The 65,923-nt window shown below is 41.3% G+C and overlaps 10 protein-coding genes across 11 annotated transcripts in view; 3 read left to right on the plus strand and 7 right to left on the minus strand.

Moving 5' to 3' along the window:
- LOC102715246 (membrane protein PM19L-like) overlaps positions 1 to 1,457 on the minus strand; it is a 1,490-nt gene extending 33 nt beyond the window's left edge. Inside the window, exons 1-4 of the mRNA XM_006643927.2 lie at positions 1,173 to 1,457; positions 793 to 1,012; positions 420 to 465; positions 1 to 320 (exon numbers count right to left, since the gene is read on the minus strand). The exon at positions 1 to 320 is cut by the window's left edge and continues 33 nt beyond it. Coding sequence (XP_006643990.1) covers positions 204 to 320; positions 420 to 465; positions 793 to 1,012; positions 1,173 to 1,296 — 507 coding nt within the window. The 5' untranslated portion in view covers positions 1,297 to 1,457 and the 3' untranslated portion in view covers positions 1 to 203. The remainder of the gene's footprint in view (positions 321 to 419; positions 466 to 792; positions 1,013 to 1,172) is intronic.
- A 3,252-nt stretch (positions 1,458 to 4,709) lies between these two features.
- LOC121054749 (stigma-specific STIG1-like protein 1) lies at positions 4,710 to 5,492 on the minus strand. Its single transcript, XM_040525319.1, has one exon. It carries the CDS (start codon positions 5,386 to 5,388, stop codon positions 4,978 to 4,980), a length of 411 nt encoding a protein of 136 aa, XP_040381253.1. The 5' UTR covers positions 5,389 to 5,492; the 3' UTR covers positions 4,710 to 4,977.
- Positions 5,493 to 11,740: 6,248 nt separating this feature from the next.
- Positions 11,741 to 16,545, plus strand: LOC102715519 (cytosolic isocitrate dehydrogenase [NADP]-like). The gene is made up of 15 exons (XM_006643928.3): positions 11,741 to 11,984; positions 12,707 to 12,750; positions 12,942 to 13,051; positions 13,260 to 13,297; positions 13,405 to 13,482; positions 13,607 to 13,660; positions 13,735 to 13,836; positions 14,527 to 14,612; positions 14,713 to 14,816; positions 14,900 to 14,968; positions 15,063 to 15,178; positions 15,278 to 15,312; positions 15,512 to 15,654; positions 15,965 to 16,087; positions 16,173 to 16,545. The coding sequence occupies exons 1-15, from the start codon at positions 11,936 to 11,938 to the stop codon at positions 16,264 to 16,266; spliced, it is 1,245 nt and encodes a 414-aa protein (XP_006643991.1). The 5' UTR covers positions 11,741 to 11,935; the 3' UTR covers positions 16,267 to 16,545.
- A 70-nt stretch (positions 16,546 to 16,615) lies between these two features.
- On the minus strand, positions 16,616 to 23,648 carry LOC102715797 (pathogen-related protein-like). Of its 2 annotated transcripts, XM_015843365.2 has the most exons (5): positions 23,295 to 23,648; positions 18,121 to 18,327; positions 17,744 to 17,876; positions 17,349 to 17,647; positions 16,616 to 16,859 (listed from the first exon to the last, which is right to left on the minus strand). In XM_015843365.2, the coding sequence occupies exons 2-5, from the start codon at positions 18,265 to 18,267 to the stop codon at positions 16,731 to 16,733; spliced, it is 708 nt and encodes a 235-aa protein (XP_015698851.1). In that variant the 5' UTR covers positions 18,268 to 18,327; positions 23,295 to 23,648; the 3' UTR covers positions 16,616 to 16,730. The 2 variants fall into 2 exon arrangements, with proteins under 2 accessions (XP_015698851.1, XP_006643992.2); XM_006643929.3 differs by lacking the exon at positions 23,295 to 23,648 and having other exon boundaries at positions 18,121 to 18,609.
- A 2,662-nt stretch (positions 23,649 to 26,310) lies between these two features.
- LOC102716074 (DNA replication complex GINS protein PSF2) lies at positions 26,311 to 30,550 on the minus strand. Its single transcript, XM_006643930.3, has 9 exons — positions 30,356 to 30,550; positions 29,056 to 29,159; positions 28,881 to 28,955; positions 28,384 to 28,498; positions 27,871 to 27,970; positions 27,753 to 27,783; positions 27,569 to 27,661; positions 26,954 to 27,106; positions 26,311 to 26,711 (listed from the first exon to the last, which is right to left on the minus strand). The coding sequence occupies exons 2-9, from the start codon at positions 29,101 to 29,103 to the stop codon at positions 26,691 to 26,693; spliced, it is 636 nt and encodes a 211-aa protein (XP_006643993.1). The 5' UTR covers positions 29,104 to 29,159; positions 30,356 to 30,550; the 3' UTR covers positions 26,311 to 26,690.
- Positions 30,551 to 37,117: 6,567 nt separating this feature from the next.
- On the plus strand, positions 37,118 to 38,330 carry LOC102711116 (geranylgeranyl pyrophosphate synthase 7, chloroplastic-like). The gene has a single exon (XM_040525604.1). It carries the CDS (start codon positions 37,118 to 37,120, stop codon positions 38,243 to 38,245), a length of 1,128 nt encoding a protein of 375 aa, XP_040381538.1. The 3' UTR covers positions 38,246 to 38,330.
- A 2,619-nt stretch (positions 38,331 to 40,949) lies between these two features.
- Positions 40,950 to 41,872, plus strand: LOC107305603. Its single transcript, XM_015843835.2, has one exon. It carries the CDS (start codon positions 41,011 to 41,013, stop codon positions 41,656 to 41,658), a length of 648 nt encoding a protein of 215 aa, XP_015699321.2. The 5' UTR covers positions 40,950 to 41,010; the 3' UTR covers positions 41,659 to 41,872.
- Positions 41,873 to 44,191: 2,319 nt separating this feature from the next.
- Positions 44,192 to 45,466, minus strand: LOC102716354 (expansin-A8). Its single transcript, XM_006643931.2, has 2 exons — positions 45,283 to 45,466; positions 44,192 to 45,169 (listed from the first exon to the last, which is right to left on the minus strand). Exons 1-2 carry the CDS (start codon positions 45,404 to 45,406, stop codon positions 44,538 to 44,540), a joined length of 756 nt encoding a protein of 251 aa, XP_006643994.1. The 5' UTR covers positions 45,407 to 45,466; the 3' UTR covers positions 44,192 to 44,537.
- A 3,524-nt stretch (positions 45,467 to 48,990) lies between these two features.
- Positions 48,991 to 50,242, minus strand: LOC102711396 (expansin-A9). Its single transcript, XM_006645646.3, has 2 exons — positions 50,035 to 50,242; positions 48,991 to 49,927 (listed from the first exon to the last, which is right to left on the minus strand). Exons 1-2 carry the CDS (start codon positions 50,168 to 50,170, stop codon positions 49,299 to 49,301), a joined length of 765 nt encoding a protein of 254 aa, XP_006645709.2. The 5' UTR covers positions 50,171 to 50,242; the 3' UTR covers positions 48,991 to 49,298.
- Positions 50,243 to 51,586: 1,344 nt separating this feature from the next.
- LOC102716632 (germin-like protein 5-1) lies at positions 51,587 to 55,678 on the minus strand. The gene is made up of 2 exons (XM_006643932.3): positions 55,409 to 55,678; positions 51,587 to 52,293 (listed from the first exon to the last, which is right to left on the minus strand). The coding sequence occupies exons 1-2, from the start codon at positions 55,539 to 55,541 to the stop codon at positions 51,752 to 51,754; spliced, it is 675 nt and encodes a 224-aa protein (XP_006643995.1). The 5' UTR covers positions 55,542 to 55,678; the 3' UTR covers positions 51,587 to 51,751.
- Positions 55,679 to 65,923: the final 10,245 nt, after the last annotated feature.

Consider the following 65,923-nt stretch of genomic DNA (forward strand, 5'->3'; position numbering starts at 1 on the left):
CAAATCCAAAGGAACAATTATAGTTAATACAAACGAATCATCATTTCACCCCCAGTTCCACTCAAAGAATCATCATTTCCAAAAAGAAAAGATAAAGAAAAAAAAAAGGCACAACCATACACCATGTTTTTGATTGTTACGTACTTACGTACGTGCCGCGACCTGCAGTTCTTCAACTTGGCATCCTGCCCAACACGCGGCGATCAGCTCACGGCGTGCGGCCGCTCCACCGGGACGGGGCCACGGCTCCCGCTGTGGATCGCGAGGACGTAGAAGAGCTGCGTCGCCGTCAGGACGATCGTGAACGCCTCCATGGTTCCCTGCCAAGCTCTCCGTAGATTTCAATTCAGTCTCTCGTTTAAACATCAATTAAATCCATTTCTGAAGAATCGAAGGGAAAGAGGTAACCAAAATCTCACCAGCTTCGCGTTCCTTCTGTCAAAACTGATCTCCTGACAAGCCAGCCTGCAAATGCACAGGACCATTACATTGGCGTCGTTACTCTACATCGTATCGTCACCAATTCGAGTAATTATAAAGGTGTGATTGCTTGATTTTTTTTTATCATAGAAAAAGATAAGCGATATATTTTTAGATGAAAAATAATTTATAAATAAAAATTTTATATATTTATTCTTAACGATCTAGAAATCAAAATTAGAAAATAAAGTACAAGAAAAAACATTACAATCAATTCTAAACTTAAGGTTAAAAGTTTCAAATTTAGCTTATAAGCATAATAAAAATCAAAAATAGTGAGGTCAAAGTGAATATATAAGTGCAAATATATACCCCATGGCAAGGATGGTGAGCGCCCAGGCAAACAGCCCGGTGACCGCCGCCGGCTGCAGGGAGTGGTGGTTCCAGTGGCGGATGTGGGTGAAGCCGACGATGCCGGAGGCGATCCCGACGACGCCGGCGAGCAGCGAGAACACGACGAAGAACCCCGTGGCCCAGTTGCCGATCGGGGTGAATATCGGGTGGAAATGCGCCGGCAGACGCAACCCCGGACCTGCAAATTAAACTCACCACCAACAATACTCCATAAGCTGGATCTCATATGCCTACACTACACTATCTCTTGTCAAGATCGATCGATCATCGTTTTCATCGGCTCAAGATTCTTGGGCGATCGAGGAGCTCGATCAGCCGTGTGTTCTGCATGTACGTACCTATGATGAAGCCGCGGTCGATGGAGATGTTGACGGCCCATCCGCCGATGATGGCGAGGATGATGTACATGCAGAGGTTGAGCATCAGCAGCAGCAGCGCCACGGGCTTCATGTTCTCGGCCATCTCTGAAACCAGCCCTAGCTAGCTTACGTTGCTGCGGCAACTGAACCGATCGAACACAATCTCGCTGGAAATTCTGCCCCGACTGAACTGCAATTCCCTGGTGCTTTTCCAGAAGCCGGACGGCCGGGCTCTCTTATACATGCACGCGCGCGCTGGGGCACGATTCGATTTGTGCCTTGCTTGCCTGATGTTGCCTCTCTCTCTCGAGCTGGGACTTGCAGGTGAAGGAAAGGAGCTAGACGAGTTGTTGAGGTGGAGGAGGAGCCCGTGTTGGTGGTGTTCGTCCTCCCGGTGCGGTTAGGTATGTGTACACGTAGAGGCGACGCAAGCTCGATTCCTCCGCCGCCTCGTCGCGGCACGCACTTGTGTTGTGTTGTGTTGTGTTGTGTCTCGGATGGTTTCGTTTTGTCGTACAACAGAGGCCGCGGGGAAAGCCCAGTTTGCTCTGGACACGGGCCGTTGCAGGCTACCTCGTTTGGGCCGCGAGCTGGACACGATCGAGCCATGCACACTGGCTGTGGCGTTGACTCGATGGCCGTGGCGTCCAAGGACGGGGAGTTACGCCGTGTCAACACGTGGGAATGTGGGATGGTCTGATGGGAATGTGGTGCTTGAACTGAACTACAACATCCAGCATCTTTAATCTCGACGAAGAGAGATATAGAAGGCGTGACTGCGTGAGGACGTGACGAGTGGAGCTGAGATTTTCTAATTTTTATAATATCGTATTATGAAGGTGAAAATTGAAACCTTTCGAAAAAAAATCATTGTGCAGTGGTTTGAAAAAAGTGTGCGTAAAAAGTCGAGAAAAGGCATAGAAAAACTGAAAAAGAATGTAGCTATACTCATTAACGTGGCAAGCAAACTGTGGCCACACGGACTAATAGCCCCGTACAAACTTGAACATGCGGTTAACAGTTAATCACACGTACACGCACGTACGCATGCCGTCATATTAATCATCGGCCGTCCATCCATTGCACGCTACGCTTTGATGTACGCTTGCATGCATGCACAAATAAGCCATACGCATGCGTACGTGCACGATGAAGTGTGATTCGCACAGGTCAATTCGGGTATATACATGGATGCATACACATTACATACAGTGTCAAGTTAAAGCATTTCTACGTAAAGATTATATTTTCTTAATTCAGTTACAAGATTCCTTTTGTGAAACCTGCAGGGCACGTTTGATAGGAGGGAGTCGCAGAACGAAGAGAGAAAAAAAAAACTAATGGACAGGATGAATTCTGAAGGAAACACCACACTTGCCTAAAAATGATCCCCTTTGAGTGCAGATAAATATAAGATCAAAGAGTCAACGTCAACAAATGTATGTTAATTACAGTAACCAATGTCTGGCTATGTGGTTTTTGCACTTCATTTCAACTGATGGAAAGTGCCCGAGTTGATTAATTTGCTGAAAAATAGTCCTATGTTTTTTTTTCATATGTTCTGTAGTAACAGAAACATTCTGTACCATTTGTATTACAAAAATCAGTCTTCCGACTTGTTTTCATATATATGTACATATTTAAAAGCATTGCCATAGTCCGCAAGAAAATAGAGTAGGGCAATATAATATACTGGTGAAGAAAATCTTAAAATTCAGACAATGCAAAATTTCAAATCAGCTTCGGATTGTAATTGGATCATGGCAATGCCAAAATGATCAAAATTATAAGATTAAACAACTAAGCTCAATCACTGTGTATTATATAGTTGAAATATGCATGTTACAGTTATCAAGACGAGCAATGCTATGCGTACGCACGATTTAACGGCAGCACATAGCAGCAGCAGTAAGTCGAGGCGATGGCGTGGTCGCACAGATCAGTACGCAGCAGCAAGTCAAGGCGACGGCGCACAAAGTCGTATTTTATCGTACGTATAGCGTTTTTCTATCAAGATTTGGTAGCCACCACTTTTTATCACAAATAATTTTGTAGATAAAATTACAGTCAGAGATAATTTCGCCGTGCAAGCATAGAGGTGTGATTTGCAAAAAATATCTTCCAAGAAAACTCGTGACAGACTCACAGAGATTTTCTACCAGAAATAACTCACATGTTTGTCACGGGCAGAGCGTATTTAAAATTGTTGTTAGCATTGTCGTATATGTTTGTTATTTTCAATTTCATAAATAATATTCCCTTGTAAATCCAAGTATTGGCCAATGGTAGACCTCCCTCGAATAAAAAGAGTTTTTGTTGAAGTTGAACTATTTATGTATGAAAATCTTGTAAAATTATTATATGTTTGAAAGGACGAGAAAACCTGGCAAAAAGTTCTTTTTTTTTTTGAATATCTGAGAAATGCTTTGAACATGAGCCTGCCTAACTGCATATTGCAAAATTCCAAAATCTTGAAAAAAAAATAGACTAAATGTTGTGTAGGTAACCTTTTCAGTACTATTATTGTTGTAGAGCAAAATCAACCAAACTGAACCAAGTAATTGTATTCATAAAAGAATATAACCTAGGATGAATCTGTATTTAGAAAAGGATCAACGATTCAACGACCGATCTTTCAGACTCTGCCAATCCAATTTGTTTGTTCGTTACGCTAGACTATATATGCTACTATATATAAAGTCCAAAACCCAAGAACAAATAAGTAGAAAATTCAGCAAAGTTGACTGCCGCGCGTGTCCAGCCGGACACGTAATGTACCAATGCAAGAATGTATGCCACATGCAAAAAAAATATTTTTTTTGAAAAATAAAATATAAACGGCACATGCAAATTAATATACAGTAAAATTATTATTGACTAAGTTTATGTTTATTAGCTAAGTAGCTATGCATCTGCATTAAGCTGCATTTCAGGTTTGTAGGCATCCTACTTGTTCTTAAAAGAGCTAATTAAAATGCATCAATGAATGCTGAAGTCAAAATACCAAAGAAACAAAAGCTAGCTATAACGACAGATGGAAGGCAGGTCAACCTGACCGGCTGTTTACGATCTACGTATGTGCACTACAATCGTACAGAATAAGGCAATGACATTTCAAAACTACATATACTAACCTAAATATTTTAAAAACAAACTTCGTATAATTCTGCAACCAGTTAAACCAGTGCATCTTGCATAAAAGTTACACCAATAGTTTCATATTTCTAAATGCTTTCGCATTATATTTATATAGTTTATATAGTATTTATATAATAACCTTGCAAAAACAACAGAAACTTAATATCCACTGGAGATGTGTGTAGATTATTCACCATATATCAGTAAAAAGAATCCATATAATTTTGTAAGGTCATGTAAGCTGTACACATGCCAAAAAAACATATATATAATAAGTTACAACACATTATTTCAATTTATTGATACCATAAGACCACTTATATATGTAGTCCAACAATAATGATAAAACATAAATAATTTGACGAACAGACACACGTAGATTCTTAATTTGTATAACTCGATCGATCCCTTGTATTTTTTTGGTGTATGTATACTTGTATTTCAGGAGCTCAACAATTGAAATATTGTTTTAAAACAATTTGGAATGTATATAAGATATGCACTCACGTCGTATATACGTACTGCCATTTTTATTTCTCGATGGATGTGTAAGGAATTTGTCTGCTGCGTCGCCTTTGGCTGCCTCGCACGCACGCACGTACATGAATGCACACGCCGCCGTGGTCGCCGGCCGGCCGCCGGCCGATCAGCCGGCGTAGTCGCACATCCCGAAGCTGCACTTCTTGGGGCAGTGGACGAAGCAGTCGCCGCAGTTCTTGCGGTCTTTCCGGAGGTCGACGCAGCGGCCGCCGCAGCAGGTCTTGCCGTGCTTGCACACGTGGTGGCATCGGCCGCAGTGCGCGATGCTGGACCTCGTGTCGACGCAGTGGCCCTTGCAGCACGTCGCGCCGGGGCTCCCGCGCTCCAGGCACACCGACGGCGGCTTCCTCCTGCAGTTGTAGTACGACAGCGGCAGCGGCGGCGGCGACTTCTTGCTCGCCAGGAACCTGCTCCTCCTTACGCCGACCGCCTCGGCCTCGGCCCCGGCCCCGGCCGCGGCGACGGCGAGGGCGAGGGCGAGCGCGATCGCCATGAGAGCCACCGCGGCTTTTCTCATGGCGGTGGAAGGGCGGGCGCGCGCGCGGCGGAACGCGGCGGCGGCAATTCGCGTGGTGGTGGGGGTGATACAGTGGACGCGCGCGGCGTCGGCGATGTGGAGGGGAAGGGAAATGGGCGGGCGGGGGGGATCGGAGGGAGGGAGGAGTGCTTATACTGAAAAGGCGACGCGAAAGTCAGAGGTCGTCGTCGTCGTAGCTATATAGCTAAGCGATCGAGCGAGCAGCACACTGCAGCTAGCTAGCAGCGACATGCATGGTGCGCGCAGGTGCAGATGGTTGATTTGCACGGCAAAAGCCTGGAGTGCAGGGAGGGAGTGTGCGCCGCACGGCTGTGCGGCTGCAAGCTAGCTAGCTACCTAGCCGCGGCCGCGCCGCCTCTCCGGCGAGCTGAGAGATCGATCTAGCTAGCTTCTTTCCGGTGCACCGGCCACAAGCTAGCTATACCCGATCAACTTAATACGGCGATCGAATTGAGCTGTTCATCAGTGATCAGTCACACCCTGAAGATTTGGGGGCTTAATTAATTAGCTCGATGGATTAATTCGGTCGTGACGGTTGACTAATGGCCGTAATTACAGTAACATGAATTGGGTGAAGAGCTAGCTAGCTCATGCTAGAAATTTTTTTATTTTTTTAAACCTTTTTAAGAAATAAGTTTATTACTGAGCCTTCGGAAAAAATATTTCCACCGCATGAATCTTTTGGCTGGCAGAATGGCCTGCCACGCTATTATCGGTGGCGTGGTAGCATTGTCTTGCCACGTCACCAGCACTGACGCAGCCAAAAGGTTCAGTTTTGAAAATATTTTCCCCAGGGTTTAGTAATAAAATTATTTTTTAAAAAGTTTAAAAAATAAAAAAAAATTCCTCATGCTATGAGGACTTACGTGTCTTACGCCCATTGATCAAAAAAACTGATTTGGCCGCCGTTCCCTCCAGGGGCACTTTGTCGGCGTTGCATACATGCAGTTTAGACGGCAGCCGAAGGAACCGCATGCGGCTTAAGCGCGATACTGCAGGCATGTTACCGGGATCGATCGATCGATCGTCTGCTAATCACGGCATCCATGTGTCTAGCCGGGAGCAAAGTAAGTTTTTTTAGCATTGAAAAACACTGCCTGTTGTTGCATCGATCTTTAGCAACGCTAACTGTTGTCATTGAAGCTAATTAAGTTAAGCGAATAGCTTAATTAAGGCCTTACCGGTCCCATATTCGGCTCAGCTTGACATGTGTACTTATGTGGTTGACATTCTTTTCAGCTTAATTTGATACTCACTTGTGTTGTGACTGAGATCCTTTTCAGGTTTGGTGCAGAAGAAACTAGCTTGATGACTTGATTAACTACACCGGCTTTTAGATGGCGATCAAATGCAGAATTATTACCTGCAAAGTGCAGTACGTTATAAACTGAACCTGCAATGGATTCTTCAGAATGCATGTACTGCGCCTGTGTATTGTACTGAAGACCATGCGTGTTGCTGTTCGTGTGGTTGAGGTATGATCCCAACACCAGAAGCATCCTTTTTCTTAGAGAGGAGAGGAGACAGAATGAGTGAAAGTACAAAAAGGCATGTAGCTAGAAGTCTGCAAAATATGTCCAGAAAACGATCCTGATCTCAGGATTTCAGCAGGAAAAACAGGAATTTTTATGGGTTACTGGGCTGTCTGAGTCAATTTCACCTTCTTGTAATGATCTTGACAATCTCATAGACCAGAACAAGATTTGAACGAGATCTGATGCCATATGGGTTTTCATAATCAAATTTACCCTGTGGAACTAGTAGGAAGTCCCACACATTTGCTTCAGTAGTTCAAACTGCATCTTGAATTATAGTTTTTCGAGGAAGTTGTTTTGAAAATTCGTAAGGGAATCGGACGTGTAAACTCTATCCTACATTTATCCAAGCTTCTGGTAGGTGATTATCATTTGGCTTTTTGATAGAAAAAAGAATCTAAAAAAAACAATAATATGTGAATAAAATTTTTATATACGAGTTCATAGTGTTTGATGTCAAAATGTGAACGTTGACATGTCACACACGAAGGCCTGGGAGTCAATCTTAGACAACTCCAGTACAGGACCTAAATTCTTAGAAGGTGCGCGGACGTGCCAGTCAGTTTGATCCTGCAACTGACAAGATGAATAGTAAAACAAGCCGACCGACTGTCGAGCCGATAGGTAATCAAATACCCAGCCGATCGGATGTAGTTGCTGCAACAGTTAGCCGATAGGCAGAGCAATCGGCTGTAAAAAGCTTGGATCGGCTAGAAACTTAATAGAAATAGAGTTAAATTAAATATTAGACCAACATAATCCGCCAAGTTATCTATTTCTAAGAATAATCATAAGATCGGACCCAACTGAGACAGTTCAAGATTAAACCTAGCAATGTTAGGATAGATACTAAATAGATCTAGATTGCTATCAAACAAATGAGCTGATGACTGGTAACTTATCGGCTGGTATTCCGATAAAACAATGAACAAAATACATCGATCTGATATAAACCATCTGACAAACGCAATCTACTAGATCGGATCTAATCGAGACAGTACTAGATTGAATGTGTCAAGCGGCAAATATCAAACCCATGTAGATCGTCCAAAGTGGTCGACCAGATCAACTCAAAACATGAAAGTGATCTAAATTAAAACTGATACGATAACTAGCAATCGCACAGCTCGATTAGAAGATCAGACCGAACCGAGACAGTTCTAATCTAGCCAAACGATTACCGTGGCCCGGCGGAACGTATGACTTACCTCTCCGTCGGAGATCGAGACGATGCAGCCCTATGTTAGGTGCTAAGTTCCGCCGGAGTTGAAACCTCTCGAGACGGTGGCGATGCGCCAAAAGTATTTAATCTAATTGATGTGTAGATGATTTACAATGACCCCGGACATACATATTTATACCCTCAGATTGAGGCTAGGCCGTGTTAGACACGACATACAACTCCTAATAGATAAAAAGAAATAACAAACTAGTCCTATGCGGACTCTATCTTTAACTCCTACCAGATAAAACACACACAAGTCCCGATCGGACTCTAATCTCTTAGAGATAAAATAAAATCCTAACTAACTCTAATTAACAGATAAATTTACGCCGCCAAGCCTTGTTCTTCACGATTCCCTATCGGATTCGAACTTTTCCGTATAAAATTTCTATTGGCGATTGCACCTTTCTTTATCCGAATCCAATACAGAAATTTATCAAATTTTAGTGTTAACACTTAGTGATTTAAAAATAAAGTATGAAAATAAACTATGATAAAAAACCCTCCAAAATCAACTTCAAAATTTAAGGTTAAAAATTTAAACTTTGGCTTTTAGGGATAAACATAACCGAAAAGATGAGACCGAGTGTCAGATTAGCCGCTAAGAGGGTGAACGACAAGTTGCAGAATGAACCACTTCTATATCACTAAACATATTTTCACTAAAATCAAACAAATATAATTTATTACAAATATAGTATAATTACAATATAAATTGACCACAATTATAATGTAAGTGGTACGTAGCCCTGTGAGAAAGGCTCACACATGTGATGCAAAGGTTGTTGCCTTGCTGCCTTCGCGGTCACTGGCCCACCGCTGAGCCTCGCTGCCACAGCCATCTCTCTAAACCGGGAACACCATCCACTTTCCCTCCCCTGACCCCCTCTTGTCCCATCTCGAACGACGTTAAGACAATTTTATTATTCTTAATAAATATTTTTATGTATCAAAATTTACGTTTAAAATTATTTGAGGTCATACAAGAAAAATCTTAAATAAGACATTTGATGTTCGGGATTTGGAGGTTAGGAATTTGAGCTTAGCTATTGAGCGCACGCGTGCGTGTTAAGAAACTAGCGCACAAACAACCTATACAAATCACACATTAAAACTTTTATCCCCTATGACTAAACTTTAACATATACATTAGAACATTTAACCTTTATGAAAAAACACCAAAACTTTTTATCTTCGTATCAAAAATTTTTTATCTCTATATCAAAAGCTGTAATTAGACACGTTTAAAAGTTCGAAATGAAAAAAAAAATCAAGCGCTTCTAATTCTCGTGCATGGATCAACCCCGCAGCTTCCTTCCAAATAAGAGTATGAAAATAAAGCACACCGGAATAATCTATCTATCTATCTATATATATATATATATATATATATAGAAAAAGTAGCCATCACGTTCATCTTTATGGGATAGAAAATCCCACGTTAATCGAAGGAAAATAAGAAAGACAGAAAAGTCAATAGATTAGTAAATTGGACTCTTTAAAGAATAGTCAATCGGACAACAGAGATTAGTAAATTTTGACTCTTTAATCAATCGGACAACAGAGAATATGCGCGGACGACGAGATACCGCTCATCAAGCGAGATATTTGGACTCTGTTAGATTTAGAAAACAACAGTCATTTGCTCTCTCAAATTGAAATCAATCGGGAGCTGTACATGTATCAATCGGGAACTAATCCATGGCAATAAACAAAATACTAAACGAAAAATAATTTTAAATAAGATTTTTACAAATGTATTCTTAGCGATCTAAAACAGAGACCAGAAAAGAAAGAAACTAGGATAAAAACTCTAAAATAACTCTAAATTCAAGATTAAAAATTTAAAAATAAATTAGATAATAAGAGAAAAATAATCCACCATATTCACTTTGATGGCGTAAAAACTGTCAAATTAATGTAAAAAAGGAAAAAACCAGAGTCCAACTAGAAATATGATTTAAAACATATGATATTATGAATAAACGAATCCATGTAGAAATACAAATTGCAAAATATAAAAAATTAAAATCAAGATAAGACTCCAGGTAGAAATACAATTTAGGAAAAATTCTAAAATTTGGATTCATAACTAAAATTAATCATAATTGAGAGATATATTTCTACGTGGACTCTTATCTCAATATTAATCAAGAGAAAAATTAAAGTGCTGAAATTGTATTTAGAATAAAAAAGTGAGAAAATTAAAAGGCAAGTCCGTGTAGAAATACATTTTTCACGTTAATTCAAAATTTTCACATGTTAATCAAAGAAAAACAAAATAGCTTTATGATTGTGTCGATAGAAAAAATGCACGTAATGTGATTTAATCCTCAAACCTATACAAGGTAGGTACTAGAAGAGTTCATATGGTCCAAATCAGGAGTAACAACAACAAAATAAAATATAACAAAAACGGTAATAAAAGTTGGTAATAATGATGCACATTTTTCTTATTTGGAATAATCTATAAACTATTACCAATATATGATGTAATGTGTTTTCTTTAGTAGATGGAAGAATGTTATTATAGATACTAAGGCCGTGTTTATTTGGAAGACGGTAAGTTAACTTACTCCGGCACAGAAAACGTAGCAATAGATTAGTACATAATTAATTAATTATTAATTATTAAAAAATATAAAATAGATTAATATGATTTTTTAAAACAACTTTTTTATAAATTTTTTTACAAAAATACATCGTTTAATAATTCTGGAAGTATGCGTGCAAAAAACGAGAGAGATAAGTTAACTTATAGGAGCCGACGAACGCATCCTAAGAAGATATCACTAATATTTTAAAGATAAAGATGGAATATGAAGAGAAACAAACTTTTGCTTTATATACATATGAATTACTATGTTAATTAAAATATCAAACGTATAAATTTGGTCAAGTTAAGCTAGAGTTTGAAAGTTATATTATTATTTTTAATATTTTTATAATAAAATAGGAAAGCATATATATTATTATGCGAGAAAATTTTATAATGATTCTAGCCGCGCAGTCCGCGCAGGCTACTATGCTAGTTAAAAGTAAATAAGGGCACATAGAAAGATACTTATTAGCTACTGACTCTCTTAATCGTCAAGTGAGTAAATTTAGTGACGTGGAGAAAAGAGAGAGAATAGGAGAGAAAAGCTATTGTCATGCATGGCAGCGGTTTAGAGTCGACTCTTAGCATTTATTAAAGAAAACATTGCTGTATGAGCGTGAATAAAAAGGAAACTAACATAATAAAAAACATTTTACTGTATTAATGAAAAGACCATATCTAATTTTACTTTTATACGTATCATTATCAAATAGACTTTTAACATCAATATAAATTAGATAATAATCAATAAAAAAGTCTACTTTGAACATGTCCTCAAGTTCGATTTGAGTAGCTCGACTCCCCCCGCTCCCACCCCCACACCTCAAAACCCATGAGGAGAAAGAACGGCCTCGATCTCCGTCTCCTAAATCGGACGGGGGTAGTGGGCTGGGCCGGCATGCGCTGTCCTGACTCCTAACCAGGTACGCCCACCATGGACCGAGTCCACGGACGGCGGCCGTGTCGTGTCTTGCGTTGCCTCTGCTACTCTCGTTCTCTCCGCGCTCCGGCCGGCCTTCCTCTTCGGAGCATCGGAGAGCCGCGGGTCCGATCGGATCGAGAGCTCCCAACTCCTCTTCTGGCCTCGCCTCGCCTCCCCTCCTCGTGCCCAGGGGAAGCAGCAAACCCTATTCCGGCGACTCGGGCGGAGACGCGCGCTCGCTGGCCATGGCGTTCGAGAAGATCGTTGTGGCGAACCCCGTCGTCGAGATGGACGGTGAGACCCCCCCCCCTCCCTCCTCCTTCCGCTCGGAACCCACTTGTGATTAGCCTCGCGTTTCGCTGCGATATACAGGGAGCTTGTTCTGGTCTCGAATTTGAGGCGCAGTAGAGCAGGCGGATGGCTGAGTTACTGCTAGGCGGGGTTGTTTGGTCGTATTTAACCATGTCGTGTGGTGTGGGTGAAACTCTACTTGGATCTGAAATTCTAGGTGATTCGTTTTTCGGGGAAAGGGGGAGTCGTCCGTCCTTATTGGAGCCTGCGATGAAAATAGCTAAATGGCACTGTTTTATGGGGACGACAAACTTCAACCATTGATGTGCTGAAAGCCGCTCTACTTGGAGGATCAAATAGTTCAACATTTGACGTGCTCAATGTATTAAATTAACTGTTTCACTGCAGTAAAGATTGAATTAACTATAAAGATTATTCATCTGGAGAATATAGTGAAAGACGAAAAAAATTCTAAAACCATACCATCATTTACTTCCAAGGCATGCTGTATGAGTAAACCCACATACCAATTTCAGGACTTATCTACATTGTTCGAGTGATCTCTGGTTCGTCTCGTAACATAACTTGTTGACAGTGTTTCTTGCTTCATTTGAAGCTCTGTGCTAAAAAGTTCCATGATTGGACTTATATATCTTTATACATATACCGTCCTTTGCTTACCTCAGATTGTAGTGGTTATATGACTTTATGTATTTCTTGTTTAGGTGATGAAATGACTCGAATTATTTGGAAATGGATCAAAGATAAGGTCAGGTTCTTGTAACAATATATGTTTCTCATTCTTGATTTTGATGATTATTTACCTAATATTGTGCACTGCAGCTGTTTCTCTTTTCGCGCTACATGTTCATTTTTATTTTGTTATGCTTTGGGTGCTGCTTCATCCCTTAATACTGGAATCTTCAATGAGAAATATTTTGGTCTGTTTTGATCATGCAGCTTATATTCCCTTTCTTGGACTTGGAAATAAAATATTATGACTTAGGTCTACCTAATCGTGATGCTACTGGGGACAAAGTTACAACAGAGAGTGCAGAAGCAACTCTAAAGTAAGCCTGTAAGCCTCCATTGTTTGGCTTCACAGTTCTTGTCCATTATTTCTTCTATACTTTTGTCATCTAAGTTATGCTTATAATTGATGCTTTAAGCTGGTCCTGTTTACCCTGTAGTCTCAGTAAGAATACACAATGTCTTTTTTTTTTAATTTCTTTCATAACCTTTACATTAGGTTGCTTCAATTATTTTATCTTTTGCCAGGTACAATGTAGCCATCAAATGTGCAACTATAACTCCAGGTAATGTTCAGCAGAATCGAGCTCATTAACTGATGAGCATGATGTGTTAACCTGAAGTTTTGGACACTCAAGTTTGATTTTCTGCCATACTTTTGATGAGCTTACAGATGAAGGACGCGTGAAAGAGTTTAATTTGAGAGCTATGTGGAAGAGTCCAAATGGGACAATAAGGAATATTTTGAATGGTAAACCTCTAATTGGTTGCATGTCTATGTTACTATTTTCTTGTTATATACTTTGAGTTTTCATCAATGCAATTGTTTCTGTTCTCTTATTACTTACTTCAGCAGAACTAATTGACTCCTACAGGAACTGTTTTCCGAGAACCAATTATCTGCAAGAATATTCCTCGGCTTGTACCTGGTACGGAGTCTATATTAAAAAGACCAATAGTAGGAGTTCATTGGTACTTATGCTACTTTTTAAAATTCTTCCAGGGTGGACAAAACCCATATGCATTGGACGACATGCATTTGGTGACCAATACCGAGCAACAGATACAGTTATTAGAGGTCCTGGGAAGCTGAAGTTAGTATTTGGTATGTGACTCAGTAAAGCTAACGTTATGATAGTGGCTGAAAATCTGAACTTGTGGCAGCTAGGATGAAATTAATCTTTAGCTTTTTCTCCCTATAGTGTTTATCCTACTAGGAATGACAAGGACTTGTACTTTTTGTTTCATATGGGCGTCATTGACTATAGAAATGCCGTTCTAAAAAAATAGGACTTGATCATTGATATAGTCATCATATGCCACCATATTGGCAAATGGACTCTGGGGTGATAACGACATATTTGCAAACGAAAAATAATTTGTGAATAAAACTTTTATATGCATATTCTTAGCGATCTAAAAGCCAGGCTGAAAAATAAATTTCGGTGAAAAAACCTCAAAATCAACTCCAAATTTAAGGTTGAAAAATTGAATTTTGGCTTATAAGCATAAGCATAAAAGAAAAGATGGGATGTCCATAATCATTATTGTCGGTTGCTTTACGTCAGAACCTATTAAATGGTTAATAAATATGTTTATGCTGAGCAGTGAACAAAGCAAGTTTTTGTCAGTAATAATAGCTTTTGCCTTTGTGTATGTAAACATACTGTCATGATTTGTTCTGTCATCACATCAATATCCAAGCATCACAGAATAAGCTTAGTTAGTATGTAATTGACTAACTATAAATTAACCATTGTGTCAATGTCATCCTTACCCTTCAAAACTGCCACAGATGGCAGAGAGGAACAGATAGAGTTGGATGTGTTCAACTTTACCGGTGCTGGTGGAGTAGCTTTGTCTATGTATAATACTGATGAGGTTTGTTTATGATATCCTGTATCAAGCTAGCTTCTGAGACACTATCTGTTCAAACAGGGTTCGAACTTGATAAACTATATTTTATGGTTTTTCCAAATAGTCTATTCGGGCATTTGCTGAAGCTTCCATGAACATGGCTTACCAGAAAAGATGGCCACTTTATCTTAGCACCAAAAACACAATCCTCAAAAAATATGATGGAAGGTCAATAGTCAATCATCACGTGCTATTTATTTTATTTGAATACAAGAGTCTGTCCATATTGAAATATTACTTTTATGTATCAGGTTTAAAGATATATTTCAAGAGAACTATGAAACAAAATGGAGGACCAAGTTTGATGATGCAGGAATATGGTACTGCTATTTTCTGTCTACTTTGCTGTAGGTGCATGGAGCCTTGTTTTCCCCTTTATGTCTTAATCATTTCTGCCTTGTCATTCTGTGGCAGGTACGAACATCGGCTGATTGATGATATGGTGGCCTATGCCCTTAAAAGTGAAGGTGGCTATGTTTGGGCTTGCAAGAACTATGACGGAGATGTGCAGAGCGATCTAATTGCTCAAGGTTTTTGCTTAGTATACGTGTATACTGTACTTTCTGACAAAATTTTGAGAAAGATGAAAGTTCTTTGCTAAGAGGAGGACGATTTTACTTGCACTGCAGGTTTTGGATCACTAGGTCTGATGACATCAGTACTGGTGTGTATGCTCACTGCTGAATTCTTATGTGTTTATTTGGTCGTTCAAACGTAGACATCTTATCTCCATTTGTTGAATGATGTTTCTCTGTTGAGTTCACTTGTAGATTAAAATCTGCTGATGGTATAGCCTCTATTAAACAAAATGTTCTGATAAGATTATCTTCTGAATTTAACTACTAATTTCTGCATTGCTTTAGGTGTGCCCTGATGGTAGAACCATTGAAGCTGAAGCTGCTCATGGTACAGTCACACGCCATTACAGAGTTCACCAAAAAGGAGGTGAAACTAGTACAAATAGCATTGCTTCAATATTTGCTTGGACAACCGGACTAGCACATAGGTATGAGCTTGAATTAAACTTTAGTAACTAAGATCGATGATCTTGCTTTTGAATTAATTAGAATGGCCATAAATATATATGCTCAGTTTTCTTGTCATGGTAATGCTATTCTATGTAGTACATAATCTTTTAGTTTATTTTGTTACTGCTGAGAGCAGAAAATTTTATTGTCTAAACTTTAGTGAGAACTTTCGTCCTTAAAGAAATTTATTCTACTCGTTATATTAAATACTATTTTATGTAAATATTATATACTACAGACAATTATGAGCTGTAGTCTTGTCACTGACCGGTGAACGCACCTCAACAGGGCAAAGCTCGATGACAATAAAAGACTGTTAGATTTTGTGCAAAAACTTGAAGCTGCTTGTGTGGGAACAGTGGAATCTGGAAAGATGACAAAGGATCTAGCTCTTCTCGTACATGGGCCCAAGTAATTGCTTATCCTCTTCTTTATCTATAGTAATAACAAATATAAATATATAAAACGTTTGATTGATTCTCTTGAAATTGTACAGTGTTAGCCGAGATAAGTATCTGAACACAGTCGAATTCATTGATGCTGTTGCTGAGGATTTAAGAACAAGATTGTCAGTAACATCGAAGTTATGAAGGCACTACTCACAAGCTGTTCTCCCTACCTCTCACCGAAGCTGCTCCACGCGGGAATGAATCCCATCGTATAAGGTTTATACATTTGTACTTTGAATAAGAGTGATCGAAGCATTGGTGTGTGCAGCTATATTCCATGCTGCTCTGATAAAGTCTGATGAAGTTGGGTACATTCTTGGTATAACAATGGAGGCGAAGGATCTTTTGCTCAAAATAAAAAAGGTTGAACTTTATTCGTCAGCCTTCTACTTGACCACTTTAATGGTTAAGTCATGTCCATGTAGCTTAGTCTCCTACAGGTACCCACCACTAGTGGTGTTTGTACTTTGTACCATACAAACAACACTCTTTATTTATTATACAGTATAGTATTAATAATACCAAAGCAGGTGCAGATCTGTTAGTAATCTGATAACTACATTCAGATGGGTGACACGTTCTGTTGGTTCCCAGTCCCAGGTGCTTCAGTTTCCTCCCATCACAGGGCATCCTGAGCCTGACGCAGCCTCAGCAGGCGCGCTCAAGAAGCTCGCGAGGAAATTGCCGCGCTCGTAGAAATACTCTGCCTTCTCCACCTTCATCTCCTCGTCAACCTGTCACATTCGTCAACAGAGAACCTTGGGCTTCATCTTTATAAACCAAAATCTAAATTTTAAAACTTAAATTTAACGTTGATGTTAAGGCTTTTTATCGTAGTTTATTTTTTAGCATTTTTTTTGGGAAAATTATAAGACTATCATTATAATTTTGCTAAATTAGAGATACATTATCCTGACCCACGTGACATTGACTTATGTGTGCTCACACATCAATAATAAGATATCAATGATATATCTTCATCTTTGTAAAATCATAATAGCACGGTTGTAAATTTTTCTTATTTTTATATCATTAAGAACATCTATATAAAACTTTACTCAGATTATTTAAAATCATCAATAAGTCGTTTCGCTTATGCTTAAAATAACCCAAAAGATGAGGCTTGTTACTTTGTCAGTGTAACCTGATAATTTTTAGGCTTCAATTTTGGCGGTAAAATCCGGTAAATTCAGACGCCAAGAACATCCACAAGTGCAACTTACATGGAAGATGCAGACGCCGAAGAACTCGACCCGCTTGCCATGGGGAGGGTGCTCCTTGAAGGGGCCCTCCATGTAGCCCCAGTGCCGGAACTTGAAGGCGATCCGCGGCGGGCCACTGTAGACGTCGAGCACCTCGATGGCGAAGCCCCGGGGGAACGCCGCGAGGAACGTGGCCATGCCGGACTCCAGCGTCTCCCTGTCCGGGTCGTAGATGCGGTGCTCCGGCGGCAGCGTCGTCCTCAGGAACGCGTTGTAGCCGCCGATGGCCATCACCTCCTTCCGGCTCAGAAAACCCATCCCTGTCATGTCATGGGTTGTGTTTCCAGTTCGTTATTATTATTATTACACGGAAGACGCACGTACACGCGCACACGATCACCGTGCGGGGCACTCACCGTTGGTGCTCGCGCAGAATTTCTGGGAGTGGACGCTCTTCTGGTCCTCGGGCCGCACCTTGTGGACGAGCTCCATCTCCCAGGTCTTGAGCGGTCGCTGGACCTTCTCCTCCAGTGACCCCTCTGCCCATTCCTAATTAATGACCATCGAGTGCAAAAGGTGTGTGTGTGTATCCTCAGTATCAATAATTATGCTCTTAATTGTCTTGTGAAAACTAATCAGGGTCAGCTCGATCAGTGTAGATGGTATCCATCTATTACCTTTTTAGTTTTGCCTAAATTTATCGATCGTAAATATATATAATTTATATATATATAGATTTGTTAGCATATGAATCAAGGTTAAAAAGTCTTACACCATAGAATGGAGAGAGTACCTTTGTTCTCTCTTCCTCGAAGAGCTTGTTGACGACGTCGTAGTTTGGAGGGGCTCCATGCCTCCACACGGTGTCCTTCTCGCCCTCGCCGTGCAGGAACGACCGGTACTTGTCGCCGGCTCCTGAAGCTTCAGCAGCAGCCGCCATGGCCAACACCTGGATGGTAGCTGTAGCTCTCGTCGCAAACCGAGCGAGAAGGTGGGAGAGCTGATGAACAGCTCCCTTAGATATAGGAGTAATAATCATCAGATCGAACAAGCAAGCTGTTATCACTGCAAACGTCACTGCCTGGACCAAATTAAGCGAGAGAAAATAATCCCTTTTGACAAAGCGAAGAAAAACAGAGAATGCCCAATCAAAACCTGATCAGTTCCTGTGACCTTTCTCCAGTGTCGTTTCCTAGTAAGTTTACCTTGGATTTTTTTAAGATACTATCAAATGATATTTGAGTCGGTAGTTACTTTAGAAACAACGGAACTAATTTTAATATAGTACACCAGAATATAAGTAATAGAAATTTTATAAAGATAAAGTTGAAACTAAAATATATAACATTACGATAAATTTTTGCGTTATATATCATGTTAAAATAGATAAATTAAAAAATATATCTTACCAAAGTTTTAAAATGTTTAATATACTTATAAAATACATAATTAGATTTAAATTTTACTACACTATTACCGCTAGTAGTGGAATGCACTGTAATGGTGTGCAAGCCCAAAGGTTCGCACGTACGCCAAAGTGAGTGGCCGTGCACCGGTGCACATGCTTGACCGGATGAAACATTGTTAGCTGTTCTATCGTAGGCTTTTTCACTAAAGCTTTTTTATCATTCTTAAAAAGTAACTCTAGTTACCACACTTTTTTAGTATAAAAAAGATAGTACCTGGAGATACATTGTACCTTGAGATACCAAAAAAATTGTACTAAAATTATTGATACCCTGAGGTATTTTTCAAGGATGATAAAAAAATCCCTTTTTATTAAATAAACTATTCCACTGCTTGAGCATTGTAGGAAGAGTTGGAGCTAAAGTACGCTGGTTGCAGATTTACGAATGAATCATTTCTTTTTGAGAAGTTTACGACTTAGATGACTGATACTCAGCTCGGTAGTGGAGCAAGTTCATGAGATACAATTCTTGGTAACGGACCTCGCACAATACGACAGTTAGTTACTTGCAAAGTCTCAAGTGAATATGATTCTTCTAAAGCTCTCATTGAGATAGATGGATTTTGGATTTGCAGTGAGGAGAAGACGTGAGTTGATCATAGTCAGTGAGTTACACAGTTGAGCTGAGAAATCAACTCACTGAGTATGATCAACTCACGTCTTCTCCTCACTACAGATCCAGAATTCATCTATGTCAGTAGAAGCTTTATAAGAATCATATTCACTTGAGACTTTTCAGGCAATGAGTGTCATACTGCCCGAGGTCCTTTACCGAGAGTTGTATCTAATGAACTTGCTCTACCACTAAGCGAGGATCAGTCATCCTGTAAGTCATATACTTCTCAACAAGAAATGATTCATTTCTAACATCTTCAAGCAGCCGCTCTAACTCTTTCCACAACACTGTACATGTGGAATGGTTTTCATATGAGTCACATAGTGTATCTGATAGAACAACTAACAACCTCCCCGAAGCTAAGATGTTAGCAATCATCCTTGTTTTGTTTGGCCTCGGCACTGTCCCCCTTTGCGGGACCGATCAGATGTAATGACCCAAAACAACTTCAAATCGGTGAGCCGCAACTTGGCCCTTGCATGACTGCCAACGTCTAAAGTTGGCACCTTTCAAACATATCCAGTTTCATGGCATCAACACTCATAGCATACACCTTAGCCTACTAGCTAAAAGCCCATACTTTGCAATAGGATTTTAATAAAAGAATTCATCGTTCGTATATGAATTTGTCTTTAAGACTTGCGCAAAAATGACTCAAAGATTTTTGACAAAGCAATTGTGCATATGTGATTATAATTAGCATTTCATTATATGTCCAATGTCCAACGCAGAGAGAGATAATGGGAGAAGAGGAGAGAAGGAGAAGAGAGAAGAAAAATGAGTAAAAAGGAAGGAGAGAGAAAAAACAAGAAAAGAAAGAAAAAATGGGAGTGGACCCATGAAGTTGACACCCGGCCCCGACAGGACTTGCGAGGCAAAGTTGTGTCCTGGCCCCATACCGTCGGGTCCTCGGCCCCACATGAGAAATTGCCAACCCTAACGGAGAGATGCTCTATCGTGGACAGCCGACACATTGATGAAGGACTCGGCGAGAAATCCGGCGGTACCATTTCTTTCTCCTTTTTTCTTTTCTCCTTAGCAATATTTTCGACGAAAGATTGGTTCTAATTTATAGTTAGTTGGTCGGTGTTTCGCTCATTCTTTTTTCTTTCACGAATGCTTTGGACAGAGGATTATAATGCAGTGCTAATTATAATCACTATGCACAATTACCTTGTCAAAAATCTTAAGTCACTTTCTGCGCAAATCTTAAACAACAAATTCATCTATGCATGATTAATTCTTTTATTAAAATCTCATTGCAACGCATGGACATTTAGCTAGTGTTACATGGTGCTTCGCATTTCACAAATCTCAAGGATCTGCATACTTCCCTGAATGGACTTTTTTTAAATGGTAGAAAATGAAATTTTGCACCCTTTTTAGAGGAAGATTTAATCTTTCGAATTCTGAGAAAAAACAATCTAAACTTGTAAATGGAAGAATTTGTTATTTTAGCCATGAAACCAGACGGCTTTGCTAAAATAGCCACGGAACCATGGACTTCTCTAAAATGATCATGTATTCGGTTGCACTTCTTTCAAATGACCTTTTCATTTTCTTTATTCATTAAAAAATGTTGTCAACTGGTCAATGAAAAAAGAGACAAAAATGCCCCGGGCGAAATAACATAGGCAGAGTGTGTGCGTCAGTTCGTCCTACTCCGGCAGTGCCCATGGCCGGTGGCGATGGGACCAACTTCTGCTACGTGGAGGTCCTCCCAATGCGTCCATGGTGGGCTGGCGCTCTGCAGGCGGCCACCGGTTGCCCGCCGGCGACGGTGCTAGATCCGTGCCCGTTGTTGACTCCCCCGCCGCCGTCAACCGCCTCCTCGACCGCGCCACCATGCTCGGTTTCATATCCGGCCTCCGTGTCACCGCCATTGGTGGGAAGGCTTTTTTATCCACCGCAAATATCGTCGTCCCCCTATTGTACGTTGGCCAGATCTGGCACTGCCGGCAGCGGACGCCCACCGGCCGGCAGATGGCTTGCGTCGGGCGGCGGGGCTCGGGAGCTCATCGGCCGAGGAGGCGACCGCCAGCGCCATGTCATCAGTGTCGGCCATGGAGGTCGCCAGCAGGGAGAGAGAGGGAGAACAACGAGAGGAGGAGACGCACGCGAGCGAACATCAAAAAACCTCCTCTATTTGTTACTTTTCCCCGGAGGTAATTCCATCAGTTGACAAAGTTTTTTAAGTGAATAAGGAAAAGGAAAATGGCAATTTGAAAGAAGTGGCACCGGATACAGGGCTATTTTAGAGAAGCCCGTGGTTCCGAGGCTATTTTAGCGAAGCCACTCGGTTTTGTGGCTAAATGACAAATTTCTCTCGTACACGAACAGACGCAACAATAGGAAATAGAAGGCCCAAAAAAACAATCAAAAATAGATGGGCTCAGCGCATATACAGCCCATCCAATACTCTTCTCCTCTTGCTGATATACGTGCGACGGAGACAACCGCTAGCTTCATCAAGCTCTAGAACCCTAGCCACTAAATACGCCAACTACTCGGCCGCTCCTCGAGGACCCTGGCCCATACGACGCCTCACCCTCACACCACCACCCAAGTCACTCCCATCGTGTACCAGACCCAGCAACCATGCCGATGTTGCTGCCAAGCTCTTCCTCCCTCCTGCTCGCCTCCGCCCCGATGTCCAACCCAACCCTCCTTGCCACAGCCCACCAACCTACTTGTTGTGGCCTCTTCCTTCCTCCACTACCACATCTCCTGCCTCGTGTCCCGCTTTGCTGCGCCAGGGCACAGAAGGAGTGGCAGCAGCCGGGAGGTCGCTAGGGAGCACAACGAGTGGAGGAGCAGTGGTGGAGAACTGAGGTCGCCGGAGCGTGGTCGGGAAGTACCCGTCTTGGCTCCAGGAAGCACTGCCTTCCACTGACGAGCCAATACTGGCCTATATGTTAGCGAGAGTGGGTTGGCATCCCTGGCCCTCATGTCAGCGATTGCTAGTGGTGATGGCACTCACTGCCACCCACCACCACCCGCAGTCTTTATAGGTGTGAAGATTAACCAAGCAAGAATTGTCCTCCGGGAACTAACAGGTGGAGCTTGCAACAAAGTCGAGGCGAATTGTTTTGTAGATTGTTGGATTATCAAGGGTTGATTAGGCTAAAAATAAATTAAACACAATGTTAAAGACAAATATAAGTCGATCAAATAAGCATAATCTAGTACTTAGTACTGATACAACTAGAAAGCTGGTCCTAGAACATGTAAACAACAGAGAAAATATAACAAAGGAAAACCATCCTTTTCCAGTCCCAGTATACAGACTAATTACATGATTAAGAGATGTAATAATCTTCAAAAGAAAGCCTCCAAGCAGAACATACCACTGAACAGATGTAATAATTTGAATTGATATCACGCTCACATAAGCAAACTATCAGAACAAAGTGTGGCTGCGCCTGCGGAACAGCTGATAAACAAGGCATGCAAAATTCCATCTGAAGATTATGGCTGCTACTAACCACGCCAAACAAATTACTCATTTTCTGAGTCTCTGACCAGCCATATAACTTATAAGATCAATGGGATTTCAGGAAACAAACAACCAGTGCTCCCTCTAGGCTTTGTATTTTAATAGATGATGCAGTTGATCTTTTTGATACGTGTTTTAATCATTTGTCTTATAAAAAAAGTAATTACCATTTATAATTATATTTTGTTGTGATTGGATTCGTTACTGGGTATATCTTAACTATAAATTATATTTTTATATATTTGCATAAAATTTTTAAATAAGATGAATCATCTATCGAAAAAATTAACAGCGTCTATTAAAATATGTTAAAATACGGAGGTAGTACTTCTCTAAACCTGAATAGAGCCTGCTACTAGTAAAAATGAGTAGAGGAGAAAATCTCACAGGGATTGTTTCCGAAAAATGGCGAGGCGCACCAAGACGTCGTCCCAGAGAACCAAATCGCCGTCGCCGTCGCCGCGAGCTCCCGGAGATACAGCGCCAAACCCGGCAGCGTTCGTGGCAAGGCGAGCGCGCGAGCTGAGGCGGTGGGACGACGCATCGGAACGAATCGATCGAAGAGCAGAAAAACCGAGCAAGAACAGGGAGGAGCCGGCCCGGCCCTCCTGACCGACGATTTCTCGACGAGTAGTTAAGACTCTCTCTCTCTCTCTCTCTCTCTCTCTCCCTGAACGAGAGAGATGCTCCCCTTTTATCCCTGTGCGCTGCGCCGCCATCCCTCGCAAGAAATCCGCCACGATCCGACGAACTTGGCGGCTTCCAGTTGCAGGCCACCAAAAATGAATCGAGGGAACAACCATCTTCACGTTTTCGTTGTGTCGTTAAGATGAGAGAGAGAATGGCGTTTCTGGTAGTACATCTAAACGTGCACATATTCTTTTTTTTATGAGAATTTGTTTTAAATTACCTATCTAATTTATGATCTAATTATACTATTGTATTCGTAATAATTAAATATATATGACAAGATCTAACTTTTATGAAAAATATAAATTATTTTTATAATATATCTAAATTATTTTTAGATTTCATTAAATTACTTCTTTAGTCAATCATAAAAGTAAATTTAACTTTGTTCTCTCTTCCTCGAAGAGCCTGTTGTCTGTTGACGACGTCGTAGTGGGGAGGCGCCACGTTGTCCTTCTCGGCCTCGTCATGCAGGAATGACCGGTACTTGTCCCCACCTTCTGAAGCTTCAGCCGCAGCCGCCATGGCCGGCCGCCGGCCGACACCTGATAGCTACCTCGTCGCAAATCGAAGCTCTGCTAGCTTCTGCTCCTAGTTTGCGATCGAGCTGGTTGTTGGTAGAGTGTCACCTTACCCCTATTCATCTAAGCACGTGAGTAGCATGTTGGTATATTCTACTTAGGTAAGCATGTTCAAGTAGCATGTTGGAGTATTCTATCTAGTAACATATTAGGGTATTTTACTTAATAGTATATTAGAATATTCTACTTGACAATCATATTATAAATTACGGTGTATATACATGTGATATAGGGTCACATTTACCCTATTGGCTCGAATGTGGTTTGAATATGCTCGTTTAGCATATTGTGACGATACGCTCGTTTGACATGTTCGACCAAGATGCATTGGTATTCGACCAATTTGTCTCAGTGATATGTTCGGTTAAGATGCCTTGGTATTCGACTAATATGTCTTAGAGCCGTGTTCGATCAAGATGTCTTAGTATTCGACTAGTTTGTCTCAGTGGCATGTTTGACCAAGGTGCTTCGGCACTCAACCAGCGCACCTCGGTGGAAGACCTAAGTGAAGTATAAGGAAGGCTTATTTGTCACGACTCCTATAAATATTCTCGCTAGGATGTTTGGAGACTAACACTTAAGTGTACTCCAGTACTGAAGACTGCTGTCGTTATGATTCCCTAGAAGCTAGAGATTTTACGCCAGTATCCTTAGACTCTCGGTAGTTAGGTAATTGTACAAGTGGGTTTCCAATGCTATAAAAGCCCGTACCCCCGTCCTGTAAAATTTAAGGTAAAATGATATAAACAGCATTTTGAGCATCTTCTTCATTTGAGTTCTTTCTTTGTGTGTAACTAGTATTTGCCGTTGTTGTACATACATGAACGTAAGGTCACAGCACCGGTGAAGAGGCAATCGACGAACAGCTCCCCAAGATATAGGGCAAGCAATCATCTCATCATCCGGAACAAGCATACTGCTGTGATCACTGCAAACGTCACACTGGCCGCATGGACCAGAGAAAAAAAAACTGATCACCTGTCATCCAAATAAACAAAGAAATCTTTAGTTTGTTTATGTCCCTAATCCAGACCTAATCCCAACCTTGTCCAATGCGCCGCCTCATCCCTCCACTGGTTCTTGTGACCTTTTTTTTTCCCGTGTTGCTTTCTCGGAAGCTTCACGTACCGACCATGGCGGCCACGGGCGTGAGCTAGCCGGAGTGAGTGACGAAGCATGTGTGCTCGGCCGGCGGTTGGTGTGGTTAGCCGCCAGCCGCCTCACGTCGCCGGCAGAATAGACATCCCTTGAGATCCATTAAATCATTAACTAAAACCATAGCAGACGGCGCATAAAAATTTCACGAATAAACATATGAACAAAGAACGCCAGACGGTCACAGCGAAGTCACTACAGGCATCTCGCTATCGATGGGTCAGGACTTCAAGTGTTACTAAGATCTTAGTAACCACTAGACTATGGACCCTTTCACACCATCATAGCTAGTTTCATTACGTGAGTTCATGCTTTGGGTTCTAAGCAAAGTTTGTGTCATCGGAAAACTTCAAAACCACCGTCCAACGGAGTACTATTATCATGATCTTTCTGTAGTTTTTGACGGTTTGTCGTCACAATAATCGCAGTTTCCTCAGATAGCATACCGTCGGTTTTGGTAATCCAGGTTCTAAGTTCTTGCTGCTTATGCAGACTGCAGCTGCTACAGGGATTTACTATATATATGCCTTTTGTAACTATGTTTCAGATTCAGAAAAAGAAAACGGTACTGTCCAGAAGTTCAAGTGGATCAGCCCAGACCAGTCCGTTGGAAGGTGAAAGATTGGGATCTCTCGCAGAAGATGTATTTTTATTGAACCAAGTAAGAAAGTGTTACTTTCGTTTTCGTTTCACGTTGTAAGATGATCTGGTACTCTCTCTAAATTCATATAGACGTTAATGAATCTAGATTCGTATCAAACACATTCATTGTTCAATAAATGAATTTATGTGAGCTCAAAACATATTATAACATATTATAATATAGAATGTAGAGAGTATCCAACATGGATCTAAGTAGAACAACTTTGTATGCAGTTCATCGAATTACATGGCTCAGGATGTCTGGTTGGGCATTCAAGCCCATGGCTTTCCTATTGTCAGAAAACACGAGCATATATCAATTACAGGTTTTTTTAGATAATGGATTATATTAAACCCGGCCTGTTAGGGTGTACACAGCCAAAATATTAATTATAGGTTATGCCAGAAACAGTAAAAATACATCACATAAATTATATTAATCCAGAATACTGGAGAAATCTCCCATTTGTGACAGATAATTGATGAATCTTACTACCTTTGCTTCCTCGGAACAAAACTAAGTTATATATAATAGTCCGACGAATTAGTGTTAAGAGATAATTTGGTCCACATCCCAGATTGAGGAAACGAAGATAGGTTCTAGCTAGTGAGATACAGAACGCTGCAGGCAAGCTGAGCGAGTACCTTCATTTACGGGAATCCACACATAGTAAAATTCAAGGGAATGACACGGGTCACATGCACATCCTGCTTGTTACCTGCGCCTTAGATCTCTCTGCAAGAAGGGAAATTATGAATGTTTATTAGCAAATGAGGTGAAAATGAGTAACATGTTATCAGAAGATTGATTTCAAGAAACAAACAAGTGACGCCTTTGCGATTAAATTCTACGAAGCAAGTGATCATGCAACATTGGTACGAAACCATTTATAAATACTATCTTAGTCAATTTTGATTGAAAAAACAGATCTTTCTAGGAAACCAGAACAAATCATGTGTACAAAAATGAAGGCTTACCCTTGGACCACGGTCTGTAACTGGTGTTGGTCTGCTCCCCATATTATCTGATTGCTGAATCATCTGTGGGCTATCATGCTTATAGAATGCTTGTAAAGTTCTCACCATGAAAGGACGAACGATATTCACTTCCATTGCGGAGAGATTTTTGAGCTGTGTATATGTAAAAAAAAATGCATAAGGTATTTTGATCAAAATATCAAGAGCTTAACTAACATGAAAAAAAAAAGATAATGTGTCATAATTTAAGATACAGTCATATGGAAATCATTGAGTAAGAATATTGAAAAGAACATGCAAGCATAAACAGTTTATGATAACAATTGTGTGACATCACAAACAGAAGAGTATTTATGGTCAATTAAACCAATCATTACTATGTAAATATAGAACCTATGAGAAAGGTTCTGTATGTTTATTTTGTTAGCCATACCTATGAGAAAGATTAAGCAATATAGTTCATATACACTACAAGAAACTTTGGATTAAAAAAAACATAAATGATAAATGGAACATAGGATAACACATGAAAGTACGGAAGAGCTTCAACATAATCTGAGGAACCAGGACAAGCAGTAGATATAGTGGCTAAAGCCTGGAGAGAAAATAAGATACCTTTACGGCATGAGTACGGCCTGATATTGTCTCCAATCCAGTCTCAACCTTGTGGAATCTGACATCTCTGATGTCCTCAATCAATGACCTCACCTGCATACAGCTAGAAGTAAGCCTTTTTTTTAAAGAATATGAAAAGCCAACTAGACAATGGAAATTTCTTCCGAAGGTTTCTGTAACTCACCAAATATGCATCTGAAATGTCATCACGAGCACTTGACATAAAAAAACAAGAGAGAAATAAGTGTTGCAGATTGTTATTGTAGAAGAAATGCCATTATAGATTAACTATGAATACTTACTGATCAAACAGAAGCTTAGATATTTCAATATAGTGGAATGGTAACGGTTGAAATTCTTTGGGTGACTCTCTTTCTGCATCTAATACCTGTGTCAAGCGGTCTAACAAAAAATAGTTAAAGGGTGAAACATACATCATACAATTAATGTATGAGCAATTTTACAATCCTTGAGAATGTACCAGGAGATACTAAATTTTACACTAAAATTTTGGTACCTCTCAGTACTTACTCAAGAACTGTAAAATTGTTTTTAATGTATAAACTAGTAACACAGACAAATCTGTAGTCAAGCACTCAGAATCTAAGACACAAACATAAACAGGATTTCAGGGGAAAAGGTATATAGATAGGCAATATGTCTTGGTAGGTTCTACGCATTACTATTGGAAATAAGTTGAGGCACAGAGCCTCCTTCATTTATGATTTATTCATTTGTGTCAGCAAATAGTGTAAATCTGTTGGCTATGATAAAGCAGGAGATTAAGCATCTCAAATATGCAAGAAAGAACTTACCAACAGTCATCCAGTTAGGTGTGCGGATGGTACACTTGCCACGCTTCTTAAGCGCAACCGCAAGCCAAAGAGGCACTTTGCTTGCCATTTGTGGGAAGAAGGGCCCGAAATCCCCCTATATGGTGAATTGGTAAGAGTGAGTGCTATGTTAACCAAAACTTACCAATTGAGACCACAAAAACAGCGCAGAATTTTTAATATCAATCCTCAGCATAAGACAACAGTTTGAACAGTAAAAATGGGAAACAGAAAACCTTATAGAGAATATGAGATGAGGAAACCAACCAATAGTTACTGAAACAGCAAAAGGAATTTATCATTCATCAGTGAAGTGAGCATCAATCACAGCAAAATACATGAATTTAGTATGAATGTATAATGTAGTTAACCATGTATATAGTAGTACCTAGGAAAGATAAACCCAGCACCAAAAAGGTGAGGTAAAACCAGTGGACAGGGAGAGTATTTGAAAATAGATGTCCGTGAATGGGACTTACACAGATCATGTTAAGGGCCTCCATGCGAATGTTGGGGACAATTTCAACAATCTCATCCTCTGCCACAAACTCCACCTGCACCAACCAATTGGATAGATGAACTTGGAACCAATGAATCCAGACCCAGGCTCTTGGAATGATTCAAGGAGGAAAGGATTGATGTAGGTCTGATTACCTCTGAGGGAGAGAAGATGGAGAGATGAGGGTCGGACTGCCCAGCCATCTTCACCACCAAGGCACTAAGTTGCTTACTCTATTTGATGATTTAGTGTTTGTAGTCTTTCAAAAAAAAAGACAAGAAAAATGAATTAGTGTTTGTTCAGTCCTCCTCGGCGTCTAAGATGTCAAACATTTACCCCATACAGATAATTCACATAGAGAGCAAATGGTAATTTATCAAACTTAGATAGTTGCTTAATTAGAAGAAGAAGAAAAATCTGAAGTTATGAACTGAACTACTGAAATGGATTCATAAATATTAGTTCAACATGTTTTGTCAGCACAAGCCGTTCTTACTTGATCTGCTACTATAAAAGGAGAGCCAACTGAGAAAATTCGGAAGATTAATCCATCCCCAAAGAGATTTCGTGTGGAGAAATTGGACAAAAATAATTTTAAGGATTTGTGCTAGGGTAGGGTAAGGTTGCTAACTTGCATTATCCCCTTCACAGCTAAACCAATCTAATAGAACCTAGTAATCAAGTATGAGGATCCAAGAACATTGTCCAACGGCTTTGTTCAGAGGATAGTCTTTTGGACTTCGGTTGTGTTTTGAGGTGAAATTCTATCTCTAATTTTCTAAGCCAGTACTCATTCTGATTTTTGTGACCACATACTTCATCTGAACTTCAGATGCCATTTTTTTGAAGAATACTACTACTAGCTATTACTACCACTGCGATTATCTTACAATTAATAAAGGAAGTACAAGGACATGTTGATTAAGCTACGGCATATTGATATGCCTAGTTTTTAGAACACATGGCAACCATATCCTTGATGCAACAATTCTCAGATGATGCATGGGTACATTTATTTAGATTTTTCTCAATTTTTACAAGGGTAAAGTAAGCTTCTAGATTCTATTATCGTTGATGTGACCAGAATACACATGATATGCACCTCTCTTTCAACCTTGCAAAGCTTACCGAAGCATGTTGTTTTTGTGATGCAGCCTCCTTTTGAGCACCAGCTAGCTAATTCAATGCAGTGGTGATACAAAACAAAGAAATGGAGGAGCTTAATGAAGCATGTAGCGATATGGGTCAAGCTCTATTATTTTTCTCAGTTCATTCCTGGCTGTCAGGTTCCCTTTATTTTTGCTTGGTTTATTTTGTGTCAAAACCATAATTTGTTTAATGGGCTAAGAGCAAACCACATGCTTGGTTTATTGGATCGATTTTGATCTACTTTTAATTGAATAGAGCAGCTGCTGTTGAAATTAAATATAAAGAGCAGTACAGTGTGAGTTATACCTGGAGTGGGCAGCGGATGGAGGGGGGCAATGACGCTGGATGGAGGGGGCGACAGCGGTGGCGGATGGAGGGGACGGGGGCGGTGGTGGAAGGGACGACGGCGGGAGGATGGAGGGAGCGACGGCAGAGCTGGATGGTGAGGGAGCAGTGGATGGAGGGGGCGACGGCGCCCGCGCCGTTGGATGGAAGCGACGGCGGTGGCGGATGGAGGGGGGGGGAGGCGGAGGAGGATGGAGGGGGCGGGGGCGGTGATGGATAGAAGGGAGACGGCGGCGGATGGAGGAGGCGGGGCCGCCGCGGCGGCGGCGGCGGCGGATGCCGGCGGCGACAGCAAAGCTGGACGAAGGGGGAAGCGATCTGAGGAGGGCGAGATTTCTGTGTATTGGCGCGAGCCGAAAAAAAATTGCGCGTTTTGTCCAATTGGGAATCCCACCGCGAGGCAAGTCTCCATTGTTTCACATTTTAGAACAAAACGCGGAAACGCGTTTTTGCAAATACAAAATACTACTCCTACCTCTATTTCATATGTACTTTGACTTTTTTTATAACGTTTAACCATTTATCTTATTTAAAAATTTAGTATAAATATAAAAAATGATAAGTCATGTTTAAACTTCTTTTAATAATAAAGTAAGTCACAAGCAAAATAAATAATATTTTTATAATTTTTTAAATAAGACAAATGATCAAACATTACAAGCACAAAAATTAAACATCTTACATTATGAAACGGAGGGAGTAATTTATAGATAAAAATTTTTTATACGTGTCCATAGTGACTCAAAAGTAAAATTTGTAAAATAAACCACTGTGAAAAAATCAAATCCAAAATTAAGTTTAAAAATTTAAATTTTGGCTTATAAGCAGTTACAACTGGGATACGATAGGAGCTCAAAATTTTGGCTCTGCCACTGCCAGTGTTTAGTAATGCTAAATAAATAGAGGTTATTTTGGATAATTGTCGTAGGAATGTTTTTAGCTCATGATACTAATATTTGATTTTGGGGGGTTTTATAGGTCTATTTTTGGGGTGCTCTAATGTTGTGACTTTTTTTTGTCAGAGACGAAAGTACACGGAACCAAAGCATTTTATATTATTCAAAATTTGTACCGCGGTATAATCATTTCTGTATCGTTTCTGATCGCATCATCAACTCTCCAACCAACTAGAAGCTTAAAAAGAAAATCTAGACCATTCAAATACTAGAAATTAACCACATAAGTGTCTTTCAACATTAATATTTACTAAATAACATAGAAATATTTATATTTCGAAATGGATAGAGTACTATAGTTTTTTCGTTGGGAACTGCTAAAAGATTATCGTTAATTTTTATAGGACTATAATATAATTACATTGTAACTATGCTACAATTATATGATAACTTTCAATTTATAGAACATTAGATCATCAAGTTGTATGGGGAAAATGAAAAAAAAATGATCTCATCAATATTTCTTCGAGAAGGGGGGAAAATCACATGGAGAGTGTTTTAAATACTCATATATTTTTTTACTTAGAAGTCACAATATAATTATTATATGAGATATACTATACCCGTGTGGTATAGCTAATAGCCTAATACACATGGCTTACACCTATATCATGGCTTTATTACAACCACCCTTCTCATGTACTCAGTCTTTTTTCATAGTAACATTTATTTTTAGTGTCAATATATCCATGTATATATATTTAGTTATCCCATCATAATCATACTCTTATTTGCTACATGTTTCCATTTTATTTAGATTTGAGCCGACTTTTCCCTACAAGAAGGTTAATGTACCAAAAGAAAGATGGCGACGTCATCGGCTTCGTTGCGCCATGGCCACAGTGTGCATGGAGACAACCATAGGCGATCCTGGTGTGACGGTGGCAATAGATTTGCTCCTGCGTCTTAAGCTTGCGAACGGCGATGGCAAACTCTTTTCTCCCTCTCCATGTCCTTCCTCCCTCAATCCCTCTCTATCATATCCAATGCTATGACGCTTGGCGTGCGTGGAACATATGTGTCACGAAATAGAGCTTAGGAGGCTAAGATGTATATGATGATTTCGTCTTCTTTTGATAGACATACCACGATGTACTCGTGGGGCATACTCGGGAAGCTCATGGGTCATGTGCCAAGTCGATCTACTTTCTTCAGCTTGGAATCCAGAGGTCGACAGTAGCAGTGATGGGTAATAAGGCGGTCCATCCACCACATAGATCTAGAGGTCAGCTTCATTTGGTGTATCAACTAGCCAAGGTGTGGTCGTAAGGTATCAGATTGACTACTGATGTGTAAAGGCAGGAGAAGACGGAGTTGTCTGTTACACCCCACCATGTCATATGTTAAGAGTGGTGCATCTTGCCATTAGTAGGGTACTAAGGTGATATCCCTTTATTCTTACATAAGCTTAAAATATCACGCGTGTAAAAATAGGTACAAAAGGACTTTGATCCCAGACTACATGTAAAAATTGAATTTTATGAACTTTTAACTACATGCGACGCAAACAACCATTTGAAAATTTATTTTGGTTCTATGGAAGATACTCATTTGAGTTTTTTTATTACATCGTTATTTTGGATATCGTTTGTCTTATTAAAAAATTTATCTAAATATATAAAATTATTAGTCATGTTTAGAGTATCCAAAGTAACAAACCATTCATAAAAATAATTAATAATTCTATAAATTTTTGAATAAAATAAATGATTAAAGCAAACTAAGAGACAGCTCGTTAAATAAAAAATCGGAAGAATTAACCTTGTTCTGTCCTGGCAGTGTGCGCGCCGGGGATTCCACGGCCGTGAGCCCGTGATGGAACCAAAGGGCGGTAAGTGCAGGACTGCAGGATGGCATCGGCGGTAGTTTGAGCTGCATCTGTGAGCAAGGCGCCAAGGCCGAGAAAATTGTAATTATAATATTTTCAAACACAGGTTTCGCTTGATTATCATTTTAAATTTTGGCTTCATTATATTGCCATTCTTAATCAGTTTCTACATGTTATCATACCATCCTAGACAAAAATACCCCTTCACTTCAGTTTATTGAGCCATGCGGGCGTACATCCGTGCGCTTGCCACAGCGAACCATCATGTCACTAGCAACTCGCCATATTGCCAGCAATCACGCCACATTTGGCTCCCAGTGGTCCCGTCAGCTAGCGTGCCACCTCTGTTGCACGGCTTGCGCCGCTCGCTGCGCCGCTGTGCCACCAGCTAGTGCACCCGTCGGCGACCCGCGCCGCAGCAACGATGACTTCCTCTAGTGCAAGTTGATCTCGACGACTCTGGCGGCCATGATACGGTGTACTCCCACGTGACACTGGTGCATGTGCAGTCCGTCGTAGGAATCAATGCCGGCTGGGGGATGCATGCCGGCGACCCTATTATTGGCGGAGGCTACAATGCCGACAGCGGCTACGACGGTGGTAGCATGATGCCCATGCACCCTCTCACCCTATCCATGAGCTTGGTTGGGTCCCAGCCTAGCTACGTGACCATGGCCCAGATTCCAGTGGCTCTGGTTGGCAGTGCGACCATGTCACACAGTGGCCACCGGCGAGCACGGAGAGAGGAAGAAGAGAAGCGAAGGGGTATTTCGTATATGATGGTATTACAGCGGGTAGAAGTTGATTGAGAGTGTCAATATAGCAAAGTCAAAATTCAAGATGGTATTCTAATGAAACATGTGTTTGTGGATGTTATAATAGCAATTTTCTCGCTAAGACCAGATGCAACAAGTGTAGGACGCATGAGACTCATATATAATTTTGAGGTGATGCTTTGGTTTACTACGTAAAATATCAAACGACATACTTATAGCATGAGACTCATATATAATTTTAAGGTGATGCTTTGGTTTACTACGTAAATATCAAACGACATACTTATAAAAACGTAATTTGTCTAATCTGAAACATGGCCGGCCGGGGAGCTCTCGATCGAACGACTCATCACCAAACTAGGCTACAGGGCACACTAGTACGGTACACAGCGACCTCGACCTCGACCTCGACGTCTCGTCTCGGTCTACAATATTGTATCGTTGTATGCCTGCACGCGGGCGAGCACGAGATCCAGCAGCGCACACATGCATTGTTCAGCGTGATCCACGCGAAAACGGACGCCCCCAAACACGCGCGCGCGCGCGCGAAGAAAACCCATCCATTTGCAGCCAGCGACGTACGATACGTACCGTCGCGATCGATCGATTTGTCGCGACTGCTGCTGCCGCACCCGTACAACCGAAGCCCAACGAATAAACATACCCACCGGCTCATCATCAGAAGACTGGACGAACTGCTGTCACCTTAATTAATTTGTCCACAACCACACAAGCTTTTCGCTAGCTAGCACGCATTGCACGCTTAATTTGCCGTACGTTTCGATCCACACACGCAGCGGGTCGTCGACGACTACCCGGGCCGGCCAGAGGACCCCACGAGCGCCACATGTTTTAATTTCAATTTTGAGCGAATTGTATCTCTTAATACGTTAGGTACTAAAGTTACTAAATTTTACATAAAAAACATCTTGATACCTAGTCAAAAATAATAAAATTGCTCTTAAATTTTATATAAGTACCCTGCATGATGATCGACGATCGATCGATCGCGACCGGACCTCCGAGACCGATCGGCCGGGTGCGAAAGTGTATTTCGCTTTAAGCTTATACGTCAAAACTTTAATTTTTAATTTTAAATCTAGTGTTGATTTTAAGGTTTTTCACCGAATTTCGTTTTCCAGTATTAACTCTTAGATCGCTAAAATATATATATATAATTTTTATTTATAAATTATATTTGGTTTTGGCGACCGTTTATGCGGCAGGCCCGACGACGGCTCGGAGCAAGTTCAATAGTTAATTATACGCACCGCTGTTCCTTACGGCCATAGATATTTAGTTGATACCAACTCTCTCCGTCCCTAAATGTCCCTAAATGTTTGAGGTTGTTGACTTTTTTATACACGTTTAACTATTTATCTTATTTAAAAAATTTACATAATTATTAATTATTTGTATATCACTTCATCTATTGTTAAATACACTTTTATGCATATATATAGCTTTACATGTTTTTTTTAAAAAATTGAATAAGATGAATAGTCAAACGTATATGAAAAAGTTAACGACGTTAAACGTTTAGGGACGAAAGTAGTATTTTTTTGAACTTTTCAATTCCAAATAATTGGTTTTTATTATGTTAGAATGAGTTTACGAAGTTATTCGGTGCATGCTTTCGAGACAAGTCAACGTATGCTATTCTTCCTTTTCAATGTTACTTAGTATTTGAGAAAATATTTTTATCGGTGTATAAAATATGACATACCCAAAAACTATAGAAAGATATTGTCAAGATCTTTATGGAAGACTATTGATGGTCAATAGTTTTTAAACTGTGATCAAATATCTTTCTAAACATCAAATATTTATGACCAAATGAGGTAAACTGCAGTCACGTTCATTAATTCGTATCGAAAGAGACTAATTATCTACTACAATAGTAACAGCAAATTGTACCCTCCATCATCTTCCTGGTGGCTGATCAACTATAGCCAAAATTGTACACTTATAAAACAGGCACCATCTACCTAAACTTATAAGATACTACATCCATTTCATTTCTAGTCATGCCTAAATTTATTTATTAATAAACATATATAATTTATATATATGTATGTCTAGATTTATAAGCAAGACAATACTTCAACATCTTACATTTTGAAAAGAAGGGAGCAGTACTCAACCACCACAATACAATCACTTTTGAGACATGTAAGCATAATTAAATAACCACGTTACTAGTTTTTAAAGAAGCTAAAGTATTACATCTTATCATGGGATGAAACCTTACACCTAACAAATACGTAGTCGGATAACTCGTCGATAATTTGTTTTATTGATATTTCTATGTCTCACGGGATGCAACTTAACTAATCATAACGTAACTATAACTTTGTATCTGCCTTTTCCACTTCATTTTAAACCAACCGTTTCTTTACTCTATCTCTATTTTGAAATACTAAAAATAAGTGGAACCCATTGTCTACTTCTTAATTATCTTATCAGTCCTAGTTAAAGTTTATATTTTAAAAATTATTTTTTTATATTTTAGTTTTCTCATACCGTACTCTACATTCTAGCCATTGCATTTAAATTACAAATATTATAATATAAATGATTAAAGATTTTTTATAAATTATTTACTTATCATCTTCGGTCTACCACATACCTACAGTAGCGTCAAAGTCATACAGAGTAATGGCTCTTTACGCATAGTGATTACGGTTTCAAAGAACCTAGAAGACATCCTCCCGCCCGGATGGTAATTATAATCAATTGTCAAACCATCACCCCTCCTTCGTCACCACTGCTCTCCCCTTGTGCTCGCACCTCCGCTCCACGCTGCACCCCTTCATGCTGCGCTACTCCACTCCACCAACTCCGCGCTCTGGCACGTGCCTCCCGCACGTTACTTCACGTCCTTCGTATTGTCTCGCCGTTCGACGTCGATGATAAAATGATACTAGTTGGTATCTTCTACCTCATAACTTATCCCGTCCTCTAGTCGGCCTACGGCTGTTTTAAGCTGCCGGCTGTGCGAAAATCACCAAATGATTTTAAAATTTAAATCCGTACCAGCACAGCTGACGATTTTTTCCCTCTATTTAAACCACATCCCCAGCACGTTAATGACCACGCCCAGCCCAGCTCAGCCAACTTCTCTGAGCTTTGCTTCCATTGTGTCGTCACTGCAGTGTTTGACATGCACGTAGTGCTCGCTCAATCCACGATCATGGACAAGCTCGCCTCCGGCTGCCTCCGGCACGTCGGCGGCGCAAGCTCCAGCCCCTACGCGGCGCCGCTCCAGCTCCAGAGATCCGTCTCCACGCTCGCGCGGGCCACTGGCCGCAGCCAAAGGCGGGGACTGTCCGTCGCGCGGTGCGTCATGGGCGCCGCGGCCACGACGGAGCTGAAGGGCGGCGGCGGCGGCGGCGGCGGTAGCTTTGACTTCCAGCGGTATCTGTCGGCCAGGGCCGGCGCCGTGCACGACGCGCTGGACCAGGCCCTGCCGGTCGGCATCCCGGAGCGGCTCTGCGAGTCCATGCGCTACTCCGTCCTCGCCGGAGGCAAGCGGGTGCGCCCCGTGCTCGCGGTGGCCGCCTGCGAGCTCGTGGGCGGTGCCGCCGCGGCGGCCACGCCCGTGGCGTGCGCCGTCGAGATGATCCACACCATGTCGCTCATCCACGACGACATGCCGTGCATGGACGACGACGGCCTCCGCAGGGGCCGCCCGTCCAACCACGTCGTCTTCGGCGAGTTCACCGCCCTCCTCGCCGGGGACGCGCTCCTCTCCCTCGCGTTCGAGCACATGGCCCGCGGCTGCGCCGAGCTGGGCCTCCCCGCGGCGCGCACGCTCAGGGCTGTCGCCGAGCTCGGGAGCGCCGCCGGCGCCGGGGGAGTCGCCGCCGGGCAGGTCGCCGACAAGGCGAGCGAGGGCATCCCCGTCAGCTTCGCCATGCTGGAGTACATCCACGTGCACAAGACGGCGCGGCTCCTCGAGGCCTCCGCCGTGTCCGGCGCCATCGTCGGCGGAGGCACGGACGCGGAGATCGAGAGCGTCCGGCGGTATGCGCGCAGCATCGGGCTCCTGTTCCAGGTGGTGGACGACGTGCTCGACACGACGTGCACGTCGGAGCAGCTCGGGAAGACGGCCGGGAAGGACGTCGAGGCCGACAAGGCCACGTACCCGAAGCTCCTCGGCGTCGACAGGGCCCGCGCGTACGCCGCCGAGCTGCTGGCCATGGCCGAGGCGGAGCTCGAGGGGTTCGACGCCGAGCGCGCCGCCCCGCTGTGCCACCTCGCGCGATTCATCGCCTACAGGCAGCATTGATAGCTCGATTCAGCGAACAGCGCAGCCAAAATTATGCGGTTGCACGTACGAATTATTTGTACACTTTTTTGTTTACTTTTTTGCTCATAAGACCAACGCAGGCATCTTTGGGTTTTTCACGATGGTTTGTTTTTCGACTTTTGTTGTAAGATCTTTAATGACATATATATAAAATATTATTTATTTACAAATATGATGGTTATTGTTTTTCAATCACTAGAAAGAATTCATGTACTCAAGTTTCAGGCCCAATTATAGATGGCCCGAGACCCAACGTCCTGGCCCACGACATGACAATTTGGTCCGACCGAAGCATAGCATGACACGACAGGTGTCGAGGCTATGCTAACCCGACTCGATAATTGGGTTATGGCTAGACCGATGCCTTAGCATGATTGATTGGCTTAGCACGACCTAATAATGAGTAGGGAAGAAAAATAGTTAAGAGATCCAAAACAAACTTAATTTAGTAATAAATTAAGTAATATAAGGCTTAATCTAAAGAAAAAAAGTATATAATATAGACTTATCCTAGTCATATAAGACACGACCGGCCCAAAGGAAGAGAGACGAAAAGTAGACTCTTCTAACCATATAAAACACGACCCAAAGAGATGAGGGAAGAAATTGTACTTATTTAGTAGAGAAACATGATACGTCGTTGTGCTTTCGGGTTGACCCGACATGCCCTGACTCTTATTGGGCTATGCCTGAGCCATCTGTGCAACCCGTGGGCAGGCTCGCCTTACGCTTAGGTCGGGCGTACCAGGTGGACGAATTTCGGCGGAAAAAGTACACGCAAGGTCCCTCATTTTGTCACCGAGTTACAAAATTGTCCCTGAACAAAAAAAACCAGATATAACACATCCTTCAACTTACAAAACCGGTGCAAAGGAGGTCTCTTGGTGGTTTTGTCTCCGGTTTTGGCTGATGTGGCGTCTACGTGGCTCCTTTGACTAGATCATCGTCTTATGTGGCATTGAAGTGGCGCCCACATGAAAAATTCAATCCGAAAAAAAAACATGGCCCACTTTTCATTTACACTAGAAAATAATAATAATAAATGATGGCCCCATATGAAACTCACATGTCATCCTCTGCTACTTCCTCCTTTCTCCTTCCTCTCCTCCTTTCTCCTTGCCACACAGCTTCGGGCGGAGCGGGCAAGCTCGCCGGCCTCCCTGCCCCTCTCGCCGGCCCTGACTCCTCCCTCTCCGTCTTCATTCCCTCGCTCTTATCTTCCAGCTGATGAACTCACGAGATGCACTAAGACACCGTTGCCAGGGATGCTGGAGGGGAGCAGCGGCTGTGGCGTCCACGAGCAGCAGCAAGCGCCGATGACGAAAATCATGCCGTGGTTGCTCAGTTCCTCGAACATGATGACGAAGGCCTTGGAGAAGGACTGCATCCCCCGTGCTATTAGGCATCTTGTGGAACTGGAGTGGCAGACACCAGTATAAAGACATGGCCCTTGCTTGTTTGTGTTTTACGTTGGTCAGCATGAGCAACCCATTTAGGGTCGCCATCACCATGCCGTCGAAGATGAGGTTTGTGCTGGTGAACTCGTTGAAGATGAATTGCTCTTGGCTGCTGGCCCGCTGCCGTGGGGTAAAGTACATCGAGGACTAGGAAGAAAATCAGGAGGAGGAGCGGCATTTCTGATTTTTCTGGCTTGGGAAGGACCATTCCCTCGGCTTGCTCGCTCCGGTGTGCTACACTTCATCGCGTATGCCATGAGAAGCATCGCTGCTCGCGTGCGCCATCGTCACCCACCGCTTCTTGGCTCGTTGGTCCAGCGATGCTGAATCACGAGCTCCAAGTGAAGTGCCGTCGGATCCAATGGATCAGGCATCAACCGTTTGTGTGTGTGAAGTGCCGCCTCCTCCCTCTCCGTCCTCTCGCCTCCGACCTCCCCGCCCCGCGCTCCTCCCTAGTCAGCCATCGGCGCGCCCACCGCGCCAACACTCCTCCCCTGCCTAGAGGAGAGGGTTCTCCTCCGGCCGCCGCCGTCGCCATCTTCGCCCCGGACATCCGACCCAGGCATGGCGGCCTACTCCCGCATTGCAGCCACTGCCACCGCCGTCGTCTCGTCGTCGGACGCCGGACGTCCTCCTCTCCCACCTCGCCCCCGGCGACCTCCTGCCCATCCGTTGGCTGGCTTGTCTAGAGAAGAAAAGTGAGAGAGAGAGGGGGGAAGAGAGAGTGATGCAGTGGCATCATGACATATGGGGCCCACGGTGACTCGATTCAGACAAAACCGGGGTCAAAACCACCGGAGGACTAAAGTGAACAGTTTTATAAGTTCAAAGACATTATATATCTGGTTTTACGGTTTTAGAATGATTTTATATCTTGATGACAAGACGAGGGATCTTAAGTGTACTTTACATACTGGGTGTCGGGCCGAGTGGCCTATATGGCTATCCATAGGCCCAAATGGTATGGATTGTTCCGTACAGCCCATTTTTCTGCTCCCTCGTGGCCCAGCTCGTCACGTTCTTGTTGGCCCAGCACAAACCGATTTAATTTGGATCCCTTTTCTTCCGTCTAAATGTACAAAAAGATGTGCTATTACAAGATTATTATTCTATCCGCAATTTGCAAAAGCAAATGATCCAATGACCCGACACATTGTGCTCAGCGAATATGTTCTCCTCCATAAACCAGCCATTACACATTGCACCGGCCAATTTCGCGACGCTTATCTCGCATATAATTTCCTCGCAAACATCTCAGGTGGCGGCAGCAGCAGCAGCTCGACATCCATGGCGTTGCTCAGAGCTCTCCGCGGCAAGCTGCGGTTGCGCGGGAACTCGTCTCAGTCGTGCACCGGCTCGCTCTTGCTGCCAGTCTCTGCTGTCGCCATGCTCCTGTGCGCCACCGATTTGTCAAGGGTGGTCGTCTTCTTCCTGCCGCTCGTGGCGTCCACCTCCATGTGCTGCGCGGCGGCGTACCTGCTCGTCCCCGCGCCACCGGAGTCCGATGGCGGCGGCGGCGCCGCGGCGAAGGAGGTGGTGCTCGTGCGCGGCGGCAGGGCGGAGGTCGGGGTGCTGCAGGTGTTCGACGGCGCGAACGCCACCGTGTACGGCGGGGACGCCGGCGACGTCACGACGGTGGGCTGCTTCTTGCACTACAGGCCCGGGGGCGGCGCAGCCGGTGGCGGAGGGTGGACGAAGCGCGGCGTCGACGAGGACGGGGAGGAGGTGGTGTTCGCCGGCAGGCTGGCTGCCGTCGTCGGCCAGGACGACGACGGCGCCCGCGAGCTCGAGGAGGAGCTCGCCGCGATGCGGGTGGACCGGCTGGCCGAGGGCGTGTGGGACAGCTACTTCGGCGGGTGGTCGAGGTGGAACTACGTGACGGATGCGTACAACGACGACGACGACGACGACGCCAACATCACTCTCAGCTCTTGAAAACTTGAAGCTAATGTATAAGTAGCTGGGCATGATCAGATTAACTAATTTGGGAGCTAATTTGAATTCTGATGCAGCATACTTTATATGTTTAATCTTATAAAAAAATATTGTCTCGGATGATAGTTTTACTCATGAAGCTCGATCCATAATAAACAATACGGTGAACTGAAAATTGATACCTTAACAGTGTAATTAACGGTCCCGTTAGCTTTTTGATTGAAAAAGTCAAACGACATGCTTATAAATAAAAAATAATTTATAAATATATATATATTAGCGATCTAAAAGTAAAAACTGAAAAATAAACTTTAATAAAAAGAACCTTCAAAATTAACTATAAGGTTAAAAGTTTAGATTTTAACTTACAAAAGTAAGAAAAACGAAAAAAACCAATGGTGCAAGTGTATCATGCATAGATTTTTAAGTTGGTAGCTACATATATGTCATTCGAAACACAGGCGGCGCACGTGGAGAACACAAGCACGGAGACCTTTGGAGACGATGAAACTATGCCACTCGCAAGTAGCAACAGACCAACAGTAGCCATTACTCATGTGTATGCATCTGGTTACAGTTTCTGCAGGAATCGGATTCTTAATCACCTTTTTTCTCTCTGCAGAAAAGAGTAAGCTTCATCACAGCTTCAGCGCCCCACAAATCACATCTAGGAGCTGGACGTAACGCTGAAGCCTCCGGCTTTATTCCTCCAGAAACAGCAGCACCCACTCTTCGCACAAAATAAATAAAGAAAACTGAAACAAGAAAACTCTTTACTGATCCTACTTCCGCTATGAATCTAACACATTTAGTAGTCTAAACGTGTGAAAAGAAATAAAAGAAAATTCTACTGTAACTTAAATTGGTGACCGGAAGAGGGAACCCAAACCAACGCGGCTGAACCTGCCGGTTTCGCTTCGTGCGCCGGTCGCGGTTTCGCACGGAAGACGAGGCGTTTGGGGGAGTTTTGGGCCGTAATTGGGCCAAACTTACCGAGCAGAATGCAGTTGGGGTGTCCCTTGCTGTCCTGCCTATGGCGCCGTGCAGTGTGTGTGCCCCCACTCACATTCCGCAGCCGAGGTGTGCTAGTTGGGCCGGGCCCGTTAAATCTAGGGAAATTGGCCCTGTTCCTTTTTTTTAAAAAAAAAAATCACGAGTGCAAAAGTGCACTTTATCTCCCTATATTACCGGTCAAATTTTATGGGGATGCTACGGTACGGTACCCCGTCACGGTGTGGTGCTCAATGGGCTGGCATCAGGTGTGGTGCTCGAGTACCCCGTCACGTTGGTGAGGTGGAGCACATCAAGGATAGGCACAAACTATGACGAGGCAGATGGATCCAGACACCGTTGCCGCCTTCCCCTTTTGTCTTCTTTCTCTTCCACGACCGCATGCGATATAGTCAGGCCTGTAGCATCCTTCCCCATCTTCACCTCCTTCCCTTCGGCTGGCACTGCCGTCGGCATTGCGAGCTTTCACCTCTCCTCCTCGCCATGATGGCTATAGGGTAAGAGGGAGGGGAATAGGACCTACTAGCACGTGGGTCCCACTATATTTATATAATTTTGGCTGGAATATGAGCTATATATATCAGTTTTATTTTTATATTTTGATATTTTTTTCTGATGTTACGTAAGCGCCATTAGTACAAATACCATGTCAACCAGCCACGTAGACATCGCTTAAGTCAAAACCACTCTAAATACTGACCTAGATACTGACCAAGGACATGTGCATGGTATTATAGAAGATGAGGAATGTGATGCATTCAGTTTCATTGATCGTGGTTGAGGGATAAAAATAAAATTCGACTTATAGCTGAGCGAGGTAAAGTGGACCTTTTCCTTTTCGAGTTAATGTGGTCAGAGTTTTCTTCTTCGATCCCTCTGTTTTCCATTTTCCCTTGCTCACCGTGCACCTAGTATGGATTCTATTCTTTTTGGGTAATGTAGTTCTATCTAACGTTACTTTGCTGGAACATTCGTTTAAGCATATTCCTATGGGACTGTGTACATATCATTTGACAAAAAACCATCTAGAATCATGTGAATTTCGGTCTATTGGATTGTGCTTTGCGATTTATGTAAGCATCAAAATCCCAACCGTCACTCTTCTTTCATCTGCATCATCCCAACGCCAAATGAGCTCGACCGGTAGTTGCTGCTTCATCGCCGTCCGGGCTCATCCGTGCCGGCGAGGTCCACCGCCTCGATGGCCACTGGGCCGCACCTCAAAAACTCGAATATTAGGAAAGAACTTTAATATCAACTAAATAAGTAGAAACGAGAATTTAAAACCAGACTGACTAACCCACCACAGGAGCTAGCCAGAATACCTCGATGCCCACTGGGCCGCACCTCCTATCGTCATCTCTCTAAACTCATAGAATTCCTCCGTCTCTCCGTCCAAAACCCCGAAACCTAGCTGGTCAAGACGTCACCATCTCGCCGGAGCTGGAGGAGAAGTATGCTAGCATGAATCATGGTGCGGGTCCAAAGGTGAAGAATTCACTAGAACTAATCCACCATAAATTCGAACGAAGATTCGCAATTCCTTGGTTTGATACATACCATGCGACCAATTAAATTTCTCTTGCATCGCGAGCTCCTCACGATACTTCCATGTGCCAATCCAAATACAACTATACAAATAGGCACGACATAATTATACGTGCGTACTGGAGTATACACTAGTAAATAAATAAATAAATAAAAAGAAAAGAAAAAGTGCAGTACATATAGTGATTGATATACACAAGCTTCTTCGTGGGCGGCCTTCCATCCTAAGCCACGTCGATCAAATGGCCCTAACCACTCCAATCGTAATAATAATAAGAGATCGAACGGTCCAGATTAAATGAGATGCTCGCGCTCGCTGGTCAGAAGAACTGAGCGGCGGGCGACGTGAAGGTGGAGCCGAAGGACCAGCCGGGCGGCGCGACGTCGGACGCCGTGACGACGCGGCCGTCGTCGGACTGGACCCGGAACGACAGGGCCTGGCCGTCGAGGCGCGCGTTGCTCTGCCAGTTGGCGCCCCAGTTGCGGCTCATCGCCATCCACTGCGTGGCGGAGCCCTTGATCCACATCTGCGCCACGGCGCCGCTGCCGCCGACGTTGGTCACCAGCACCAGCTCGAAGTAGCTGTGCCCGTTCACGGTGAACCGGATGCCGCCGCTCCGCTGGCACGGCACGCGCCGGTAGTTCACCGGGACGATCCCGGCGCGGTACACGGCGATCGTCTCCCACGCCGGCTGCGACATGTCGAAGTGCTGCCGCGGCGGGTTGCACCACCCGCCGGCGTCGCTGGCCAGCGCCCAGTTGGGAGGGCAGAAGTTGGTCGCCGTCACGGTGATCGACGTCCCGGGCTTGCACCACCGCGTCCTGCGGGCGTCGCACGCGATCGTGAAGCAGGCGCCGCACGCCGCCCCGTTGTTGAACAGCGCCGTGCTCAGCGCCGCCGTCCGCGTCCCGTACCCGGCGCCGTACAGGTTGCCGTACCCGCATGCGCCTCCTGATCATATCACATGCACGATCCATTAGACTAACTCAATAATTTAACCTTGCAAAAAAGATTTAACATCTTGATTAGCTGATCGAACTTGCAGTTGCTTAATCATTACTAACCCATGGTGCCCGACGCGTCGCTGCCGCCGTAGAAGGTGGCGAAGGCGGGGGTCCATTGGGCCGCGGACGCCGTGAGCAGGAGAGCGCAGAGAGAGGCCAGGAGCAGGAGCGTTCCGGCCGCCATTGTCGCCTCAGTGCAAGCTCGAGCAGTGCAATTCAATTCTCTTTTGCTTGAACTGGCTTGCTTTTGTGTTCTGCACAAGCACGCATCGCCACACCTCGGTATATATACTGTCTCTTGGCTGCAGCTTAACTGATGTGCTAACTGATTCGGTTGATAACTGCAGGTATTAATAACTTTGTTAATTCCTGAGACTGTTGGTATGTTCAAATGGAAGATTTGCATGCAGTGAGAAAGCGAATGATTAGAGCCTCTACTTTTTTTTAATCTTATAAAGTTCATTTTTTTTCTTGCCTTTGAGTAGGGCTTGATTAGCGTGTAAATGGGTTGGCTGATCTTGACTTTTGCGCGCATCTGCACGTTGTGTTCATGATTGGGTGTCGCTGATTTCGTCAAGAGCAAAACTTGTTCTGCTTAATTAGTTAACCCGATCGAACTGGCTAGCTGACTAGCTCCCTGTATTAATTGCTGTGTACTTGACCGTAATGATCGTGTCGTATACTCATTCCGTTATATATTATAAAATTTTCTAAATTTATTTAGATTAATCTATATATCAATGTATATGTTTTATATATGTGTCTAGATTTAACAATATATCTTGTCTTTCTTTTCAAGGTTTCTTAGAGACAAAAAAAAGGACGGTACATGTATGCACAGTGAGTTTCTTTTCAAACGCCAGAATTGCAGAAGCACTTATCATTGTGATATAAGAGCTTTGTAGCAGCTAATCTACTTGGAACGTTTACCTGCCGATCGGACGGCTCATGAACTCCTAAAGTCAATTTACCTTTATTTATGCAAGTCAAGACAGTCAGCTTTCACTGCCCAAAGTGCGTCGCATTCTTGGTTAAGACTCCAACTATGGCCGTGTTCGGCCAGAGAGTTAGACTAACTTCTCTCTTTTTTCACATGCACGTTTCCCAAACTGTTAAACGGTATATTTTCTAAAAAAAAATTTATAGAAAAGTTACTTTAAAAAACCATACTAATCTATTATATATTTTTTTAATAATTAATAATTAATTAATCAGGTACTAATCTATTACTACGTTTTTCGCACCGGATAACTAACCCATCTTTCACTCCAAACGAACGCAGCCTACTATTACGTCCTTGCAGGGTTACTACTCGTCTATTTCCTATCCTAGTGTTTCGTGTGTACTCGTGGGAAGCAGTTTTTTAGCACACGGGTGTATATACACTCGTTGCTTGCATATCATCTAAATAGTCATTAAAAATATAAAAAAATTAACAAGATAATTTAATATGAGTTATATCACTCCACCAACATGCAAGTTTAAATTCATCTTCTACAAGTTGTAGCAAAAATACTGCATCGAGTTTACACTCTTGTGTTCTAATACTGCATCGAGTTTACACTCTTGTGTTTTAATACTGCATCAAGTTTAAATTCATCTTCTATAGGTTGTAGCAAAAATTCATCTTCTTCGAGTCACATTCTTGTGTTTCTAATACTGCATCGAGTTTACACTGTCTCTCTGCAGTGCATGCAGGCAATCGAGGAGAGAATTAATAATCTTCGATCTCTCGCCATAATTCAAGGGCCATACCTAATGGTATATATTTATACCAACATCTGAAACCGTTGGTCTAGCTAATTCGCTGCACAAAACCGCCATTTTCTTGAGATTCGCAGAGAGAAACGCCATTGATAATGCAGAGATGACTTTGTTTATGGGGAATGCTACGTTTGTCAGTTAGGTAGAACATGCTAATGCGCGGAAAACACGGCTGCTAATCACCCCGTGATGAACACCATATATATTATATGCACGTAGCTAGTATATAGTTCAATTCGTTCGTTGGGTACCGGTACGAGTTGGTTTAAGAAAATTTTAATTTGCTGCCAAGCAAGTGCCAATTAATCACTCAGGGATGAGAGGTTTAAGCCCTTTAAGGTCAATCACGCAAAGGTTTTGGTGTAAGCAACACCGGCCACCTTGTGCACGTTATCGTATCAGCTGGTGTACTACCAGTATTTGAGAAGCACTTTTGGTTGGGATGATGAGGGTAGAGAAATTAACGGATTGGATGGTGAGATGTCTTTTTCTTTTCTGAACTTGATACGATTCTTGATCACTTTTGTTATTTTGCTATTGATCAACCGTTTGATTTTTTTCCTTATATCAAACACGCGCGTAATGCATGGGGCTAGAGAGGGAGGGCGCGTATAAGATTTTTGACTTGTGTGTATGTCTTCAGATTATCATCTAATAATAGTGACGATTTGATTGATAGAATTAAAATTTTCAAACATTTGATCATTAGGCGGACCCATTCATGATTGGCTTATCTCTCACTGTCGCATGATGGTTTAGACTATGCATTTTTGCGAGTACTCCCACTCATGTCCTCCTGGGTACGTAGTGAAAGGGTGGATCAGCTACAACAGTTTTATTTAAGAAAAAAGATCTTAGGGCGTTAATATTGATGTGCCACATATATTCTTCTATGCACTTTGTTGTTAACTATAATTAGAACATGTGTTGTTTTGAAACAAAGTTAACAGGAGTAACATGCTAAACGCCCTTAAATCAAGGTAAGCTTAAAGTCATAGGCATGAACAATTTCAGGTCAGAATCAGATAGATAAAAAAGATAAACTTTACTAGAAAACACTTAAAATTTGTATAGTTTATTGGTGGATATCGTAAAAATGTACCATGGTTGAAGTACCTATAAAAATAGCAATTTACTATATGACATCGCAAACAATTTCTAAGAGCATTTTTAACATCCTTAAGAAATATCTAAAGTTACCATAATTTTTAGTGTAAAAATTTAGGGCTTTTTTTATCATCCTTAAAAAGTCTCTTGAGTTGCCAAAGATTTTAGTGTAAAATTATGGTACCTTAAGGTATCAAAATTTTCTTTACTTTTGTTTCAGTCCAACAAAAAGTACCTTGAGTTACTAGTACCTCGCGGTACCAAATCGTTTCTGATCGTTGGATCTAACAGTGCGCATCCTACTCAGTTAGATCCAATGGTTTGAAACGATTTGGTATCTCAAGGTACTGGTACCTCGAGGTACTTTTTGTAGTACTGACAACAACTACGGAGTGGTGGTAGTACCGACAACGATGAGCAAAACCGGGTGGCAGTGGCTTGTGAGCTGGTGCATAGAGAGAGGCCAAAGTAGAACTCGTCGTCCTGTGCTTCTAGATCCGAGTGGATAACGACATAGGGTAGTGCTGGCAACGGATCAAGGTATTTGGATTCAAGCATCAACAAGCTCCTCCTACTAACGATTTTGGTGCTTGACGAGCCCGTCTTGGCTTGGAGGCAAGGCGGTTATGAGCGAAGTGAGAGTGACGAATAAGTCAACTTAGTGAATAAGGTAGATGTTACCCATGCCTCCTCTGTCGGTCTTAATCGGCCTTGTTGCCACAACTGGGCATCTCCTCTTCGACCTTCTCTAAGTTCGTCTGAAGAACTGGTCTTTGAGACCTCTATTTAACCGCGCTGTAGGAGAGAGATTAGAAAGCTGCTGAGATGTGGACCTCATCCTTTATGTGAAACTCACATGTTAGGAACAAATTCATAGGATCCACTGTGACATGCCGCATCGGTGTTGGCACCTGGGATATGTTTATGGACCTTAAAATATATTTTTAAAATTCAGAGATGCAGATAATATGGATAGACAAGTTTAGACCGTCTATGTATTTTACTCGACAATGATTTAAGAGGGCTGTGCATGCTTTTAGCAAATCGAAGATCCAACAGCTGTGACCTCATTTGGGCCAGCCATCCCAAACGAAATCCTACATCTCCAAAGTCCAAGCAGGCTTTGAATCAGGCCCAATAATCCAGCCCCATCAAATCTGTACACGTAAGCTAATTTGGCCCAAGAAGGAAAATTCCCTACAGGCCTAGCTGAAGTTGACGCTGGACTGGTACGTGGACCCGAACTGCCAGTTCGCCGGCGCGACGTCGTACGCCGTGACGACGCTGCCGTCGTCGGCCTGAACCTTGAACGACAGCGCTTGTCCGGTGAGGTACGCGTTGCTCTGCCAGTTCTGCCCCCAGTTCCGGCTCATGGCCAGCCAGTCCGTCCTTGATCCCTTCACCCACGCCGCCGCCACGGCGCCGCTGCCGGCGACGTTGCTGACGAGCACCAGCTCGAAGTAGTCGTGCCCGCTGACGCCGAACCGGATGCCGCCGCTCCGGCTGCAGGGCGTGCGCGCGTACCTGACGGGCACGATGCCGGCGCTGTACACGGCGATCGTCTCCCACGCCGGCTGCGACATGTCGAAGTGGCGGCGCGGCGGGTTGCACCACCCGCCGGCGTCGCTGGCCTCGTTGTAGTTCGGCGGGCAGAAGTTGGTCGCCGTCACGGTCACCGACGTGCCGTTCTTGCACCACCTCGTCGCCGCGGCGTCGCAGGTGACGACGTAGCACGCGCCGCACGACGCGCCGTCGCCGTACAGCGCCGTGCTCAGCGCCGTCGTGGCCGTCCCGTACCCGGCGCTGTACATGTTGCCGTAGCCACACGAACCACCTGCAACAACAAACAAAAATGTCTCAATCTAAGCGATGCATATGCATGCAAGCATCGGCCTCCGGGTGATCAAACCCGTCGAGGGTGTTCGGCCTCGATCAGTTTACCCATGGTGCCCGACGCGTCGCTGCCGCCGTAGAACGTCGCGTTGGCCGCCGTCCACTGCTGATCAGCCGCCGAGCCGCCCAGGCGAGACGCGCACAGGCTCAGGAACAAGACGACCAGCACCTTCGTCTCCTCCATTCTCGCTGCTGAAACCTGAATTGATCTTCTTCCTCCTCCAGCTTGCAGAAGAAGAGCATGTCTCCTCTGCTACTTATAGCTACGAAATGGCCGGCGAGGCGACGTTTGACGAGGCGAGATCATGCGCGGTACGCATGCATGTGGCTTGACTGATTCTCTCTGATCAATCATGGCCGGTCGTCAACTCATCGTGGATCATCACGCATGGTAACAATAATCAACTAACAGCTAATCAATAGCACACACGACAGCAGATAAGCCTATGGGGACGCACACTAATCAGTAGATCAACTCATGAATGTTTCTGATGTGACATGGTCAATCCTTCGCCTGAACCACGATGTGATCAGAGTATGATCGATGTCACGGCCAGGTGATTGTTTCTTGGAAGGGTGTTTCACCGGTGCTGATCACGGGCTGTCGGGTCGTTCTTGGAATTGTAGAGTTCCATACGATAGAGTTTCAGTCCGTGACCCTGTCATTTTTGTATGATCAATTGGCCCTTGGTGATCTCAGAATTCTGTAATGCATCTCATGGATCCTTGGCAAATATCCAAAAAGAAAATATGCAAATAAAGTGTAAGATAAGTGCAAGCTCAGAGTTTCAGAAAACTGACATTTTTTATTACTTCAGGACAATACAGCATAACTGAAAGTACTCTGGAGAATCGGCATATCTCAGTTGCAGGCTTGCAGCACGTCTGAACTTCTAGACTGCTGAAGTTGCAGCCCCAGAAAGCTTAATGAAGCATGTGAGCTTGTATTTGTGAGGAAAGGTATCCTACAATCGATTACTAAGATTAAAAGTGGATTGGTTACTGTAGGTATCATATGAATTTCAGATATTGCTGTTCTTCAGAGAGAAAGAAATCATTTTCAAATGTCAGTCATTTTTACCATCCTCGAAAAGTACCTTTTAGTACAAGAGTTTTTTTATCATTCTTGAAAAAGTATCTTAAGGTATCATCCTTTTTAGTGTAAAAAGTGCGGTACCTTGAGGTACATTATACCTTGAGGTATCAAAAATTTGTATTAAAATTCTTGATACATTGAGGTAATTTTTTAGGATGGTAAAAAAACCCTTAGTATAAATTTGGTACCTCAAGATACCACACTTTTTATACATCGAGATATTTTTTCAAGGATGATAAAAAAGCTCAATAAAAAAACTGTAACTGGAAGTCTGGAAGACACGTTTACTTCAATCATTTCCTGAAGATAATGATTCTGTTGTGATCCCCAAACGTTCCAGTGTTGTAGGAGCAGTAGACAGCCATAAAGTTAATCAAATATGCAATGATCGAATCAAGCTGAGCTGGAGTAAACAGAAGAAAAAAAAAAGTAGACATTTCATATGGTTTACACATAAATTCTTCCTCATCGTGATTCCAGCCAAAATGATTGAAGTAATCAAGATTAACAAATCATTCTTCTTATTACAAGAAACTTCTGTAGCTAGTACATTTTACACGCACAATGTTATCAAGTCACAGGCAAATTTAATCCAAATTTGAATATAAGTTTGAAATTTTTAGTCTCCCCATCCATAATTTTCATACGTATCGACCGGTCGACGGTCGTCTAGGCCTTCTTGGGCGCGAACTTGGCCTTGATCTTGTCCACCTCCTCGCCGTCGATCTGGAAGGCCTTGGCGAGCACGTCGTCGGGCACCGCCGGCGAGGCGCCGAAGAGCGTCACGGCGATGGACTGCGTGCCGGGGAGCTGGCTGTTGAAGGCGGAGATGACGGCGGCGGGCTTGTCGCCGTTGTTCTTCTGGAAGTGCACGAGGCCGCGCGGGAAGGCGAAGACGTCGCCGGCGGAGACGGTCTTGGCGAAGAGCTTGTTGGCGGTGGTGATGAAGCCGACGTCGAGGTCGCCGTAGAGGACGAAGATGAGCTCGGTGGCGCGCGGGTGGGTGTGCGGCGGGTTGAGCCCGCCGGGCGCGTAGTCGATGCGGGAGAGGGAGACGCCGAGGGTGTTGAGGCCCGGGACCTTCTCGACGTTGGCGCCGGTGACGACGGAGCCCGAGGTGGTGTTGGTGGCGCCGGGCTTCGCGAGCACGCCGGAGAAGAAGTCGTCCGCCGTCGCGTTCGCCTTGCACGGGAACCCGTTCACCTTCACCTCTGTCCACAAACACCAAGGTTACCTCAGTTAGGCCTTGTTTAGTTTTAAAAAAAAATTCTCAAAAACATCACATCAAACTTTTGGATATTTAAATAGAGCATTAAACATAGATGAATCAAAAAACTAATTGCATACTTATGGAAGAAATCTTGAGACGAATCTTTTAAATCTAATTAGGATATAATTAGTCATAAGTGCTACAGTAACCAACATGTGCTAATGATGGATTAGTTAGGCTCAAAAAATTCGTCTCGCGGTTTCCAGTCGAAATCTAAAATTTGTTTTTTTCATTCATGTCCGAAAACCCTTCCGATATCCGGTCAAACGTTCGATGTCTTGTTTTTACCCAAAAATTTTGACAACTAAACACCACCTTACTATGGCCGCGTTCGCCCTTGCCTACGTTAAGTTAACTTCCCTCGTTTTCCGTGTGCACCTTTTCCAAACTACTAAACGGTGTATTTTTTTAAAAAAAATTTATAGGAAAGTTGTTTTAAAAATCATATTAATTTATTTTATATTTTTTAATAATTAATAATTAATTAATCATGTACTAATCTATTACTCCATTTTCCGTGCCAGCTCATAAGCTAACTTATCCCTCCGTCCGAACGGGGCTAGCTTAAGTTACTGCGGTCTCGTTTTATAATGTAAGATGTTTGATTTTTTTTTGTTATAACATCTTATTCAAAAATTTAGGACAAATATAAAAAATGACAAGTCGCGTTTAAAATTTCACAAGCAAAATAAATTATATTTCCATAATTTTTTAATAAGACATGTAGTCAAACATTATGAGAAAAAAATCAAACATCTTACATTATAAAACAGAGAGATAAAATTTTAAATGTAAATTTTACCAATATATTTTCTAGCTTAAAAATTTAGTATCCTGTTATTTTATAACCCAAGTTACTAAAATTTTAAATGTGAATTTTAATATATATATATATATATATATAGAGAGAGAGAGAGAGAGAGATAATTTATCAAAAATAATAAAATTGACCGACCGAAAATACCCAAAACTCATGCATTCTAAATGGTTCTGTCTATATCCACAGATTACCGCTAGCTTTCCGGGCCAATAAAAACCGATGAAATCAAAATAAATTTTACTGGAAATATGAATGCCGGTTCGATTTCTTTTAAATTTGACAGGTTTAATTAACAAGCGGTTTAGTTGGCTCGTCCTAATTCGATAAAGCTAGTACATGTGGTATTGGTACCGTGAGCTCAAAATACTAAATTTTTACATTGAAAAAATATGACACCTCAAAATAATTTTTCAAAAATGCTAAAAAAGCTCATTAAATAAATGTTTTATCAGACATATTTTTGCCATGTGGGTGTATACATTTTCTTGGTGCGCGTAGGAGTGATAATAGGTCCAACCATTTGCCTACAAAATTTAAGGACCATGTTCAAAACGGATCGAAAATAAAATTGTACAGAGTTTTGTGGCTAATTTTTTTTACAAATTAAATAGAGTAGTGAAAGAACCCATGGGCCTTAGCGCATTCCCACCCGTGGTGTTATCTGGAGTAACAAAGCGGGGAGAGTGGCCGCGAGTAAAAATGCAATGCAGCGCAGCTATGCAGGGGGGTTAGAAATATGCAGTTGTGCTTGTGCACATGGTCTGTACAGCTCCGTGTTCAGTAGAGGCAGGATGCAGTGACGCCTTTAGCAGAATGCACTAACAAGTTGGCAGATTATGGATGGACTGATGGCTTGTCCTAATATGCTCTTGCTGTAATAGCTAGCTGCTAGTTTCTGGATGTACATGGTGCACCGGCAGACGACATGAATCTTGTGTCCAATTGACCGGTTGTTCACACTTCACGGAATTATAAAAGGACGGGAAAGAGTAATGCATAATCGGGGTAATGCACCGCGTTTAAAATTTGGTGTGGAATATGCCTAACTTCTCGTTTACATGTCTCGACTAGTCACAGCCATATCGTATTTCAACTATACATGTTTTCTTATAGTCATCTTTTCGCTTCTATTTATCCCTATAAGCCATAATTTAATTTTTTAGCAGATTTTGAGGTTTTTTTAATCATATTTTATTTTTCAGTTTTACCTTTTATATCGCTAAAAATACATATATAAAATTTTTTATTTATAAATTACCTTTTATTAGCAAAAATGTCATTTGTCATTTTTTTCTGAATAAACCAAACAATTACCCTCTTAATCTCTATGAGAATTCTTAGAAATCATTATATTTTGATAATTTGAAAAGAAAACCTATCAAAAAACTGAAATGAAATTAGTACTACACTTGTACCACATATCCAACCATGAATATTACGAATTCGCGATGGTTCCAGCGATAGCTACGAAACGTGAACTATATCCTACGCCAGACATGACAAAAAGTACGTAGAACTAGTTGTACACCATAATCCGTACGCACTCAATATGAAACTGGCACGGACATTCTACCTCTCGATTAGCGAATCAAAGCTTACACTTACTTTTCAAATAACAAAATTTCAATATTTTTAGAAACTGCTAGTTAAACCCTAAGTAGCATTTCCAGTTTAATCTGAAGTTGTTAACCCTCGGCTGCCTTCTCCCATGCAGCCAAGCACATGAGAATTTGATTGTGACATGTGACTACCTGTGCGATATTTAAATTTTTTTCAAATGTTTCAAATGTAAATACAGTCCCAAAAACGTGAAGTGGTGGAATAGTACACGCGCATCATGACCCGGACATAGACAAATCATACGAACAGCTAGCAAATATCGAGCCTCTTTATTTCGGTACGAGAGAAGCTACTCATTAACAATTAAAAAATAATTTATAAATACTTTTTTTTAGATTTGAGAGCAAATGATGGATATGAAACATAATTTATAAATAAAACTTTATATGTAAAAAATAAAATACGATAAAAAACACTCCAAAATCAGTCCTAAATATAAACTTAATAATTTGAGCAATTTTAAAGCTCTTGAGAAGATACCAAAATTTCAGTGATATCTCTTAGTACCTACTGAAAGACTAAAATTACTCTAATAATTTAGATTTATCTTATAAACATAAGCACGAATGAAATGATACTCAAGAGGAAGCTGCTGGACTGAGGCAGGCCTACATACCGGAGTTGAGGTCGGCGACGCAGACGTCCTGGAGATAGTCCGGGTCGCCGGCGAGCGACGGCGCGGTGGCGAGGACGAGCACCGCCGCCGCCACTCCGACGAACAGAGACGACCACCGAGCTGGCCCAGCCATCGTCTTGCTCGCTCTCGCTCTCTCTCTCTCTCTCTCTCTCTCCCTCCCCTCCGGCCTCTGCCTCTGTTGATGTGTTGACCACTTGACCTTGAGCAAACCGGAGACCGGAGAGGAAGACGCCGGCGGCACTTATAGCCGGCGAGCGAGCGGTGAGACGAGGAGAAAACGGGAGTGATTGATCAGGTGAGCGGGTGAGTGTGTGGGTCAAGGTCTCAAGGAGGCTGACTGGCTGCCTAGCTGCTGTGTGTGTGTGTGTCCGTGCATGTGTGCTTTGTAAGTACTTTCGTGTCAAGCAAAGTGGGTAGATTTAGGGTTGGTGATTGGTCGCTGGGCAGCTGATTGATTGCTTAATCAGCAGGAATATTAACTGCATGACAAATGGAGTTTAAAAGAATTGTATCAACTCCTGTCATTGTGTAAAATAGTTATGGTACTGTGATTTTACACTAAGAAATTTGGTATATTCAGAAGATAATGAGTTATTGAAGATGGTAAATTTTATGCTAGAAAATATCAAGAATATTATAAAATTAACCATAAAATATTTTATAGTAGAAAATATTGAGAAAAATTTTAAATTACCTATAAATTTCTTGATATTTTATAGTAGAAAATATTGAGAATATCTAAAAGTTAAGGCTAAAAATAAACTTTAGTGAAAAAACTCTAAAATCAACTCCAAATTTTAGATTATAAATTCAAATCTTGGTTTTTAAGCCTAAGTAGTAGTGAAAAGATAGGGTTGCAAAAGAAGATTGATATCCAGGAAATTTATGAAAAATTGAAGAGATTGAAATGTTCCCTGTGAAAATCATGTAAGATTTGTGTATTTCGAAAGAGCTCTTAGATATGTATGTTTATACCGTCTCAACATATGTAATTTCGCATGGTAATTGTCATCCTGACATTCTGCTATGCTTCGTGATCAGAATGACCCGTTGCACTGCTGGGAACAGAGGATACCACTAAACTAAACGCCAACTTATCCTTAGTTCCTTTCTCGTCCTTTTTACGTACGCTTTTCGAACGGCTAAACGATATATTTTTATATAAAAAATAATATAAAATTCATCATCCTATATTTTAAAGTAGATATTCAACTTTATAGTTGTTGATTCCATCTTTACAATCTTAAATAGCTATCATAAAATCAGTAAATCTTTCATCTTATGTTTTTCTCATCAATAAAAAAATGCAGCCTAACTAGCCTTGTCTGAGTGGGCTATGGAACTGAGTTCTCTCCTCTTTAATCTTTATGGAAAGCCACGGTTTCCTACCTTGGTAGAGCAGAGGCACCCGTGGTGTAGAAAGAGGTAGGCAACGCCATCTCTAGTTTCCACTTCACCTGAATGGTTGGAGAGAAATGGCTCTCCATGAACACACGGTTAGCTCACATGTCACTCCCATCTTTCTTTCTTTCTTTCTGTCTCTGTCCTCCTCCTGACGCTTAATGCATATGCTCCTACTGGAAAATGCTTGCGTTTTTCCTGTTGAAAGATGAGGCCTATCCGAGCTAACTGAAGTGCACCACAGTCCCTACCGGTTTGCATTGACACGCATGGTTGCGTGCATGTTTTAATTGGCCAAGACATCTCAAGTTTATCACTTTCATTGTCTAAGTACTCCATCTATTCCTAGATATTTGACGCCGTTGATTTTTTATACATGTTTTACTATTCGTTTTATTTAAAAATTTATATCAAATATGTAAAGCTATATATATGCATAAAAGTATATTTAATAATAAATGAAATGATATAAAAATAATTAATAATTATGTAAATTTTTTGAATAAGACGAATGATCAAACATATATAAAAAAGTCAACGGCGTTAAACATTTTGTAACGGGTCACGGGTGTAGTATTTCACATGACACACGTGCTTCAATCTTCATCAAGTTTACACGCAAAAAGGAAGAAACAGGACTCTGTTTTTCTCTGCAAGGGAGCAGCACTAGGATTATCTCTCTTTTTTTCAATTACATGGAAGATGTATGCACACACAATTACACATGTACACCACATACTCACTGATGCATCTATTTTTTTATAATGGATTTGTTTTAAAATCCAGCCTTAACTTCATAAAAGCTACAACCATATCTGCGTATGCATCATAACATGTTAGAGAGACGGAGGTGAGAACAAATTCCCTACCTCACTGCATTTATGTTAAAAGCGTGTAAGTAATATTCCTCGTTGCTTCAACAGAATCATCTTAGTTTTGCAACCCCATCTTTTTACTTCTGTTTGTACTTGTAAGATAAAATTTAATTTTTTAACCTTTAATTTGAGATATATTTTGGGGTATTTTATCATAGTTTATTTTTTAGCCTGTCTTTTAGATCGCTAAAAACACGTATATAAAAGTTTTATTCATAAATTATTTTTCACTTGCAATTATATTCTTTGGTATTTTCCGTGAATAAATCAAACGATTGCCCATCTGGTTGCATTTGAAAGAAAGAGCACTAATGGTATATAGTGTAAACGAAGAAAAGCAAGAGGTTCCACCAATTTTTAGTTCATTTTTGTGGTCCAATCAGCGCAAACTAATCTTCTGGCACAGAAGTGAATATGAGCAAACAAGTAGATCTCTGAGACCTAACACGAAAACGAAAGGGCAAGCTTTAATGTTTATGGAAGAAAAGCAAACTAGACGCTAGATTGGACATCAAGATAACAACACAACATCCTACCTACTTGAAAGAAGAAAAAAAATTCTCTCTTAACCTACCATTCTTGATTGATGCAAGTCTCCCCAATGCAATGACTGATGGCCCTAGAACAGGACAATGAATGAGCCAGCCAAATTACACTTTGGGTTGGGTTAGGATGATTGATTTGTTCAGTTGTTTGCGTGGAACATCATCGGCCTCTGGTCATTTCATTAGTTACAGATTCAATCTGTCACACTGATGTGATGTGTTTCATAACTGTACTAATGAAATGTGATGCGATGTGTTTCACACTAATGACTACACCTTATTTCCAAGAGAGAAAAGATGTAAAAAGTTAAAAAAAAATCTAATGACTTTCTTGTTTTTCGTCCAAACCAGCCCAGATTGGGTTTATTCTAGTTGTATCCTAGCCCAGCCCAGCCCAACCCAGAATAAATGCCATAGGGCACCAACAATCAACTTGCTAGCTAACATTGGAACGAACATGGCTGTTTATTTTTTATAATTTGTATGCCAGCTCAGTTGCTCAACTAGGGCCCTTTTTACAGGGTTAATTAGATACATGCCATTATAAATTTACTAGTTTTAAAATATACCATTACTATTTGACTAATTGTAAGGATGCCATTATAATTTCAGAACTATTCGAAATATGCCATTCCATACCATTTCGGTGTTTTTTTTAAAAAAATGGACCATATTGCCCCTCCGCTGTTCACTGCGCTCTTGGTTGTGCAAAGGGTAATTTGGTCCAAAAATGGCATATGTGAAATAGTTCTAAAATTATAATGGCATTCTTATAATTAGTCGAATAGTAATGACATATTTTAAAACTAGCAAATTTATAATGGCATGAATCTAATTAAGCCTTTTTTATAAGCCAAAATTTGAATTTACAACCTAAAATTTAGAGCTAACTTTTTTATCGTAGCTTATTTTTCAGCATTCACTTTTAGATCGCTAAAAACATGTATATAAAAATTTTATTCACAAACTAATTTTTTGTTTGCAAATATGTCATATGACTTTTTAGGTGAAAAAAATCTGATAACTTTCTTGTTTTTGGTCCAAACCAGCCCAAATTGGGTTTATTCTAGTTGTATCCTGCCCCAGCCCAGCCAAGCCCAGCCCAGAAGAAATGCCATAGCACACCAACAATCAACTTGCTCGGTAACATTGGAGTGAACATTGCTGTCGAAATGACTGTAAAAGCATTAAGATCTAGCCAAGAACATTACCTGCTCTTGAGCTGAGGGCATGGAATTGTCTTCACTTTGGTCCATAGGGTCAGTACTTACAACAGTTTCAGGTCCAGCAGCATAGGTGTCCTTCATATCCGACATGATGCTAAAAGCAAGAAGTACTGCTTTCAATCAAATTCAAATGATAAAAGATGTCAATAGCATAAAAGAAAGTAAGAAAGGAATGAGTTGAGAATAATAAAGATAAAGAACACATAACCCTAGTGCACACACACCAATTTAGGAGTGGCTTAGAAAACTACAATTTCTTCGAGCAATATTTTACAAACATATTTTCATGAAAACCAAGTTTCTACATCTCATCTATTCCTGGCATTTTGAAAACCTTTGCTCTGGAAATTTATTCCTTGGGTGTCATGATACTCTAGGGTAGCATGTAATCCCTGAGTATTATGATTGATGCTAATGCTCGAGAAAAATGACGTTCGATGGTAGAGGCACAAATTCAGGCTGCGTTTTTTCAGACCGATTATTTATCGTTTTCTGTGTACACGCTTACCCGCTAAACGGTGTATTTTAGAAAAAAAATATATATAGAAATTTCTCATCTCATCAGATAATCTTTCATCTTTCATTCACCAAAAGAGCACAATCTCAACCCATCATATTTGACACAATTTGTCCATAGCTTCTTGCGCCATAATGATAAATGGAGAAATGCAATAGATGAGGTTCATTTAGTTTGTAGCCCTGGCTGGCCTGGCCCAAAGAAAATTCATAAGACAAGGCTCCTATCAGCAGCTCATCAATTAAAAACTTGAGTAAAATACATGAGCGGTTATTAAACTTGAGAACGAGTGTTACTTATGTACATAAACTTGAAAAATGAATATCTTCATCCATAATCTTGGTTTAATGATTCGTAGTGGGTCCAAACCTCATTTGCCTAGGCTGACTCCCGACGTGACAATTCACGTAGGCAAAATATTTGTAATTTACCCCTTACACAATAAAGAATGCTGGAATAATTATAATTTAATCCTTGACAGTACAGTAACTCTCTAGAAACTCCAAAAAAATCCCCCAACATGGCAGCGTTTTTTCATGGGAGGGATGTGAGGGGTTAAAAAAATCTCCCAATAGGTTTAGTAATAAAATTATTAATTAAAAAAGTTTAAAAAATAAAAAATTTCGCTGCTCTCCCTTCCTCGAATACTATGGTTGGGGAAGAATGGGAGAGATGTGAGGGCTTGGGGGATTTTTTGGCGGTTTCTAGAGAGGTACTGTACCGTCGAGGATTAAATTGTAATTAATTCAGCATTCTTTATCGTGGAGGGGGTAAACTACACATGTTTTGCCTACGTGGATTGTCATGTCGGGAGTCAGTCTAGGTCAAATAAGATTTGAACACGTTACGAATCATTAAACTAAGATTATGGACTTTGATATGCAGTTTTCAAGTTTATGGGTCTAAGTGACACTGCTCTCAAGTTTAAGTACCGCCCGTTTATTTTACTCTAAAAACTTGCTAAGATTGGACTGAGGACATTTGATTGATGTTATGTATATAGAACATAAATAACCAACTTGCTTACCGGTAGTATTGGACTGAACATGGCTGCATTTACTATTTATTTTCTATACCAGTGACCAGCTCAACTAGCATATTCCTTTCCTGCCCCCAACAACAAAAATGCACATTCCTTGGTCTTAAGACTTAATGGGCTCTAAGTGCCTCAAGTACATCTCTTTTTCAGAGGCTTAAGTATATGCATTTGCATATCTAATGGAATATATTAAGTTTTCTGTTCTGTCAGGTATGACAACTAACAAGTACTAGTACCAAATTAATGTGCCTGACTAATTAATCTCCTGCCTCACAACCTATTAATCTGACTTGTGCTCCATCGCCATGGGCATGACAGCAACCTGCCCTGCCCTGAATGCCATGGACATGTTGATTACTAGTAATATATGTATATGGTGAGTTTTTTTCAATAAAGAAATGAATGGCATTCATCACCGCTTCAGCTGGCTATTCTCACGTCAGAAAACAACATCTTTCTGACGACTCCTACAACGTCAATGATTAAAAAAATAATAACGTTATTTTTGATTTTTTATCCAATGTTTCGATCGTTCGTCTTATTTAAAAATTTGTAAAAAACTTAAAAATTAGTCACGCATAAAGTACTAATCACATTTTATCATCTAGTAATAATAAAAATATTAATCATAAAAAATTTCAAATAAGACAAAGAATCAAAAACATTGTATGTAAGACTAAAAAATAAACTTATTTTTAAGACAGATGTAGTCTGCGGCGATTCAATTACATTGCTTGCTGGTTAAACAACACAAACGTCACGATATCTGCTCATCGAACTATTGGTCCTGAACGGGAAGTTTTACGCCCCTATATTTTTTCCTTATACTTTAAAGTTAAAATTTATATTTTTAATCTTTAATTTAGAATTGACTTTGAGATTTTCTTTTTATTATAATTTATTTTTTGGTTTTTGATCGCTATAAACACGTATATAAAAAATTTATTCACAAATTATTTTTTACTTACAAATAAATCGTTTGATATTATTAAAAACAAAAGCAGGCGCTTTTTTTTTTTGCTTAACAGTGGAATCGTCCGTCGGTTCTTGCACGATTGTACGAAGCGTGCAAACCATTCTCTCGGTGAAAGCAGTAGATAACCACGTCTATAACACCATGGATTTGCCGTTGTTTTATCCAAAACATACATAATATAGCTATACTTAGCTACGTACTTATTTGGATTCTTCTGGCTAGAAGCATGACTGTATTTTTCTTTTTAAGAGTAGAAGCATGACTGTATGGAATATTCTTAGAACAAAACATGGCTAGTTGTAAAATGGACCGACTAAACCACAACTTTCTAGTGTGCTTGGAAAGGAAAAGGTCATAGCCCATGTTTCATTAATCCATTGTATATTCACCCTCGTCTTTTTCTTTGTATGGTTATAACCTAAAGTTAAATTATTTTTTAAGCTAAAATTTAGAATTGATTTTGAGTTTTTATCATAGTTTATTTTTTTTTCTTAGCTATTATATCGCTAGTTTATTAACACGTATATAAAAGTTCTATTAATAAATTATTTATGTTTGCAAATATGTTATTATTTTTCTTAAAAGGTCAAAAGATCGCCCCGTTGTTTCCAGTTGACTTCATGGGTCGTACAAAATGGTATTCAAAGTATCAGAAATTCCAGCAGCTACGGACAATGACAACAAAGAATCTTTCTCCGGTTAGCTAGACTGCTAGAGAGAATCTATGTAGATCTGACGATCTCCAATATGAGATTGTTTTTGCCCATTTGTATATAGTTTATCTATGGATTAATTTGCCAAAGAAAATTAATTACAAGAATAATGACTGCTATATATCATATATGTAGATTGCTCTCTTGTACCATACGCTTCTCTGACCATGGATGCTTCTTTGCATCCTCTATTTCTTCTTTTCTTGAAAAAATGGATTAAAGTCGGGTCTTTACATGCAAATCAATGTACACAGCTAAAAGAAACTTACAAATAACACTTAGACTCAATACCTTAAGAAAGGATGGCATATGACAATATATACTCCCTAGTACTCTAGGTGCTGGATTTTTGTTAGATTTTTTCTTGAGTTCCCAAACCGTTAAACCATATATTTTTTACGAAAAATATTATATATATATATATACATATATATATTCATCATCTTAGCTTTTTGGAGTAGATTTTTAATCTTGCGGTGTTAATTTTATTGTATATACTATTAAATAACTATAACAAAATCAGATAATCTTTCATCTTTCAGCCACACAAGAACGTGGCCAGCTAGTCGCAAAAGGGAGCTCCCCGTGATCTTCCTCTAAAATCGTCCCCTACACCCAACCTTCCTTCTCTCCGAGCCAATACTGATAATCTAATCCACTATTTTTGCCGGAGTTTGGGTTGTTATGGTCGTGTCATTGTCGGAGAAGAAGCTATCACCGGGAGAAGTTCTTCCTTTTGCCGTTTTCTCTTTTTTTTTTCATTGGTGTTGTAGATAGGGGTTGAAGTAAGATGACTCGCTGTGCAGGTTCATAATGTAAAACTTTTTAAGTATCAACTAGATTTATATAGATATTAATAAATTTAGACATATATATAAATAATATATATAGATAAATAGATCATGAACAACATTGTTATGCGTATGATTTTCTTATACGAAAATCGTATGATAACGGACAGTTCAGCGCCCATTATGCATATGTACGACCTCACGCCGTCTGATTGCATGCATACGTATGACCTCGCATCGTCTTCCGTCTGTGACCGTGTGTGTATCGTACGATCGAGGTCATAGGAATAGTATTTTTGATAGATGAATCTAGATATAAGTAAAAAATCATACCATACAAAACAGAGGGTGTGGGATTTAGAAAAATCCCGGTTACCTGAAAAATAGTAAAAGTACAAATATATTTGATCGGAGATAGTAGTATTTCTTTAATTCGTTCGAATTCACCTCTTTGGACATACATCACCCTTTGACCTCTGAACTGTGAACGCATAACGGTGGGGGGAAATGTTTTTCACGATCATGTAGACACATTTTCTCCCTGGTAACAATTATTGGTTTGATACACTCGGATGTAAACATTGATTTCCATTATTTAGAAAAAAAACGTATACTCCTCCATGCTAGACCATAAGATGTTTTAGAGCGGTGATCGTGTATTAAGATTTTTTTTTGAAACTATAGGGTATTAAGCAAGTTAGTGGAATTAAACGAGAAATGTTTTGATTGGCTAAGAAAATATACTATCTAGATGGAACATTTTAGCATTAAAGCTTATGATTGGTTGAAAATAGAATATATGTGTAAAAGTTGTTATATTTTTTAGACAAATTTATGAGTGGAACTGTGGAAGATGTTATATTATAGAACGAATTGAATGTTGCACTGTATCCGCTTTCATCTGTGATTCAGTGGTCCTCCTGCTGATCCAGTATTCCAGTCTTCAAACCGTCAACTTAAATGAACTTACAGATTGAAAATGATGTATTACTGACCGCAACGGTTGTCGTTTCATGAATCAAGTTAATTTATCAGTGAACAGCAGCCATATTAATTGTTATTGAACATTGTTACAGCTTATCAAGTTTAATTAGTCCACTGCAAGACAGAAGAGTCTTGCATGCATGCGTTCCACAAGCAAATAATGAGTAGTGTAACCACTTAAGAATCTTCAAAGTAAGATTGCTGCCAAATGAATCTCACCAACCTCAACAATGAACAACGATCAGTTAAATTAACTTAATTGCATCCTGATGATTACTGGATAATGTCTGTTTTTTTAAAAGGTAAAAAGGAATTATGGCAGGTTGGTCACCTCTGCAGTGTTGGTGACCTCTCACCTTTCACCTTTTCAAGTGAATATATTTTATGCTTAACCTAGACAAACATAACAAATTAAAACAAGATGTATACACGTCGGTTACTAACACCGGAGAAGATGCTAGAATAAAACGGTGCTTCATTAATTGGAAACTACGGAATCAAAAAAAAAAACAAACGAAAATTAAGAAATCAAACGTTGGAGAGTAATGGCTCTCCATGAACACAGTTAGCTGACAAGTCACTAATCTCATTGTTGTCTCTGTCCAGCTAGCTTATGCTTAATGAATATATGTGCTCCTACTAGAACATGCATACGTTTTCTGGTCGAAATATTTTAGAAGTAATCAAGACAAGACCTAAATATTCTAGCTAACTGAAGCTCACTCGAATTATATCATTTGCGTGACACAGATGGTCGTGTGCATATCTAATTGGTATACAGTACATAGAGTTGGTGTACTACTTTCTTTTGTATAAAATAAGAAAGGAATTGTGCAAGTACGATATTTTGAAAGTATTTGTTACGATAAACTTGGATACAATTTTCCTATGTCTAAGACCTATATATTTTAACTAGTGATTATATATAGTCAGAATGAAGGAGGTGCTTCGCTGAGATTTCGTACATATCCATATATCTAGATCTATCCATATCCATATCTATATCTATAGATCAATAAAAATATTTTATATATATCTAGATTTATTAGCTCATCGATCTGTATAAATACCAAAACATCTCGTAATGCGAAACAGATTAAAAAGCAAATTAGAATACATGGACATCAGGACAACATTCTAACCACTTTAAAGAACATACTTTCTTAACCTACCATTTGATTGATGTTTCTTAATTTCTCAGTGCAACAGATGATCGATGGCCCTAGAATAAGACAATGACTGTTTATATGGATCAGGAGCCAGCCAATGGATATTTATTTGGGTTGCAATTATTGCTGATCGGTTGTTTGCATGGAGCATCATCGATCTTGTCGTTTCATCCCAGATTCAGCACTGTCATAATAATTGGACTGAAAATCACCATAGCCTCTTGTGCAAAAACGATCTCTTTTTTTAGAACTGCAAAA

The sequence above is a fragment of the Oryza brachyantha genome, chromosome 1 (genome assembly GCF_000231095.2).
Source record: "Oryza brachyantha chromosome 1, ObraRS2, whole genome shotgun sequence".
In the NCBI taxonomy this organism is placed as follows: domain Eukaryota; kingdom Viridiplantae; phylum Streptophyta; class Magnoliopsida; order Poales; family Poaceae; genus Oryza; species Oryza brachyantha.

What these genes read in the sequence shown, in the direction of transcription:
- LOC121054749 (XM_040525319.1), bottom strand. Translation starts at nt 5,388, where the DNA reads ATGAGAAAAGCCGCGGTGGCTCTCATGGCGATCGCGCTCGCCCTCGCC.
- LOC102715519 (XM_006643928.3), top strand. Translation starts at nt 11,936, where the DNA reads ATGGCGTTCGAGAAGATCGTTGTGGCGAACCCCGTCGTCGAGATGGAC. An exon ending in CCCCGTCGTCGAGATGGACG is followed by an intron (nt 11,985 to 12,706) that starts GTGAGACCCCCC and finishes TTTCTTGTTTAG; the next exon opens with GTGATGAAATGACTCGAATT. An exon ending in ACAACCGGACTAGCACATAG is followed by an intron (nt 15,655 to 15,964) that starts GTATGAGCTTGA and finishes GCACCTCAACAG; the next exon opens with GGCAAAGCTCGATGACAATA.
- LOC102715797 (XM_006643929.3), bottom strand. Translation starts at nt 18,366, where the DNA reads ATGATTATTACTCCTATATCTAAGGGAGCTGTTCATCAGCTCTCCCAC. An exon ending in TCGAGGAAGAGAGAACAAAG is followed by an intron (nt 17,877 to 18,120) that starts GTACTCTCTCCA and finishes GTCATTAATTAG; the next exon opens with GAATGGGCAGAGGGGTCACT. An exon ending in TCGGCGTCTGCATCTTCCAT is followed by an intron (nt 16,860 to 17,348) that starts GTAAGTTGCACT and finishes CGAATGTGACAG; the next exon opens with GTTGACGAGGAGATGAAGGT.
- LOC102716074 (XM_006643930.3), bottom strand. Translation starts at nt 29,103, where the DNA reads ATGGCTGGGCAGTCCGACCCTCATCTCTCCATCTTCTCTCCCTCAGAG. An exon ending in CCATCTTCTCTCCCTCAGAG is followed by an intron (nt 28,956 to 29,055) that starts GTAATCAGACCT and finishes TGGTTGGTGCAG; the next exon opens with GTGGAGTTTGTGGCAGAGGA. An exon ending in ACATTTCAGATGCATATTTG is followed by an intron (nt 27,662 to 27,752) that starts GTGAGTTACAGA and finishes AGCTGTATGCAG; the next exon opens with GTGAGGTCATTGATTGAGGA.
- LOC102711116 (XM_040525604.1), top strand. Translation starts at nt 37,118, where the DNA reads ATGCACGTAGTGCTCGCTCAATCCACGATCATGGACAAGCTCGCCTCC.
- LOC107305603 (XM_015843835.2), top strand. Translation starts at nt 41,011, where the DNA reads ATGGCGTTGCTCAGAGCTCTCCGCGGCAAGCTGCGGTTGCGCGGGAAC.
- LOC102716354 (XM_006643931.2), bottom strand. Translation starts at nt 45,406, where the DNA reads ATGGCGGCCGGAACGCTCCTGCTCCTGGCCTCTCTCTGCGCTCTCCTG. An exon ending in CGACGCGTCGGGCACCATGG is followed by an intron (nt 45,170 to 45,282) that starts GTTAGTAATGAT and finishes TGATATGATCAG; the next exon opens with GAGGCGCATGCGGGTACGGC.
- LOC102711396 (XM_006645646.3), bottom strand. Translation starts at nt 50,170, where the DNA reads ATGGAGGAGACGAAGGTGCTGGTCGTCTTGTTCCTGAGCCTGTGCGCG. An exon ending in CGACGCGTCGGGCACCATGG is followed by an intron (nt 49,928 to 50,034) that starts GTAAACTGATCG and finishes TTGTTGTTGCAG; the next exon opens with GTGGTTCGTGTGGCTACGGC.
- LOC102716632 (XM_006643932.3), bottom strand. Translation starts at nt 55,541, where the DNA reads ATGGCTGGGCCAGCTCGGTGGTCGTCTCTGTTCGTCGGAGTGGCGGCG. An exon ending in CGTCGCCGACCTCAACTCCG is followed by an intron (nt 52,294 to 55,408) that starts GTATGTAGGCCT and finishes GTTTGTGGACAG; the next exon opens with AGGTGAAGGTGAACGGGTTC.